Source organism: Martes martes (assembly GCF_963455335.1).
Source record: "Martes martes genome assembly, chromosome: 17".
Taxonomy (NCBI): domain Eukaryota; kingdom Metazoa; phylum Chordata; class Mammalia; order Carnivora; family Mustelidae; genus Martes; species Martes martes.
In genome coordinates this window covers 47,807,280-47,869,763 of record NC_137905.1, presented here as the reverse complement: position 1 = coordinate 47,869,763, position 62,484 = coordinate 47,807,280, and the positions used below count along the sequence as shown (strand labels likewise).

The following is a 62,484-nucleotide window of genomic DNA, read 5'->3' as shown; positions in this document are numbered from 1 at the left end:
AGAACTCACTGCCAAGAGAGATCCCATTGGTCTGCAACTTCCCCCACGTGCGAAAGTATGATCATTATGACAGAGTACTCAGCCTCCCCAGTGGTGTGTGATGCTTCTCAAGAGGCTCACTTCTTTCCTGCTCTACCCAGAATACTGAGGTGATCCACACGGCTGAATGGCTGGGAGAGGCTGGGAGCACAGCAACCAGGGCTGGGAACTCATCCAAGATATGCAGATTCTATTAAATGCTTCACAGACTGTCAGGAAGCCTGCCCAAAAGCTGCTGCTGGGAATGCCTCTCCTGCAGTCTCTGCAAACTGCCCATTGGCACACCCAACCCTCCACATGCCTCATTTCCTCTACCTTGTGACTAGCTCCCTGGACCCACCCCAGCAGATGCTAAGCATGAGCCTTTACAGACCTCTATTAAACACACATAGAAAACCATCCAAGTTCTGTAGGATTTGGAAAAGGAACACAAACATAAGCATTTCAGGGAAAAACTGTAAGGGGAAATAAGGGAAGCTCTCAACACCAAGTCTGGCTTTGTGGGGTAGAGAAAAAGCACACATTCTTATAAATGTCCTCCATCGAGAGGGAAGACAAAGTGTGGACTGGATGCATCCACAGAAAAGTTCTGAGAAAGCCTCAGAATTCCTAGCCAGCTGACTAGTGACAGTATTTCTCTACTGAAGCCACTCAGTAGAGACTGGAGGAGGTGACTCCTTCAAATGAAAAGACAGCAACACAAGACTTCAAGGAATATGAGAAATCAAGGAAACATGACACCACCAAAGAACACAATAATTTTTCAGTAAGTAACCTCAAAGAAATGGAGAGTGAAGAATTGCCTGACAAAGAATTCAAAATAACTTCTAAGCAAGCTTAGTGAGAACACTGATAGACAACCCAACAAAATTAGGAAAAGAATACGTCAACAAAACAGGAAGTTCAGTGGAGAGATAGAAGTTAGAAAAAAAGAAATAAACTGAAATTCCGGAGCCCCCAAATACAATGAATGAAGTGAAAAGTGTAATAGAGAGTATGAACATCAAACTTGATCAAGCAGAATAAAAAATCTGTTAGTTCAAAGATGAGTCATTGGAAATTTTCAGTCAGAGAAGAAAAAGAAAAAGAGTAAAGAAAGCCCATGTGAATTATGGGCTATACTACAGGGAAACAATATACATATTATGGGAGTCCCCAAAGAAAGAAAGGGGAAGAAAGCTGACTTGTATCCTTTATAATATCCTGTAACACTAAGTAAACTGATTTCCTTAATTATTCTTCCTGGTGTGCCTCACCAACATCACCATAATAGGCTTCATTAAAACTTGATTACATCTCCTCTGGGCCCCCAGATATCATTGACTCTGATCAGGATACACGTTAGTGCTCATTCAGTTCAGGCACACACCTTACAAAAAAACCATCATTTGGGACATGCATTTTTTCTATCATCTACAGATAGAGAAATAATGGTCTATTGAAGGATGCCCTATTAAAATCACAAAATGGATGCTCAATTCAGCAACACATATGCTAAAATCACAAAATGGATAATGGCTTCCAAATGGCTCTCTCTTTTGCACATTGTTTTAGTCGCCCTGAACTTTCAATCTTTAGGTCCCAAGACTCTGCCAAAATGCCATCAGGGGACCATCCTTTTTCTTTCCAGGCTCTATAATACCCAGATAGAACTCCCTTTTTCACCTAACAGCACCCCCTTCAAATCCTGCCTCTTCAATTCCGGTACAATGTGTGCTGGATTGGCATCCAGTTCTAGGGCAGAATGGGATCCACTGAGAATTGAGGGCCCATGACCGCTGAAAAGATTATTCTATAGACCACAAGAAAGGTCTCTGCCAAACTTGCTACCCTTCCCCAACAATATAAAGGTTGGCTAATGGGAGGTGTCCCTTTACAGGAAGTATGTCTTGAACCTAGTCCCATACCTATAATAGTGTAGATCTTTAAACAAGGGGAAGATCTTAAATTAGTTCCCAACACCAACATTTTTTTTTTTTTTCGAGAGAGAGAGAGAGAGAGAGAGAGAGAGAATGCATGTGAGCACACATGTGAGTGTGAGCAAGAGGGTGGAGGCAGATGGACAGGGACAGAGAGAATCCCAAGCAAGTCCCACACTCAACATGGAGCCGGACATGGGGCTTGATCTCGTGACCCTGAGATCATGACCTGAGCCAAAATTAAAACTCGGACACTTAACCTACTGAGTCACCCAGGTGCCCTATGCAGCACCAACATTCCTAAATAGGACACCAGCTCTGGCTTCAGCCCATTATGTAAATACTTAATGGGGGAGCCACTACAGGATCTGGGATGACAATGCCCATGACTCCCATCATAATAAGCAGGCACCCCCAGCATGCTGAGGACCACACATCAAAGGCAAAAATATGTCATTGTGGGACATTATAGCTCTACTTGGCCTGACCTTATCATATTTGGCTCATCATCTGGGCCTGGGATTCTCCCACTCCAGCTCAATGCCAAACTTCTTGTTTGGGCATTCAGTTACTTCACAGCTTTATTTGACAACAAATGGAGGTAAAAGTGACGGAAGACACAATGTGTATCTGTACAGGTAAAGCTCCTAAGTCTACTTATATTTTACATCTGATGCATATGAGGTCACCTGATAGAGCCAACGTGCCCCAGAGCATCCCTTGGTCTTCAGTCAGTCTTGCAATAATTTCTCAAATGTAGAACTTTGCCTTGAGGTCTTGGGTGTTAGCCCAGGATTCGTATCAGGAGTTTCCATCATCTACTACACAGGGTCCTTAAAGGTACTACTAACAACTCAATCACAGATGACAGCACAAACAACAACCATCAACTCAGGGATGAGGATCTCAGCCCAAAGAGAACAAAGCATCCCGAATGATAAATTCAACACAACCAACAGTTCCAACCTTGATGCTGACTCAAGATATTCTATCACAGTTTCATGCCACAACCCATCAAATAAAAATTCTAAAACTCCCCTCTGCTCCAAGTCCAACATACAGTTTTCCCAGCCAACCTATACCTCCTTTAGAGGCCACTGTAACTTCCCAAATGCCCCCTTTTAAAAATCACTCACCTTCTGCCTTATCCCCAAAGTTTCAATCTAGGTAGCCTTGCTTATTACACTTTGTTCCTGACTTAGCCAATGCCAATATTATCGTAGATAACTTAACTGAAGCTCCCAATTTCTCTGCTTATGTATATTTCTGCAACCTCCCTATTCTCCTCCCTTATACAACATAGGCACACTGTAAGAAACTAAAGCTTATTGCCAGGCCCTTACTTACCTAAACATACCAGGTCCTAATGAAGCACATGGGGACCTACTATTGCCTATTACCTACTCCAATGCATCAAGGAACACAAAGTAAATTATCTAAATTTGTGCTTGAACCATTCTTTTCCTTCTTCCTGCATTGCCCTTTTGTTGTGAGATAGCACCCTGCAAATTAGCCAATTTATATACACTGGTGCCTCATCACTTAATTTCACCTTTGGGTGAAATTAGCCCGACGTAAGTTTAAAATTCCACCTCCTTCCATGCTTAAGAGCTGGGACCTGGACATGGTAACTGCCCCCACACCACTCTCCACTATGCCCACCACAACCACATCAGCTCCAATCCTTCTGTTCAACAATCCATGCTACACTCTCCACTATTCCCACATCACTACACCACTTCCTGCTTTCCTCCACCTGCTGGATAATATCTATAAAACAGTAAACATGCTACCCCCAAAATAAAACTCCAACAATCCTGGACCAGGCACCCCAGCTTGGGTAAACCACTTATACAACTAATTCCCATGACCTTGGAGGTCTTTGCTTATCCATATTAACCACTACTCTCTTTGGTCACCTTCCAGTTCCTTTACTTCCCCCAGCACTTCCTCAACCTCATCAGGCTCTTCCTCATTATTTTTCGGTTCACAAATCTCATGCCCTTCCTAGCCTCTACCAACAACTGTTGTTACATATAGCTATTAAAAGTATATATAGTGTATACATATGTATACACTAATGCACCCACAACAGGGTACACAGAGGCTATCTTTTAAATCTATTATAAATTAGGCCTCATTTTTTATATACCACATTTTATATAAACACCACAATTTTTGGTATAATAGGTACAAGTCTAGGTCCTTCCAGTTCTGTACCACAGACTTAGCACCTAGAGGCCAACCAATGTCACAACTTCTGGCAGACCACATATATCAAAAGGCCCAGATTTAGAAGGCTTTAATAAGACAGAAAGTTCTGTAGCTGGTGTAGGAGCTGGTAACATTGCATTGGCATCTCAAGGTAGATCCTTGAAGGGAACCTCTGGCTGTATGTAGGTCAGTAATATAGGAAAAGTCTCCATCAATAGATAAAACAACAAATCAAAATAGTCAATGATTTTGCCAAGTTACTATAATACTCCAAGAGATTTCTTGAATTTCTACTCAGATCTTCCCTCAGATCCTTCCTCTACCTGGACTTTTATCTGGCCCCACATTTTCTTTCATAAAACTATGAACCAGATTATTTCAGTCAACTTTGTAAATGTGCCCTCTCAAATACCAGTTTATTTGCAGGGATTATCTGGGATGTTGCCATGCTAGCCCAATGTCAGAAGCAAATCGTGAAGACCATAGGAAAGAAACTTGGACATATGATTTAGTGTCTGCAAATTGTAAGCTTCATCTCCTGCCCATGTTCACTGCCTCCTTCACAATTCTGATAAGGTTCACCTACCACTCCCAAAGTGCAACCTTCCACCATTTTTTAAACTTGTTCAGGGAGGACTTCCACTGTATAAAATACCTGAACACTGACCATTCTTTCTGTTCTGGACCTTCTCTTAGACAGCTATCCCCTCTACCTTAGATCATCCCAAAGCACTACCATCATGAGTTCTGTTACCCAAATCTAACGATGGTGGGGGTACTTCCTTACAACACAATGAAATTGCTGTTACATGTACATCAATTGCATAGAAAAATAAAGCTTTTTGCAGATGACATGATTATCTACACAGAAAGCTCCAAGGAATCTATACAGAATGGCAACTTTAACTAATACGCAAGTTTGGCAAGATCATAAAATACATAAAACAATCAACTGCATTTTTATATACTAGCAATAAACAATTGGAAACTGAAATTTGAAAAATAGTACCATTTAATTTAGCACCAAAAAACACAGAGTACTTAGGTATAAATCTAATCTAATAAAATATGTGCAGAATCTATGTGCTGAAAACTACAAATTATTGACAAAAGGAAATGGAAGGGTCCTAAACAAATAGGCAGATATTCTGTGTCTGTGGTTTAGAATATTCAATATTGCTAAGATGCTAAGTCTCCTTAAAGTCATCTATATATACTCAATGCAATCCCAACAAAATTTCCAGCAATTAGTTTATTTTTAAAAATCACAAAACTTATTCTAAAAATTATAGAAAAGTAAACAAATTAAAATGGCCAAAACATTTTGAAAAAGAAGAATGGAGTTGGAAAACTCATACCATCTCATTTCAAGACTTATATAAGGCTACATATTGGCAAAATGATAGACACATAGATTGATGGAACTAAGCAGAGGCCAGAAAAAGACCCACACATGTATGATTAATAGATTTTCCACAAGGGCTAACAGAAATTTGATGTTAAAAGGATACTTAGTAAGTGGATGTTCACAGGCCAAAAAACACGGTCCTTGACCTCACACTTTATAAAGATGAACTCACATGGATCAGAGACCTAAATGCAAAACCTGAAACCATAAAATTTTTAGATAAAAAAGGAGAAAAATCTTAGTGACCTTGGATTAGGCAGAGTTCTTAGATCTAAAACCAAAAGCACAATCCATGGAAGATGAAAACGGAACTTCATCAAAAACAAAATTTCTACTCTGTGAAAAACACTGATAATGGAATAAAAACACAAAACACACAGAGATAAAATATTTGCACAACATGCAACTGACAAAGGACATATGTCCAGAACACATAAACTCTCAAAAATCAAGAACAAGAAAACAGTTCCCAGAGAAAATAGATATACACACAGGACACATTCAGATATAACACAGTCATTAGGGAAATGCAAATTAAAACCAAAGTGAGATGCCACAATAAACCTATTGAAATGGTAAAAACAAAACAAAACCCTAATATGCATTGATGGTAGGAATGCCAACTGGTACACCCATTTTAGAGTTGTTAGCTTTCCATACAGTTAGACATACTACACAATTCCACTACTTAAATATTTACTAAGACAAAGAAAACATGTGTTGACACACATACCTCTTTGCAAATATTTATCACTGTTTTCTTCATAATCGCTAACAACTGGAAACTCAAATATCCTTGAATTCATAAATGGATAAACCAAACATGATTCATCCATACACTAGACTACCATTCAGCAATAGAAGGAATGGCTACAGATCCACACATCAAGATTCATGAATCTCAGAAGCATAAAGTGAAAGAAGCCAGACTCGAAAAGACTATATACTGTATGATTCCATTTTAGGACACTGCAAAAAAGGGAAACTATGCAGACAGGAAACAGGCTGATGGCTGCCAAAGGCAGGGAGAGGAGACAGGGAGATGGGTTGACTACAAGAGTACAAAGGAATTTCAGGGTAGGGGGTTGGTCTTGGAAGTGTTAAACATCTTGATTGAGTTGGTAGTAATACAATAGTAAGCATTTGCCATGGCACAGAATGATACACTTAAGAGTCGATTTTACTATACAAACTAATCCCTAATAATAATTTTACAAAAAATGTTAGCTTGTAGAATTTTCATAGATGTCTTTTATCTCACTGAGGAATTTTTATAATGGACACTGATTTTGTCAATCTTACTTTCCTCAATCTACTAAGATGATCATATATTTGATCAAGAGAATCCAGACATATACGAGGACACACATTGAACCAAAGAACAGACTTAACTAATGTGAGGTATAGCAATCAAACTTGTTGCCACTGGAGGTGGGAATGACTAGAAATGCACACAAGGAAACATTCTGGTTTAATAGAAATATTGTATACATTGATTTTGGTGATTACATAAGTGTATACATTTGTCAAAATTCATGAAGTTGTAAAATTGAGATTTATGCATGTTACTGCATGCAAATTATACCTCAATAAAATGTTAGCATATAAAAGTGCTGGTCACAACCCACTGAAGTGATTTGGGACCTACTGGCAGGTTGATAAACACTAGTTCACAGGACCTGTAGGGTTGGGAAAATGAGCCCATGGGTACAACTTAAATGTCCTCCGAGCCTTGCAGAATTCCTCTTCTAAGCACATTTCATAGAAATTTTTAGAGAACTGAATAAAAATTTCACATATGACCATTCTCCCTTTCACCATTTAACATTACTGAATACCTACCATGTGTTAGGCACTAAAAAGACAGAATAGATTTGGCAGTCAACAAATCCCTACACTCTTGGGAGCTTATATTCTCATGGAATATAAAATTCTGACACTTCCCTCTGAGCCGTTCAGTCAACTTCAGATCAGATGCGTCCTTCCTAAGCCTCTCCTTTGTGTAGTATCTGCTAAATGTCAACGTTCTGAATGAAGTCCTTTATGTCGGTGCCCTCACGAGGCTTCTCTGCTGTGTGGTCACCCGATCACTGTGACATGTCAAGCCCTGGATAAATACTCTTTTATAAAATGCTTTGTCTTCTAGGACAGGTCTGATAATTAGACTATTTCCGCACCCATTTGAGGTATTAAAACATATAATTTTTATGGAGTTTCTTTCCTGTGCAAATTGTCTGGGGAGGGCAAGTCTTTATCACCCTCATCGTCAGCATGTACCCGCTGATGAATTATGAGACTTGAGCTCCAACTGAAGCCCTTCCCACACTCCTCACATTTATATGGTTTTTCTCCAGTGTGAACTCTCTGATGGGCTTGAAGGTATGAGCTCCAACTGAAGACCTTACCACACTCCTCACATTTGTACGGTTTCTCTCCGGTGTGGACCCTCTGGTGGGCTTGAAGATAGGATCTCTGTCTGAAGCGCTTACCACACACATCACACCGGTATGGCTTTTCTCCTGTGTGGACTCCACGATGAGCCAGAAAATTTGAGGCCCGACAGAATCCTTTCCCACACTCCTCACACTGATATGGTTTCTCCCCAGTATGGCATCTCTGGTGGGCTTGAAGCTGTGAACCCACACTGAAGCCCTTCCCACACTCTGCACACTGATAGGGTTTCTCTCCCGTATGGACTCTCTGATGCACTTGAAGACTTGAGAACTGACTGAAGGCCTTACCACACTTCTCGCATTTGTAGGGTTTCTCTCCGGTGTGGATTCTACAATGAACGTTAAGATCTGAACTCCGGCTGAAGCCCTTGCCACATGTCCCACATTTGTATGGTTTTTCTCCAGTGTGGCCTCTTTGATGCGCCAGAAGATTTGAGGCCTGACTGAAGCCTTTCCCACATTCCTCACATTTATAGGGTTTCTCTCCTGTATGGACTCTAAAATGAATGTTAAAATCTGAGCTACGACTGAAGCCCTTTCCACATGCATCACACTGATATGGTTTCTCACCAGTGTGGCCTCTCTGATGGTCCAGAAGATTTGAGGCCCGGCAGAAGCCCTTCCCACACTCCTCACATTTGTAAGGTTTCTCTCCAGTGTGGCTTACCTGATGGGCCTGAAGGTGTGAACCTACACTGAAGCCTTTCCCACACTCTTCGCATTTGTAGGGTTTCTCGCCTGTGTGGATACGACAATGAATATTAAGGTGTGAGCTGTAACTGAAGCCCTTGCCACATGCCTCACATTTGTATGGCTTCTCTCCAGTGTGGATTCGCTGATGAGCCTGTAGTCGCGAACGCCAGCTGAAGCCCTTCCCACACTCTTCACATCTATAAGGTTTCTTTCCCAGGTGGACTCTCTGGTGGACTTGAAGATATGAGCTCTGACTGAAGCTCAGCCCACAGTCCTCACATTTATAAGGTTTTTCTAATGTGTGGACTATCAGAGGAGCTTGACAATGTGAGCTTTTCCCGACGTTCCTCCCACATTCCTCATATTTGTGTGGATTCTCTCCAGTGGGGACTCTCTGGTGATGGCGAAGAGATGACCTCTGTCTTAAACCCTTAAACGATGTGTCATACTTCAATAATTTCTCTCCGCTATGGACCCTTTGATGGGCTCGAAGGCTTGAAAGCCGACGGAAGGTGTTTTCACATTTTTCACATTTATAGGGCTTCTCTCCTACATGGGCTGTCTGGTTAGTTTGCAGATGACAGCGCTGAATGAAACGTTTCTCACGCTCCTCTGCCTGGTAGGCTTTTCCTCCCGTGTGGTCTCTGCGGTGAACTTGAAGATGTGAATTCTGATTAAAGCCTTTAACAAACCCCTCATCTTTATAGAGTGCATCACCTCGTTTTTCCAACTGAGAACCAGTTCCTTGAATACTGACCATGGAATCTTGGCACTGGGTTAATTCCTTTGTAACCTGTTGCCAGATCTGCGAGCAGAACAGCTCTTCATGTGGCAGGAACTTTGATCCAATTTCTTGAAGAGTCCCCAGGTCATTTAGATTCTTGTCTCCTAAAAGAATAATGAGAATTTAGAGAAGAGGCATATAAACACTTGGTTCAGAGATGTCAAGGCTATAAACTTAGGTCCATTGAGAGTCATACTAAGTTTTACATGGGAGAAACAGGTTAGAAATTTAGTGGCCGCAGATTAAGAAAAATACTTCCTAGGGAGTCTCTACAAAGATGAAGCTTCACTTTACTCAAAGCCTTGTCTTTGCTTCAGCATATGTCTGATAAATAGCTTCCACATAATTCTTCCCACTGCACGCACATCTGACCAAACGTTCAGAATGTTTAGTAAGACAGACAGATTACTAGAAGATGTCCCCAGGCAATGCTGAAAACCTTTGCTTGAAATTATTTCACTGCAAGTCTATTCTATGTTAGAAGCCTTGAAGCACTGGGTTGATTGTAAAGACACGTGTTTGGGAGAACCTATCTTATCACATAAGTGCCTAAAGTTCAGAGTATAAGCAGAGAATGGTCTTTTACCTCCTGCTGGGAAATATTCTTCAGGACAGTAATGGGGGAAGAGGTTTACAGTACCATATATCATTCCAAAACCTCACAGCAATAAAGTTCCTATCACCTCCAGGGGGGAAAATACTGAAAAATCAGAAGCTTAATCTTTTATACCAGAGCAAGAACTTGTGAGGAGGAAATTAACAGGGTATGGTACAGATTCTCAAAGTCAATACTGGTCAGGAAGAGTTATGTTCTCCTTGGAACTCTATTCCACCAATGAGATACACACCTAGCTACCTGCTTCTTTTCAGATCTCTCGTCAAATAACACCTTATCCATGAGGCCTCTTTTCCCATCCAATTTCCAGCAGTAAATTCTCCCTATCCCTCAACACTCCTGGCCATCTGCCTGGCATTCGCTTTACACTGTTTTGTCTTTAAACAGCACATGTTACATCTGACATACTATATATGTATGTCCTTTATCTTTTTGTTTTATGTCTTCTCCCACCTGAACGCAGCAGCCACAAGAACAAGCATTTTCACCGCTCCCAGAACCCTGTCGGTATCCAACAAAGACATGTTGAAAGAATACTAAGTCCCAGTTTGACTTCTTTGTGGAGTTTGAACTATGCTTTCTTTTTTTTTTAAAGATTTTATTTATTTATTTGACAGACAGAGATCACAAGTAGGCAGAGAGGCAGGCAGAGAGAGAGGAGGAAACAGGCTCCCCGCTGAGCAGAGAGCCCGACTCGGGGCTCGATCCCAGGACCCTGGGATCATCACCCGAGCTGAAGGCAGAGGCTTTAACCCACTGAGCCACCCAGGTGCCCTGAGTTTGAACTATGTTACAAGAGTAAAAGAGCTTTTCCAAGTAAGTTATCTAGAACAGGAAAAGGACTGGAAATAGCAATTTTGCTGGGAAGCTGAAAGGCTTCAGCAGATGCTGGGCTAACCTAAGTGGAGGTTGCTGATAAGAAAATTATGCTGATCACAAAATCACAGCAAGAATCCCTTGAAAGGAAAAAAAGAAAAAAAAAGCATAAGGCATAAAAGTGGACATGGGGCCTATGGATTAATTACTTCTGAAATTTTTGTACTCTCCTCCTTTGTGTGTAAAATTTTTCCCTTTTCACATAGGAGTCAATCTTTAGAGCCTCAGGAATAATTCTCTGAAAGCATGTTTTTGTATGGACAACACCAGTTTTCCAAGTTACAGGCTGGGACTCAGTGAGTCTTTAGTGGCTTATGACAAGCATTAAGGACACAGGACAGTATTAGAGGTGCTTCGGAAGTAAAGGCTTCTCTGGATGAAATGCTTGCTAGAACTATAAAAACACACAGGGATGACGGTAGGTGACACCATTTCCTGTAACTCTCTTTGGGAGATGGGTAGCTGCAGTGAGGAACATCTTCGAAGGGAAAGACTAACTTGAAAGCTAGTTATTACCTAAGAATTTTTCTTTCTTTCTTTCTTTTTTTTTTAATATTTTATTTATTTGACAGAGATGGCAAGTAGGCAGAGAGGCAGGCGGTGGGGTGGGGAGCAGGCTTCCTGCTGAGCAGAGAGCCCAATGCGGGGCTTGATCCCAGGACCCTGAGATCATGACCTGAGCCGAAGGCAGAGGCTTAACCCACTGAGCCACCCAGGTGCCCCAGAATTTTTCTTTCTTGATAAAGTGTATTTATTTTCTTTAATAGGAGACCTGCCTAAAAAGTGGCTATCAGAATCTTCACTCTAAAAAGTCATTCTTCACCAAGACAGTATGATTCACTACTAAAGACGGCAGAAAAGCCACACAGGGAAAAGGATATTCAACTTGGTTACAAGTGCAAAGTTAAGCTTTCATTAGATGTGGGGGATTGTTTTTTTTTTTTGAGAGACAGAGAGAGAGAGAATGCACAAGAGACCCAGTGGGGGGTGGGGTGCGAGGGAGAGGGAGAATCTTAAGCAGGCTCCATGCTCTGTGAGGAGCCTGATATGGGGCTCGATCCCACTACCCTGAGATCAGATCTCAGCTGAAATCAAGAGTTGGATGCTTAGCCGACCGAGCCACCCAGGTGCCTCTAGGTGTGGTCTAACAGATACATAGCTATGTGTATCCAAAAGCACCTAATAAATTAGGATTAGATTAGATAATCATGGGGAGGGGGGGCTGATCTAGACAATGCCTTCATCACACATTTCTATTTATCACCCATTTAGTATGTCCACAACTAATGAAAAAAAAGTCCATGTAAACCATTATCATCTCATTTATTCACCCAACAAGTATTTATAGCACAGTCTGTCCTCTGCCAAGTGTGTTGTATACACTGAAGACAAAGCAAAGAAGAAAACAGAACTCCTTCCCTCCTGAAAATTATATTCTAGTGGGAATATAGTGAGATAAACAAAAATATATGCTAATATGGTAAGTGGTGATCAATGCTAGACACCAAATCAAACACAGTAAGGGAAAGGAGAATGGGGGAAGAAGAAGGGGTCACGAACAGGATGGTCACAGGAGGTCTTTCTTATGATGTTCTGATTTGAGAAGAGATGGGGGGGAAGGAAGGGGGGGCCGAGAGGATGACAGAGAGAAAGGGCACTCCTTCCAGAAGGAAGAACAAGTAGAGAGAGGCTGATGAAGCAGGGCTGTGAGGGGCAGAGCAGAGCGCCAGCACTGGACAGGACAGACCAACACGGGGGCAGGTGACAGGTCACGCGTGCGGAGGGATGGGGGCAAAGCAAGGAGCAGGAAGCTGGGACATCATAAGCCACTTTAAGTACTCAGCTTCTACTCTGAATCAGGTAAGACGCTACCAGAGATTCAAGCAGAGGACAGGATCTGACGAACATACAGAAGAATCACTTCAAGTGCAAAGGATGGGAGGAAGAGCACAAGAAACTGCCGCAGAGTTCACAGGCCCGGCCCTGCTGTGGAGGCGACAGGAAGCACGGCCGACTCAGCCGCACGGCTCTCACCTGAGATGCCGTGGCCCTGGGTTGCTGTCTTTATCATCCGAAGCTTTTCTCCCCTCTCGCGCTGGAGTATTATGTGTGGGGTGAAGGGCTGATGCCCTGTCAAAAGGCAAGGACAAACATTTAAAGTTTAAAAATAACTAAACTACTAAAAATGTGGTTCTAACTGTATCATCTTTAGGACATCAAAATCAGTGATTTCCAAACTGTTAATTACGACCCATCAGAAGATGATGTTTGAGGCAAAAATCCAGGATATGCGGGTGTTTCATGTAAATTACTGGAAAAAAAGGTCTGTTTTCTTCAGACCCTTTCTACCATTTCTCACATGATTTTCAGCAACATGCAGTTATTGCCAAGGGCTATGATTATTTTCTACCTTATTTCATTAAAAATGATGGTCCAAGGGGAGCCTGGATGGCTCAGTCAGTTAAGCATCCGACTCTTGCTTTTGGCTCAGGTCACGATCTAAGGGTCCCGTGATTGAGCCCTGCATCAGGCTCCATGCTGGCCGTGGAGCATGCACGGGATTTTCTCACTCCCTCTCCCTCTGCCCTTTTGCCCATTTGCACATGCACACATACACTCTCACTCTCTCTCAAAAAAAAAAAAGCTAGTACAATACCCTACATATGTGTCATGACCCACTAATGAGAGATGACCACAGCAGTCATCGAATCAATTTATGGCTCATTTATAAAACACACTTTGATGAGACCAGAAAAATGTCAAACAGTTCAAGAGCTCCAAAGGATACACGCATCCAAGGATACAATAAACACTGCAGGGGGCTGAAGTCCATAGGGCGCCTGTCCTCACCCACAGAGAGCAGGTTCCTGAAGTTCTCCAGCATCACGTCTCCGTACAGCTTCCTCTGGGCGGGGTCCAGCAGCCCCAGCTCCTCCTCCGTGAAGACCACCGCCACGTCCTTGAACGTCACTGCCTCCTACAACACCAAGCACATGCAAACTCAATTTTGCACCCAATAGCTGCTGGGAGAAGGAGCACTGAGAAAACCGGAAGGGATGTGTAGGAAGTAGTTTCAGATTCTAAGAGACAAAAGTCAATTTTACTACAATATAGGTAAACATTTCAGGTAATACATACTGTAACATGTTAGATTTTTTTCTCTCCAAAATAAATACTAAAAAGAACTTTCAAATAAATATTAGTCTCCTGTCTTAATTATTTTCTTAGGATACGTTCCAAGAAGGAAAAAACTGCAAAATCCAAGAATATGCCACTTCAAAATTACTATGTACGATGGCAGGTTTCCTTTTCAACTTTTTCTGTATTTTATTCTTCCCCTCAGAAAATTTAAGTAGCCCTAATTCTCCATACCATACATAACACTGAATATAACCAACGTTTTTAAGTCCTATGTAATCTGATTAGTAAAAAGCAACCTATTTTTCATTTTGTACTTATTTGCCACTTAATAAACGATTACATTGTCATATATTTACTGCCTATCTTTCTTCTTTAGTACCTTGCCAGTCAATGTCCTTTGCTCATATTCCAATCAGGGTTTTATTTTATGACTGTAAAATTTCTACTAGAGACTTAAAGCTTTAAAAAAAAATATATATATATATATATAAGTAACGTCACTCATATTTTGCTATTTTTCCTGGATAGCTTTGTGTATGGCATGGTTTCCCAACCTTGACACTACTCACATTTGGGGCCAGATAACTGCTTTTGTGGGGGGCTGTGCCCTGCATTTTTGGGTGTTGGGCAGCAGCCCTGGCTTCTGTGCACTAGAGGCCGAAGCCTCCTTCAAGTTGGCGACACCAGAAATGTTGCCAGACACTGCCTGGGGGCAAAAAACACCCATGAGTAAGACCAGCTGGTGTGCAGTACAGTCTTAACTATTTTATATGGAAACTGTGTGTTCGTCACAGGAGCCCTGCATATCCAGGAGCCCTGAATGAGCAACAGAGATCCTAAAGGAGCCACTGAAGAGTGACCATGAAGAGGCAGTCTCATTAGCTGTGGTGTCTTCCATATACGACAGCAACTAAGCACACACAGAAAGGCCTAAGTCCTCAAGAAGAATTAATTTCCCTTGCCTCCCTCTTTACCCAGAGTCTTTTTGGATACGTTGGACCTTTGGTTTCCTGTGTGAGCCTAAGGAGTTTCCTAAAATTCTACAATCCTATTTCTTTGGAATTAACATGCAGGGGCGACCACTTACCACTCTTGAGGCTGGTCAGAAACTATAGGCAGTAAAAAAAGCATCAGTATGTCTTCCTGTACTAGCAGACTTTTTAAAATTAAGAACATTATTACTTTGATAAAAAATAAATCAATAGGTAAATAAAAAATATAAATCAGGGGTGCCTGGGTGGCTTTGTTGGTTAAGTGTCTGCCTTTGGCTTAAGGCATGATCCCAGGGTCCTGGGATCGAGCCCCGCATCAGGCTCCCCACTGGTCATAGAGTCTGCTTAAGATTCTTGCTCTATCTCTCCCTCTGCCCCTCCTGCTCATTTTCTCTCTAAAATAAATAAATATATATTTTTTTAAAAGGACTCTTGTTTTCTTATGGGAAAATATAGAAGAATATTTTCTCCATGTGATTCATCAGTTATGCCTGGCTACACGAGGCCATATCAGAGTGTTCTATGTGCAAAATTCCCAAGGTACTGCCTAGCAAGTGTCCTTTCTCAATTTAGATTCCTAAAACATTAAGAACAAATAGCAAACGCCTCAAAATTCATTTTTGAGGAAAATGGTTATGTTAGGAACACCATTAGTACAGTATACTTTCAAGTATGTCAAAATCAGAATTTATTATAATGTCACTTTCCTGGGTTTGCTTTTTTAAGCTTTTATTTAAATTCCACTTAGTTACCATGCACTGTAGTATTAGTTTCAGGTGTACTATATAGTGATTCAACACTTCTTCCAACACCCGGTGCTCATCATAACAGTGTTCTTTAACACAGTAAAAATTCTAAATGACCAGGGTGCCTGGGTGGCTCAGTCATTAAGCATCTGCCTTCAGCTCAGGTCATGATTCCAGGGTCCTGGGATCAAGCCCCACATTAGGCTCCCTGCTCAGTGGGGAGTCTGCTTCTCCCTCTGCCTGTCCCTCTCCCTGCTTGTTCTCTTTCTCTCAAATAAATAAATAAAATCTTAAAAAAAAAAATTGTAAACTACCTAAATGTCCAAGAATGGGGCAAAAGTTATGAGACACACACACAGTCCATCAATTCAAAGGAATATGATATAGCCATTAAAAATGTAGGGAATAGGGGTGCCTGGGTGGCTCAGTGGGTTAAAGCCTCTGCCTTCGGCTCAGGTCATGATCCCAGGGTCCTGGGATCAAGCCCCGCATCGGGCTCTCTGCTCAGAGGGGAGCCTGCTTCCTCCCCACCTCCGCCTGCCTCTCTGCCTACTTGTGATCTCTCTCTGTCAAATAAATAAATAAAATCTTAAAAAAAAAAAAGTTTCTATAAAAAAAATGTAGGGAATAACAAAAAAGTAGGAACTATAATATTAATCCATTAGAAAAAGCATAATTTTAAAATTTTAACTATATAAACTATTACAACTATACAGTTACGAATGCACATAAGGAAAAGAACGTGGGAAAATGAAAACAGTTTTTATAAGGAAAATATAGTAAAATGGGAGATTTTTTTTTCACTGCTAGTGACCTTTCTCCTCTATTTTACTTGTGAAATTATAAAAGGTGATAAAATAAAATAACAAAAATTAATCTACACTAAAATAAAAAGCGGCGATCCTCTGGCACAGAAGAGATTTTGAAATGCCTGCTATTCTGTTTAACCATTTTCAAGAATGCATCTAATCACTGAGAAATGAGACAATGGTTTAAAATCTAGAAAGAAAGCCCAACTCACCTTGAACTTGGTCATTTTGCCTTCGTCCTTCTAAGGAAGGGCTGAGTCCGGAGAAGGCACAAAAGGGGAAGGAGAAAAAAAAAAGCCATCAGAGTTTGGCCAAGACTGTCCTTAACCCATTTGACTAACATATTATCACTACCCATATTTCATGCTTCAAATCAAAGAGCCATGGTGCCCTTTCCTCAGGGGGCTTGATGGGCAGAGGGTGGGCTGGATTCCTGAGACCACTGACCCCTTCGGCTGAGAGCCCCTGCACAATGAACAACCTGCCCAACCACACGCAAGTTCTCCTTGTCACTTTTAGGGTATGAATCTAATTCTAGGGAGCATGGACATGGAGAATTAAGTACCCAGGTTGAGAAAGTAATCACCGGGGTCAAATGTTTTAGGTCCACTTACTAGCTGTGAAATCTTCGACAAGTTATTAATGTCTCTGTGCCTCAATTCTTTCATCTGTAAAAATTGAGGGATTAACAGTGCCGATTTCATAGGATTATTTTAAGAATTAAATCAGCAGGTGCAGGGCACACAGAACACTCTTAGGGTATCTTATTTCTTAGTAGCTGTAGAAAAGCAGATAATATTCACTAACATAAAAGCTGTCCTCATAAATGGTTTCTATCAATGGAGCCTTTGAAGGCTGTCGCTCTGTCATACAAAAATCACCTTTAACTTCCGAAATATATTATTCTTTCTTGGTCAGCATACCTTTTTTTTTTTTTTAAGATTTTATTTATTTATTTGACAGAGATCACAAGTAGGCAGAGAGGCAGGCAGAGAGAGTGGGGGAAGCAGGCTCCCTGCTGAACAAAGAGCCCGATGCAGGGCTCGATTCCAGGACCCTGAGATCACAACCTGAGCCCAAGGCAGAGGCTTAACCCACTGAGCCACCCAGGCGCCCTTGGTCAGCATACTTAACGGGATGCCTTTGCAATAATATTTAAGATTACATGGATGACTTGTTTTCCTGCATAAAATGAACAGAACCTAAAATTTACCCTTTTAACCATTATTAAGTTCATCATTATTATTATTATTCATTAAGTGCATTCCTATTGCTGTGCAGTCATCACCACCATCCATCTCCAGAACTTTTTCGCCATCCTCAACTAGAACTCTGTACCCATAAAACAACAGCTCCCCATCAGTCCACCCCTCAACCCCTAGTAACCACTACTCTACTCTCTCTCTGTGAATTTGACTATGTGGACACCTGTGGGCTTTTCTTTCCGTTGTTGTTAACAGAGGACTGTTTTTTGAAAGATATGAGACCTTGTCAAATTTACTGTTAAAAGCAGGACCTTGAAAAAGACTCTCATGAAGGTGAAGAAAAAGTAATAAAAACCTGTGACTCCAGGGTGCCTGGGTGGCTCAGTAGGTTAAAGCCTCTGCCTTCAGCTCAGGTCATGATCCCAGGGTCCTGGGATTGAGCCCTGCGTCAGGCTCTCTGCTCAGCGGGGAGCCTGTTTCCTCCTCTCTCTATGTCTCTCTGCCTGCCTCTCTGCCTACTTGTGATCTCTGTCTGCCAAATAAATAAAAACAAAATCTTTAAAAAAAAAAACAAAAACAAAAACCTGTGACTCTGCAAGATTTATCTACCCGTAAGTGAGGTAATCATTGTCATTATGGCATTCAAACTAAGAAGGTATAATAAACCTAGTAAGTGATTAAAAACAACAAAGACAGCAGTGGGTGGCTTTAACTGAGCACCGAGTACCTGTCAGGGACCTTACGAAGCACCTGGCACACAGTTTGGTGAAGGTACTGCCCGCGTACCTATGACGAAGCTACTGTTGCACAAGTCGTGTGACTTCGGTCCAATCGCCTACACCTCTGCGCCCATCCTCAGCTACAACAAGGAGATCAAAACAGAATTTCAGCCCAAGGGTTACTGTGGCAGAATAAATGAGCTAATCTGTGCGATGCCCCTGGCACGGTACCTGGCATTTTGGGAAGTTCTCACTCAATGATGACGAGAACTGTGGCTTCCATTTAACAGATGAAGAAACTGAAGCTTGATGAGGTCAAGACACACGGGTGGAAGTGGAATCCAGCTCTCACACCAGAACCGGTATTCTAGATGCTTCTCTGCTGCTTCTGAGGACAAAAATACGCTGATGGGACTCCAAGGTCTCACAGGAAGAGAAGCAAGAGCTGAGACTAGGGTTGACAGACACGGAAACGGGAAGATGACTCTGAAGCCAAAGGAACTGCTTGAGGGAGAAGAGAACAGCGCTGTCAAGGGTGTAGGCTCTGGAATCAGACCACCAGTGTGTGACTACTGCATCCCCAACTTGCCAACACTCTGTCTCAAAGCGTAAGCTAAAACTGGAGATAATAATAATAATGGCAACAGTGATATTACCAACCTCAGGGGAAGGGTAGTAGGTCTAAGTGACTATATGCCAGACACTTGGAACAGCGTCTGGTGGCTTAAACATTCAACACAAGTGACTCGGATGGCTGCTTCACATGGAACAGCCAAGGAACCCCTTCCTCGGGGCGGAGGCAGGCAGAGAGTGGGTTAGATTCCCAAGATCAAGCCCTTTCCAGCTGAGCACCTCTGGGCAGTGAACCACGCCCCAACCACACGGGTGGCCTGGATACAAGTTCTCCTTTTCACTCTCAGAGTAGGACTGATTCTGGGGAGGGTGGAAACTGAACATACAATAATCAGGTTAAGAGATTATTATTGGTTAGTTTTATTACTTATTAGTTAATTACTATTCGTTACTCCTCCATCTTTAGATACAGGAACCCTAGTATGGAAAAGGGCAATGGAAAACTTGCCAATCTTGGCAGAAATAGGCTTCTGGGATCTGTGATTCACTTTGTTCTGACTCTATTTGCCCAAAAACTTCTGCTCAGTAAGAAGTGTTCTGAAGGGAAAAAAAAAAAAAAAGAAGTGTTCTGCAGGGAGCGCTTTCCATCACCTCTGGGGAAAGGGGGATAATTGGTAAATCAATCTTGTAATTAATACTGACTCAGCCTTATAGCTCAAGCACTTGAAACAGTGCTTGTAACAGAAACTGCTCAGGAGACACTCAGCAGTCAGTGTCAGGGTCTTAATGAATGAAGATTTCTTTGAGTTATTAAAAAAAATTTTTTTTTTTTAGAGAGGGAGGAAAAGAGGCGGGTGGAGGGGCAGAGGGAGGGGAAGGGAATCTTAAGCAGACTCCACACCCACCATGGAGCCTGACATGGGGCTCTGCCTCACAACCCTGAGATCACAACCTGAGCCAAAATCAAGAGTTGGACACTTAACCAACTGAGCTAGCAGGCACCCCTGAGTTGTAAAACTTTGAGGCTGATCCCAGGTTGGAGGATTTGGAGAGCAGGTGTTTTATTTCCAAGATTTTCCTCCAAGTCTTTCACAATATTTGCAAGACCGCAGTCATCTTTGGAAGGAAAAGAGCCTCTGGATTTTTTCCCTAAGATTTTATTTCTTTATTTTAGAGAAAGATGGTGAGCACAGGTAGGAGGTGGCACAGAGGGAGAAAGAGAGAGGGAATCCCAAGCAGACTCCATGTCAAGCCCAAAGTGGGGCTCAATCCCAGGACCCCGAGATCATAACCTGAGGCCAAATCAAGAGTTGGACACTTAAGCAACTGAGGCACCCACGTGACCCGTTTTCTTTTTTTTTAAGATTTTATTTATTTATTAAGATTTTTAAGATTTTATTTATTTATTTGAGAGAGAGAGAGACAGAGACAGAGACAGACACACACACACACACACACACGCACGCAAGCTTGCACGGACATATGCATGAGTTGCGGGAGGGGCAGGGGAAAGGGGAGAGCATCTGGATTTTTAAAACTACCATCTCAGGGCGCCTGGGTGGGTCAGTTGGTTAAGTGACTGCCTTTGGCTCCGGACATGATCTCAGGAGTCCTGGGATTGAGCCCCACATCAGATTCCCCGCTCAGTGAGGAGTCTGTCCTTCTCCCTCTGCCCCTCATCCTGTTCAAGCTCTCTCTCTCTCTCAAATAAATAAAATTTTAAAAAGAAGAGAGAGAGAGAGAGATACAATTACCCTGTCCCAACTTGCTCACAGTTTGGTGATTATACATTGCTACCTGGCAGAGTAGGGTATGGGGTCCTCTGGGTCCCCCAAGGCCCACAGAGCAGGTTCTACATAAACATGGCTTTTGCTGAGCTGCAGGGGATAACTGAGTTCTATTAGCCCAAGAGAAGTAGAATCACCGGAAAACCTCAAGAGAACAAATGCTATGATGGGAATGAATACAAATCAGACGCAGCAACAGATAAGCAGGTGGGTGGGATTCAACCTCTGGTGATGTGAGTCCCAGTTTTATCTGCAAGGCAGCAGCAAAGCCTTGAGGAAGGAAGGGTAAAAGATCCCTTTGTCTTGTAATCAGATTATTCTCTCAGCAGAGAGATTGGAGGGGGACGTGGCTGGGATCAGAGAGGACTGTTTGGAGGATGACGTCAAGAATCATTTACTTCTTGGAGAGAGAGAAAGATAGTGGCAAAAGTAGGAGGACCCTAAGCTCGCCTCCTCCCACGAATACAACCGATAACTATGAAATCATCCTAGATAGCCCAGAAATTGACCTGAACACTGACATAACAAACTCGCAAGTAAAGGTAGAGAAGAAGCCAAGAAGTGTGGAGCCAAGAAGTGTGGAGCCTTGATCTGGGAGAGAAACAGACAGTGGCCTCAGTGGGGAAGAGGGAGCCATGGTTGTGGAGAAGAGTGAGAAACAGGTAACACACAGGGAGCATGAGATGGGAAAATGAATCCCCATAGCCATGGACTCAGAAAGCAAGAGGGGCCATATTTCAGGAGTTCTTGCAACCAGCAGGGCTGAAAGCCTGTAGTCTGAAAGGTCAGTGAGCCTGGCTCAGGCAGAGCCTGGAGACATCGTTCTTGGAAAGAAGGCAGGACAAAACACCTGTGGACATACAGCGTGGAAGCAGCGATCGGAAGTGTGCCTGGGGCACATAGTGGGGAGGCTGTCTGCTTATCCTGGGAGTGTGTTCCAGAGAGGCTGCATTCCTGGAGAGACCCTTCTGGAACAAAGAACTGGCAGGAGCCACTGGCCCTCCCTCACCCCTCAGCATAAACACAGAGCCACTTGCAGGAACCATCACAGCACTGACGCCCCCTATGTAACTTGCTTACACCAAGCAAAGCACACGTCGGAGACACTCCCCGAAGCACCAGGCACTGGGGAACAGAGGACACTACATGGCAGGACACTACAGGACCTCTTCTTCACAAGGCCATTACCCTCCAGTAAGGGAGATGTCATTGACTTTCTGAACACAGAGAAGCGGACACAGACTTAGACAAAATGAGAAGACAGAGGACTCTGTCCCAAATGAAAGAACAGGATAAGGCCATGGCCAGAGATCTCAGTGAAACAGATCTAACTAACATGTCTGATAGAGAATTTAAAGTAATGGCCACAGAGATACTCACTAGACCCGAGAAAAGAGTGGAGGACACTGGTGGGCCACTAACACAGAGCTAAAAGAGTAACCGAGATAAAGGGCTCCATAAATGAAATGAGAAACACACTCAACGGACTGAACAGCAGGCTGGAAGAGGCAGGGGAACCAATTAATGACTTGGAAGACAGAGTAATGGAGAGTAATCAAGCTGCACAAAAGACAGAAAAAAGAATTCTGCAAAACAAGAATAGACTTAGGGAACTCAGTGACTCCATCAAACATAATAACATTCAGATTATAGAGATCCCAGAAGAAGAAGAGAGAGAAAAGGGGGCAGAAAAGTTATGTGAAGAAAAAATGCTGAAAACTTCCCTAATCTGGGAAGGAAACAGATATCCAGATCTAGAAAGCACAGAGAACCCCCAACAAAATAAAAAAAAGCACATCCACACCGAGACATATTGTAATTAAAATGGCAAAAAATGTAGAGAAACAGAAATTTTGAAAGCATCAAGACAAAAGAAGATAGTTTCTGTGAGCACTGGGTAGGAAAGGAACTCAACAAAGACTTGCAGAATGACTGCTGCAATGAACAGCTGACAGATATGTCGTGTAGATCAGGGCCTTATTATTTATCTCCTACTCTATGCTAGCCAAGGATCTGAGACACGAAAGACACAGCAGTGAACAAAGCAGGCAAGGACTGTGATCTCATGCAGCTGATATTATAATGGGGTCAAGGATATTAGCAAACTGATAAAACAGTGAGAGGTATTTTTGAGAAAAATAAGGAAGGGTCAGGGCACCCAGGTGGCTCAGTCAGTTAAGCATCCGACTCCTGATTTCAGCTCATGATCTCAGGGTCATGAGATCAAGCCCCATGTTGGGCTTGGTACTGGGCGTAGAGCTTGCCTGGTATTTTCTCTCTCCCTTTCCCTCCACTCCTGCACACGTGCTCTCTCTCTCAAAAAAAAAAAAAAAAAAAAAAAAAGGCATGGTAAAAAGAGGTGAAGAGATAAGAAGAAATGGAAGAAAGGGCTGTTGCAGAGTAATTTTTTGTCAAGGAGGCTTCTCCCACATTTAACCATGAAACCTGAACCAAGCAAGGGAGAGCGCATCATGCAGATATCTGGTACTGGAAGGATGTGGAATTCAGCCAGAGAAAAAACAGAAAATATTTTTTGTTAAGAAGCATGAGTCTGTTCTCTCTGCCAGTGCTTCTCAAATTTTAATGTTCCATGAATCAAATGGAGACCCTGGGAAGGTATAGAAACCTCTGTCTCACCCCTAGAAATTCTAAATCAGAAGATCAAGGATGGAACCTAAGAATCTACCTTTTGAACAATATTCCAGATGATGCTGATGCTGTTGGTTTCTGGGTCACTATGAGAGTAGCAACAGTCAAAACAACCCTCCAGATATCCTCAGACAGACTAAAGACTTGAGGTTTTCCCCTTCAACTCTTCTTCTAACCACAACAGAGCAAAAAAGAGAAAGTAAATACACTGCAATCTTCTCTTTCTCTCTGGTTCTAAAAATGGGATTAGAATCAAGATTTGTTAGGATCAGAAAGAATACCAAGGGCACTCTAAGCACCTAATTTTACCCACAAGGAAACTCAAGTCATTCATAAAATACTCTCAATTTTTGCTGACATTTAATAGCAACTGACTTAGTACATACCATGGCACCATTTCCACGAATGGTGTAAATGTGCTATCTTATTTGATCTTCATCCCCATTTTACAGGTAAAGAAGATGGAGCACAGGGGGCACCTGGGTGGCTCAGTGGGTTAAAGCCTCTGCCTTCAGCTCGGGTCATGATCCTAGGGTCCTGGGATCGAGCCCCACACTGGGCTCTCTGCTCAGCGGGGAGCCTGCTTCCTCCTCTCTCTCTGCCTGCTTCTCTGCCTACTTGTGATCTCTGTCTGTCAAATAAATAATGAAAAATAAAATCTTTAGAAAAAAAAAAAAAAAGAAGATGGAGCACAGAGAAACAGCTCCGTTCATGATCAACCAGTGACCAATAGGAAAGTCAAGATTTTCACCCAGAGCCTTACCTACTAGGACTGTGGTTCTCAACTTGGACAGCACATTAGACTCACAAAGGAACTTAAAAAAAAAGGGGCGGGGTTCAGGCCTTACTACAACTAATCAAATCAAGTCTGTGGAGGTGGGCAGCTGAGGTATGCACTCCTACACCCCTCCTACTGCCCCAGGCCACAATCTCATTGTCCGGCTAGGACACTGCACCAGGCACTAATGAACCTAGGCAATATGGCGCCCAAGCCCTTGTCTTACAAGCAGTGGTTGTCAACTCTTGTGTACATCACACTGTAAGGCCCAAGATTCCGTGTGCTGCCTATACAATTTTGAGCCTCACAGGGCCCAAAGGCCTAGCCATGAGTTACTCTGCTCTCTCCCGATACCGCCCTGGCCCCTGACCCTGGGGGAAAGGCTCCCACCCAGCTACTTCCTCTATATATGAACCAGGGTCTAGATTCGATACTATTTGACATCTTTTATTCCAACCTCACCATGAGCCTGCTAAATCACAAAGCCAGTCTGTCAAAAACCCAACTTCCAGAGAGCACACAAGAGCCCTCATTCTCCTGACCACTGACCCCAACCTGCCTCTTTTCACTAGTACCCAATACAGGTGTCTCCACCTGGTTATTTGCTGCCACTCTAGTCATAAAGGCAAACCCCCCTTCCTCTCTCTGCTTCCCAACCCTGCATGTGACAGGCTTCATATGGTCCTATGTAGCAGGCTGTGCCTCTTGGTTCTGGGGGAACCGTAGTGTTAAAAACCATCTTTCTCAATGGAGTAAACTTCTCCATGTTGCCACACAATAGCCTGTATAACTTTAAGACCCGAAAAAATTCACCCTACCAACTGGACCAGATGCACCCCACTCAGTCCTCAACCTAACAGGCTTTATCTCCCTGCCAGCCTGTCAAATTATTCAGACAAGCTAATCACATCTTCCTTCGGGAGCCAAAGGTCACTTTACATTCCTGTCACTACAAAAGCCCCCTACCACAGCCCCTGCTGGTTTACTCTATTCTTGGGCGCAAGCCCCACATGGCCCTACATGGCATGTAATGTCCTCCTCCCAAGGGCCGTGGGTAAGCTGGTGCCAATGACACCTGCCCAGTGTCAGGTGTTATGCCTTCAGCCATCTCATACTACCTAGAACAAGGATTTGCCTTCCTACACAGGGTGAATAGGAGGTGATCAGAAGAGCCTCAAAATCACCCAGAAAGCTAATAAACACAAAAACCCAGGCTCATTGATACAGTAAAACTCCTAGGTCTTTATAGTCTCTCTATTTTTTACCAAGTTCCCTAAAGTGATTTTGATATGACCATAGTTTGAGAACTACCATGTTAGTCTATCCTGCCTCTCCAGGAGTTACCTGAGCTGCTGAAGGACACCCAGAAATTCAAGGGCAGGGTTAGACCTGGCACTCAGGCCTCCTAAGTCCAAACTCTCTGCTTCTCTCCATTGTACGATGCCCTTGGAGGCCTAAGGAGCAAGAGTGACTCATGAATGCCCTTGAAGGCAAATCCCCGGAGTGAAAACAGAGCTTCCAGTAAGACCAGTGTCATCTGACAAATACAATGCAAGTTCCATAGCGTAATTTAAATATTTCTAGTAGCCACATTAAAAAACGATAGAAGAAGCAACAGAGCTCAATCTTTACAATATATTTTATTTAACCCAATATATCCAAAATATATTCAACCTATGATCAACATAAAAATTCAATTCAACCTGCAATCAACATAAAAATTACTGAGACATTACACTCCTTTTTTTCATACTAGTCTTTGAAATCCATTGTGCGTTTTATACTTATAGGACATCCCAGTTAGCACGAGCCATATTTCAGGTGCTCAATTATCACATGTACCTGATGGCTACCATATTGAATAGTGATGACTTGAACCTTTTTAAAGCAACCAAGACCAAATAACCATCCCCCAGGGACTTTCTGGGTTCAAGACAGCAAATTAGTGTTAGTTGTAAGTTTAACCAATGGCTATTACAGAAACTATTCATTTTTGTTCAACTGAATGACAGAACTGAAGTAGTGAAAACAGTAGGCAGGTGAAAAAAAGAATACCTTAAAGTCCCCTTTTGCCCTTTCGATAACTTGCTGCATTTTTCATGTCACATAGCCAACTAAAATAGAAAAAAGACAACTTTAGTCTGTAATATATCGAGGATTTACAACATGCCAGGAACTATTTCAAGCACTTTACATAGCATATCTCTTTTATTATTTATTTACTTACTTATTTATTTTTTTAAGATTTTATTTATTTATTTGACAGTCAGAAATCACAAGTAGGCAGAGAAGCAGGCAGAGAGAGAGAAGAGGAAGCAGGCTCCCTGCTGAGCAGAGAGCCCGACATGGGGCTCGATCTCAAGACCCTGGGATCATGACCTGAGCCGAAGGCAGAGGCTTTAACCCACTGAGCCACCCAGGCGCCCCAGCATATATCTTTTAATATTCACAAAAACTTTAGGAGGTGGGTATTGAGAGTCCTATTTGGACAGATAAGAAAAGAGGCACAGAGAAGTTAAATACTTTGCCCAGGGTTATCCAGTCAGAGCGCCAGAGCTGGGTTTTAAACCAAGCCGCTCACGTTTGATCCTGTTCTGCCCCGTACTGACTGTGCCGCCAGGTCATTTATTCAATGGTCTCTGCTTGTCTCTTCTTCTTCTTCTTCTTTTTTTTTTTTTTAAGATTTTATTTATTTATTTAACAGAGAGACATTACAAGTAGGCAGAGAGGCAGGCAGAGAGAAAGAGACGGAAACAGGCTCCTGCCAAGCAGAGAGCCCAATGCGGGACTCGATCCCAGGACCCTGAGATGATGACCTGAGCCGAAGGCAGCAGCTTAACCCACTGAGCCACTAAGGCACCCTTGTCTCTTCATTTTTAAAAGGCAAATAATAACAGCATTGTTATGGAAAAGGAGTACATTAGTACATGCAAAGCACTGGAACTTCTCCAAGTTGTTAGAGGTGCCCAACAAGTTAGCTATTCTACTCATCCCCATTATGATCTCCGTGCATTAAGTAAAAGATGAAACATTAGGGGCGCCTGGTCGAGCGTCTACCTTTGGCTCAGGTCATGATCCCAGGGTCCTGGGATCAAGCCCCACATTGGGCTCCCTGCTCAGCGGGGAGCCTGCTTCTCCCTCTCCCTCCTCTGCTGCTCCCCCTGCTTGTTTTCTCGCTCTTTCTGTCAAATAAGTAAATTAAAATTTTTTTTTCTTTTTTTAAAGATTTTATTTATTTGACAGAGAGAGGTCACAAGGAGGCAGAGAGGCAGGCAGAGAGAGAGGGGGAAGCAGGCTCCCTGCCTAGCAGAGAGCCCGATGCGGGACTTGATCCCAGGACCCTGAGATCGTGACCTGAGCCAAAGGCAGAGGCTTAACCCACTGAGCCACCCAGGCACCCAGTAAATTAAAAATTTTAAAGGACTTTATTTATTTATTTGACAGAGAGAGACGCAACGAGAAAGGGTACACAAGCAGGGGGAGTGGGAGAAGAAGAAGCAGGCTTCCCACTGAGCAAGGAGCCCAGTGCAGGGGCTTGATCCCAGGACCCTGCGATCATGACCTGAGCAGAAGACAGACGCTTAACCACTGAGCCACTCAGGTGCCCCAATAAATAAAATCTTAAAAAAAAAAAAAAAAGAAAGAAAGAAAGAAACATTAGCATCGACTTGTTTCTAAGGAAATTTGTTTTAGACCATGACATATTGGGCATAATGGTACATCAGCTTTTGAATACTCTTGAAAAAGTTGGCGGTATTCCGCAGCCCACCACAAGTGAGATCAAAGATAAGGAATGTGAATATAGATTATCTTCCTATTTTCTTTCCTATCCCAGGCTGGGGCTCCCCTTTCAATGGTTACATGAGTCACACTTACTGACCGAATTAATTCTTCTCTGATAACTTCTAGGTTGCTGCTGGGCACTCTGGAAAGAGTATGACAAGGTCCAGGAAAACAGTGGTCCCTGAAGCCAACAAGAGAGAAAAGAAATCAAAGTTATATGCCAGTGGCAAGGGCAACCTGAAAGGAGCAAAGACAACCCATCATCTTCCCTAACTGCAACTCTTTCTAACCTTCTCCTATGAGTAACATTCTCCTCATTGCCAAGAGTGAAAAGCTTAGAGTTGCTGTCAATATCTCTGTGAGAGAATGAATATGACCCCCTAAAACTCTTATGTTGAAGTTCTAAACCTCAGTTCCTCAGAATGTGATGATATTCTGGGTTCAAAAGTCAGCAAATTAGCAGAATATATTATATTTGGAGATAGCTTAAAGAGGCGATTAGCTTAAAATGAGTTCTTTAGGGTAGTCCCTAAACCAATCTGACTTATGTCCTAGTAAGTGGAAATCCAGACACACAAAGGGACAGGAGAAACAGGCACATAGAGGAAAGGCCATGTGAGGATGCAGCGAGAAGACAGCCAAGGGGAGAGGTCTCAGAAGAAACCAAACCTGCCAACACCCTGATCTTTGACCTCTAGCTCCAGATGTGACAAAATAAATTTCTGTTGTTTAAGTCACCCAGTCTATGGTATTTTGTTACACCAGTCCTGATGTATTAATAAAATATCCCTTCCATTGGTCTTCATATATAAACAATCTGTGATAGCTTTTCAATCCCACCGACTCAACATTTGGGTTTGCTTTAAAATACTCAAGGAGAGAGGCAACTGGGTGGCTCAGTCAGTTAAGTGTCTGACTCTCGGTTTCCGCTCACATCATGATTTCAGGGTTCTGGGATCGAGTCCCGTGTCAGGCTCTGCACTTAGCCAGTGTCTGCCAGAGATTCTCTCTCCCTCTGTTCCTCCCCCTGGGTTCTCTCTCTCTCTCTAAAGTAAATGAACAGAATCTTTTAAAATACTAAAGGAGAGCTACAAAATGTGTAAGCCTGATGATTCACAGACCTGTACCCCTGGGGCAAATAATCCATTATATGTTAATAAAAAAAAATTAAAAAAAAAAAAAAAAGCGGGGGGCGCCTGGGTGGCTCAGTGAGTTAAAGCCTCTACCTTCGGCTCAGGTCATGATCCCAGGGTCCTGGGATCGAGCCCCGCATTGGGCTCTCTGCTCAGCCGGGAGCCTGCTTACCCCTCTCTCTCTCTGCCTGCCTCTCTGCATACTTGGATCTCTGTCTGTCAAATAAATAAAATCTTTAAAAAAAAAAAAAACTAGCAAGGATTGACTCAGGGTGATTGTTACATAGGACTTCATTATATTATACTTCGGGTATGCTTGGAAACTTCCATAGTAGAGTCAAGGAACTAACTATGAATACTGGGGTAACGATATCATAAAATAAATAAACACACATTTAAAGACTGCTGAACAGAAATGCACTAAAATGTTAAAAAAAAACTATCTATATTCTAGTATTAAGAGTTATTCTTATCGCTTTTCTGTATATATTTTTATATTTTCTAACTTCTCTATGATGAGTGTGCATATTTTCCATAATGAGAACATGAATTATAAATATTGTCTGAAATAAAAGTAAATGGGGATGCTTCTAAAATTTTATAAAGAAGCCCAGACTCATGAATCCTGCTTTCTTTTTTTTTTTTTAAAGATTTTATTTATTTATTTGACAGATAGAGATCACAAGTATGCAGAGAGGCAGACAGAGACAGAGAAGAGGAAGCAGGCTCCCTGCTGAGCAGAGAGCCAGACGTGGGGCTGGATCCCAGGAACCCAAGATCATGACCTGAGCTGAAGGCAGAGGCTTAACCCACTGAGCCACCCAGGTGCCCCATGAATCCTGCTTTCAAAATACTTTACAATAAAATTCCAACCTACCTCTATAACTTGATCCCAAATGACTCCTCTGCAGCCAGTTTCCTACGGTTAAATATTTATATAGCTTATTTTTCTGTTTTGTTTCCTAATTCCAATTTGGGGACTTCAAACTTTGGGACCAAGGATATCCACAGATAAGGCACACACACCCTGGATTCAAATCCACTTCAGCCACTAGCGGTGTGACACAGGGTAAGTAAATTAGGCTCTTTTGCCTCCATTCCTTCGTCTGTACAATAGAGGCAATAACAGTATTCACTTGAGAGGGCTTTGTGAAGACTGTTAATTTTTATAAAACCTTCCGGATGACGCTTAGCACTCCAGGTGTAACCATGAAGACTATCACTCATGCCCTGTGCATGTTCTCCATATTTTCCCTATTATTTTACAGTTGCTCGTGAATGAAATACCTTCTATCACCGCAGAAGAGGAAGACGAAAGCTAAGTACTGGCGCAGCGGGGCTCTGCTGCCAAGGAGTCCTCTTTCAGAAGTCAGGAGGCGGAAAAGAAAGGAGCCTGAGATGCTACAGTCTGGTCTGTGGCCCTGCAAAAACCGCAGAAGGTATTTGTGGGTGACGCTCTTTCTAAAACACGAGTCAGAATTAGTCCGGGCACAGCCTCCTGTCCCGCATGGATAAGAAAAGTCAGCACCACTTGGAAGTTTCCAGAGAGGTAACTTTTCTGACTACCATTGTAGTGTTTATATTCACAACTAACACCTTGCCACACGTCCGAACTGCTCCAAACATTTCACTTATACTCTATACCATGAATTTACAAGACAAATGTGTAAGGCAGGTAATATCCCCGTTTCCAGGAAAGGAAACTGAGGCACGGAAAGATCAAGTTCTAGGAAGTGACAGAGCCGTGTGGAAGGGGAGGGGAAAGCGAGCTGGGCAGCGGGGAGCCGGGAGACCCTCGAAGCCTGCGGAGCCGGGTCCGCCTCCAAGCCTGAGACCCGCGAAGCGCTCCAAACGTAGAGGCTCCGGCAAGGGGAAGGCAGGCGGCCGCCCCCGCCCCTCAATCTAGATCTCTGCCACTGGCCGAGGCTTTTCCTCCTTGTGACCTAGGGCCCGGAGCAGCTGATCTCACGGCCAGGTCAAAAACTTAAAAAAGGTCGCGGGGTCCCGGGGATCACTCACCTCCCAGAAAGAAACGAAGGCCGCGATGTTAACCTCCCGCAGCGGAAATACCTCCGACTCTGCGGAGCTCCTGGACTACATTCCCCAGCATTCCCGAGAGGAACCGGAGCCGCTGTCCCGCCCCCGCGTGAGGCGGAAAAGCCCGTTCCCACACCTACGGCCGGGATCCAATCCGGAGTCCACGAAAGGAGAGGACCTCGCATTCTTGCCCTCTGGTAGCCGAATGCTTCCGAACACGCAGAGCACTGTATTACGCTCTCCCATTTCTCCAGCGGAGCAGTTTTGCGCTTTCCTGGAGCGGAAGTGCCCCAATCCCAAAAAGCGTCTGGACTACAAATCCCAGAATCCTCTGTAGGACTGAGCTTCCCGCCTACCTTAAATTTCTCTTTTGAATTATCAGGTGGAGTCTAAATAAACCCTCCGGTGTTGTGGAACTCGGCTTGCCTTTCTTTCTCACTGCTCCCTTTCACACCTGATGTAGCTGGAAATAGGAAAAACAAAAGGAAAATTATTGGAAAGGCTGCTATGTGCTGGGTAAAAGTAGAGATCATAAAAGGGGCGAGCTGAGCTGCGCTGAACAAGCCTTCTTTATTACCTGAGCCTGGATTCACCTGTGACCAAGAATCCATTAAAACGGAGATGCAACCAGAGATTCCTGGGTGACTCAGTTGGTTGAGCATCTGATTCTTTTTTTTTTTTTTTCAGCATAACAGAATTCATTGTTTTTGCACCACACCCAGTGCTCCATGCAATACGTGCCCTCCTTAATACCCACCACCTGGCTCCCCCAACCTCCCACCCCCTGCCCCTTCAAAACCCTCAGATTGTTTTTCAGAGTCCATAGTCTCCCATGGTTCACCTCCCCTTCCAATTTCCCTCAACTCCCTTCTCCTTTCCATCTCCCTATGTCCTCCATGTTATTTGTTATGTTCCACAAATAAGTGAAACCATATGATAATTGACTCTCTCTGCTTGACTTATTTCACTCAGCGTAATCTCTTCCAGTCCCGTCCATGTTGCTACAAAAGGTAGGTATTCATCCTTTCTGATGGAGGCATAATACTCCCTAGTGTATATGGACCACATCTTCCTTATCTATTCGGCCGTTGAAGGGCATCTTGGTTCTTTCCACAGTTTGGCGACCGTGGCCATTGCTGCTATAAACATTGGGGTACAGATGGCCCTTCTTTTCACTACATCTGTATCTTTGGGGTAAATATCCAGTAGTGCAATTGCAGGGTCATAGGGAAGCTCTATTTTTAATTTCTTGAGGAATCTCCACACTGTTTTCCAAAGTGGCTGCACCAACTTGCATTCCCACCAACAGTGTAAGAGGGTTCCCCTTTCTCCACATCCTCTCCAACACACGTTGTTTCCTGTCTTGCTGATTTTGGCCATTCTAACTGGTGTAGGGTGGTATCTCAATGTGGTTTTTTTTTTTTTTTTTTTTTTAAAGATTTTATTTATTTATTTATTTGTCAGAGAGAGAGTACACACAAGCAGGCAGAGAGGCAGGCAGAGGCAGCGAGAGAAGCAGGCTCCCCGCCGAGCAAGGAGCCCGATGCGGGACTCGATCCCAGGACCCCGGGATCATGACCTGAGCCGAAGGCAGCGGCTTAACCAACTGAGCCACCCAGGCGTCCCTCTCAATGTGGTTTTAATTTGAATCTCCCTAATGGCTAGTGATGATCAACATTTTTTCATGTGTCTGATAGCCATTTGTATGTCTTCATTGGAGAAGTGTCTGTTCGTATCTTCTGCCCATTTTTTGATATGATTATTTGTTTTGTGTGTGTTGAGTTTGAGGAGTTCTTTATAGATCCTGGATATCAACCTTTTGTCTGTACTGTCATTTGCAAATATCTTCTCCCATTCCATGGGTTGCCTCTTTGTTTTGTTCACTGTTTCCTTTGCTGTGCAGAAGCTTTTGATCTTGATGAAGTCCCAAAAGTTCATTTTTACTTTTGTTTCCTTTGCCTTTGGAGACATATCTTGAAAGAAGTTGCTGTGGCTGATATCAAAGAGGTTACTGCCTATGTTCTCCTCTAGGATTCTGTTGGATTCCTGTCTCACGTTGAGGTCTTTTATCCATTTCGAGTTTATCTTTGTGTATGGTGTAAGAGAATGGTCCAGTTTCATTCTTCTACATATAGCTGTCCAATTTTCCCAGCACCATTTATTGAAGAGACTGTCTTTTTTTCCACTGGATATTTTTTCCTGCTTTGTCGAAAATTATTTGACCGTAGAGTTGAGGGTCCATATCTGGGCTCTCTACTCTGTTCCGCTGGTCTATGTGTCTGTTTTTATGCCAGTACCATGCTGTCTTGGTGATCACAGCCTTGTAGTAAAGCTTGAAATCAGGTAACGTGATGCTGCCAGTTTTATTTTTGTTTTTCAACATTTCCTTAGCAATTCGGGGTCTCTTTTGATTCCATACAAATTTTAGAATTATTTCCTCCAGCTCTTTGAAAAAGAATTTTTGGAATTTTGATCGGAATGACATTAAAAGTATAGATTGCTCTAGGCAGTATAGACATTTTGACAATGTTTATTCTTCCAATCCAAGAGCATGGGATGGTCTTCCATCTTTTTGTGTCTTCTTCAATTTCTTTCATAAGTTTTCTGTAGTTCCTTGAGTACAGATCCTTTACCTCTTTGGTTAGGTTTATTCCCAGGTATCTTATGGTTCTTGGTGCTATAGTAAACGGAATCAATTCTCTAATTTCCCTTTCTGTATTTTCACTGTTAGTGTATAAGAAAGCCACTGATTTCTGTACATTGACTTCGTATCCTGCCATGTTACTGAATTGCTGTATGAGTTCTAGTAGTTTGGGGGTGGAGTCTTTTGGGTTTTCCATATAAAGAATCATGTCATCTGCGAAGAGAGAGAGTTTAACTTCTTCATTGCCAACTTGGATACCTTTTATTTCTCTTTGTTGTCTGATTGCTGTTGCTAGGACTTCTAATACTATGTTGAACAAGAGTGCTGAAAGTGGTCACCCCTGTCGTGTTCCTGATCTCAACGGGAAGGCTGTGAGCTTTTTCCCATTGAGGATGATATTTGCTGTGGGTCTTTCATAGATAGATTTTACGAAGTTCGGGAATGTTCCCCCTATCCCTATACTTTGAAGCGTTTTAATCAGGAACGGATTGAGCATCTGATTCTTGCTTAGGACTCAGGTTATGGTCTCAGGGTCTTGGGATCAGGCTGTGAGCTCAGCGTGGAGCCTGCTTGAGATTCTCTTCCTCTCCCTCTCCCCCTACATCCACTCACACACTCTAAGAATATTTTAAAAATATTTTTTAAAAAAGAGATGCAACTATCCAGCAGGATATAAAACAGAAAGAGAAAAGTTCTCTGCCTTTCCTTCACTTCAGGAATTTTTGTTGTTGTTGCACTGGCAGAAAATTGGTTTTGGATTGGATTTGCCTGATAATTAGCGATATTGTGCATCTTTTTATGTACCTGTTGGCCATTTGGATGCCTTCTTTGGAAAAATGTCTGTTTGTTCCTCTGCCCATTTTAAAAAATTGAATTAGTTGGGGTTTTGTCGCTGTCGTTGTTACTGAGGTGTAGGCATTCTTTATATATTATGAGTCCTGACTCTTTATCTGATACATGGTTTCCAAATATTTTCTCCCATTCCATAAGTTGTCTATTCATTAAAAAATATATTTCTTTTGCTGTGCAGTGGTTTTTTAAAAATTATTTTCCACATTTTAATTTAAATTCCAGGTAACTCACTCTATTAGTTTCAAGTATAGAATTTAGTGATTCATCACTTACATACAACACCTGGTGCTCATCACAATTGCCCTCCTTAATACCCACCACCTATTTAACCCATCCCTCCTGCCCACCCCCCTTCTAGTAACCACCAGTTTGCTCTATATAGTTAAGAGTTTGTTTCTTGGGGCACCTGGGTGGCTCAGTGGGTTAAAGCCTCTGCCTTCGGCTCAGGTCATGATCCCAGGGTCCTGGGATCAAGCCCCGCATCGGGCTCTCTGCTCAGAGGGGAGCCTGCTTCCTCCCCACTCTCTCTCTCTCTGCCTGCCTGTCTACTTGTGATCTCTGTCTGTCAAATAAATAAAATCTTAAAAAAAAAAAAGAGTTTGTTTCTTGGTTTGGCTCTCCCCCCACCATATTCATTTGTTTTCTTTCTTAAATTCCACATATGAGTGAAATCATATGGTATTTGTCTTTCACTGATGTACAGGCTTTTTAGTTTGATGTAATCCCACTTGTTTTTTACTTTTGTTGCCTATGCTTTTGGCGTCATACCCCCCAAATACTGCCCATGTCAAAGAATTTCTTCCCTATGTTTTTCCCTAGGAGTTTTATGGTATCAGGTTTCATACTTGTTCTTAATCCATTTTGAATTTATTTTTGTGAGTAGTGCATAACAGAGGACCAATTTCATTTTTCTGCATGTGGTTATCCAGTTTTCCCAACATCATTTTTTGAAAAGACTATCTTCTCCCAATTGAGTGCTCTTCACTTCTTTGTTGAATATTATTCTACTATATATGCAGGGGTTATTTCTGGGCTCTCAGTTTTGTTCCATTGTTTCTAGTTTTATGTCAGGGTCATGCTGTCTTAATTACTACAGCTTTATAGAATAGTTTGAAATTAGGAAGTGTGATGCCTCCAGCTTTGTTCTTCTTTCTTCTAATTGCTCTGGCTATTAGGCATCTTTTGTGCTTCAACACAAAATTTTAGGATTATTTATTTCTATTTCTGTGAAACATGCCACTGGAATTTTGACTGGGCTTGCAATGAATCTATAGATGGCTTTGGGTAGTTGGAACATTTTAATAATATTACTTCTACTTCTTATATACAAGATATCTTTCCTTTTACTTGTCTACAATTTCTCTCACCAAAGTCATAATTTTCAGTATACAGGTCTTTTACCTCCTTGTTTAAATTTATTCCTATGATTTTTATTTCTGATGCTACTGCGAATGGAGCTGCTTTCTTTCTCAGATATCCCATTTTTATTGTATAGAAACCCAACTGATTTCTATATGATGGTTCTTTACGATACAAACTTATTGAATTCACTGATTAGTTCTAACCATTTTTTTGGTGAGGTCTTCAGGATTTCCTGTATGTAAGATCATATCATTTGCAAACAAAGACAAATTAACTTTTTCCTCTCTGATTCGGCGTCTTTTATTTCATCTTGACTGACTGTCCCAGCATTATGCTGAATAGGAATAGTGAGAGTAGGTACATTGTTTTATTTCTAATCTTAGAGGATAAACTTTCAACCTTTCATTGAGTATGGTAGCTGTGGGTTTGGTGTATACGGCCTCTATTAGGTTGAGTTATATTCCATCTATATGTGATTTGTTGAGAGCTTTTATCATGAAAGGATGTCGTATTTTTTCTAATGTTTTTTGATCCTTTTTTCAGATGACCATGTGACTTTTACATTTCATTCAATTAAAGTGGTGTATCACATTTATTGATTGGCATGTGTTGAACCATCCATGCATCCCAGGGATAAATCCCACTTAGTCATGGTGTATGATCTTTATGAAGTGCTATTGAATTTGGTTTGTTGATATTTTATTGATAATTTTTGCATCCATACTCATCAATAACATTTGTGTGTAGTTTTCTGTGATTGTATTGTCCCTACTTGGCTTTGGTATCAGGGTAGTGCTGGTCTTCCCTATAAAATGAGTTTGGAAGTGATCCTCTCTCTTCAGTTTTTGAAAGCTTGATAAGGATTAGTGTTACTTCTTCATTAAATGTTTGGTAGACTTCACTAGTAAAACCATCTGGTCCTGAGCTGTGTTGGATTTGGGGGGGGAAGGTTCCTTTTTTCCCCCCTTACTTGTTATTGGTTTGCTCAGATTTTCTATTTCTTTCTGATTCAGTCTTGGTAGCTTGTATGTTTCTAGAAATTTATCCTTTTCTTCTTGGGTTACCAATTTGTTTGCATATAATAGGTCATACTAGTTACTTATGATTCTATGAATTTCTGTGGTATCAGTTGTAACATCTACTCTTTCCTTTTTGACTTTGTATCAGTATTTTTTTCTAAATCTTAAGATTTGTCAATTTTATCTTTCAAAAAAAAGTCTCTTAGTTTCACTGAAATTTTCTATTGCTTTTCTGGTCTCTATTTCACTTATTTATGCCCTTTGTTTTCTCCTCCTTTTTTCAACTTTGCACTGTTTGTTCTTTTTCTAGTTCCTTCAGGTGTGAAGTTAGGTTGTATGAGATCTTTTTACTTTCTTAATCTACAGATTTGTTGGTATAAGCTTCCCTCTTTAAACTGCTTTTGTAGCATCCCATAGGTTTTAGTAGGTGTGTTTCTATTTTCACTTGTTTCAAGATATATTTTGATTTCCCTTTAGATTTCTTCTTTGACCCATTGGTTGTTCAAGAGTATGTAGTTTAATTTACACATATTTGTAGATCTTCCACCTTTCCACCTCTTACTGATTTCTAGTTTCATATTATTGTGGTCAAAAGAGATACTTGATATGATTTCACTTTTATTAAACTTACTAAGACTTATTTTGTGGTCTATCATATGAACTACTTTGGAGAATGTTCCGTGTGTGCCTGAGAAGAATGTGTATTCTGCTACAATTGGATGGGATGTTCTACTTATATCTGCTAAGTCCATATGGTCTAAAATATGTTTCAAATCCAACATTTTCTTGTTGATATTCTGTCATGATTATCTATCCATTGTTGAAAGTGGAGTATTGACATCCCCTACAATTATTGCATTGTTACCTATTTCTCTCTCCAGATCTGTATTTGCCTAATATAGTTAGGTGCTCCAACATTTGGTGTGTATATATTTATGACTGTGACATCTTTTTTTTTTTTTAAGATTTTATTGCATGGAACACTGGGTGTGGTGCATAAACAATGAATTCTGTTACACTGAAAAGAAATTAAATTTAAAAAAGATTTTATTTATTTGACAGACAGAGATCACAAGTAGGCAGAGAAGCAGGCAGTGGGGAAGGGGGAAGAAGGCCCCCCACTGAGCAGAGAGCCCGATGCGGGGCTCCATCCCAGGACCCTGGGATCATGACCTGAGCTGAAGGCAGAGGCTTTAACCCACTGAGCCACCCAGGGGCCCCTATGATTGTGATATCTTCTTGAAGAATTGACCCCTTTTTCATTATGTAATGACCTTATTTATTTCTTGTTCCTGTTTTGGCTTAAAGTCTATTTTGTCTGATATAAGTATAGCTACCCCTGCTCTTTTGGTTTCCACTTGCATGGAATATCTTTCCCCAGCCATTCATTTTAATCCTATGTATGTCCTTAAAGCTGAAGTGAGTCTCCTACACAGCATGTTTTTAAAAAAATCCATCTGGACTCTCTCAGCCTTCTGAGTGGATAATGAAATCCATTTGCATTTAGAGTAATTACTGATAGGATAAGGACTTACTAATGCCATTTTATTTCTCTGGCGATTTTGTAGTGGGCTATTCCTTTCTTCCTCTCTTGCTATATTCTTTCAAGAATTGGTGGTTTTCTGCAGTGGTATGTTCAGATTCCTTTCTCTTTATCTTTTACAAATCAACTATAGACTTTTCTTTGTTGTTACTATTAGGCTTACATAAAACATCTTCGAACAGTCTATCTTCTGCTCATAACAACTTAACTTTGATCACACCCAAATACTCATCCCTTCCTGCCCCTGCTTTTATGTTTTAATGTCACAATTTACCTCTTATATTTTGTATTCATTAACAAATTATACAGTTATTTTTATGCTCTTGTTCTTTAACCTTTATACCACAGTTAAGGGGTTAATACACCACCGTGCAAAGATGTTACAATGTTCTGAATTTGACTATACATTTACCTTTGCCAATGTGTTTGAATATTTTCATATGTTACTAGGTAGCATCACTTTGAGCTTGAAGAACTCTTTTTAGCATTTTGTAAGGCAGGTCTAGTGGTAATGAATTCCTTCAGTCTTTGTCTTGGAAAGTCTTTATTTCTCTTTCATCTCTGAAGGATATTCTTGTCAGATAAAGTATTCTTGGTTGGCAGGTTTTTTGTTTTCTTTCAGCCTATTACAGAAGTAAAAGGCCTCTTTTTCACATCATAGCAAGGATGCACCATCAACGTGATTAATGACTATTAATGTTGACCTTGATTATCCATTCAAGGTAGGATTTTTCAGGTTTCTCTATTATAAAGTTTCTCTTCTTTTGCCCTTCCCATAATGTCCTCTTTGGAAGAAAAGTCACCGTGTACCCCAAACTAAGAAGATATGGAGTTATGCTCACCTCCTTGCAGGTAGAGTAGCTACATAACTTTTTTGTGAATATTTCATTTTTAAAAAATTGTTTATTTAAATTCAACTTAGGTAACATATAGTGTATTAGTTTCAAGGGTAGAATTTAGTGATTCATCAGTTGCATATAACACCCACTGCTCATTACATCAAGTGCCCTCCTTGATGTCCATCACCCACTTACCCCATCCCCGCATCCATCTCCCCTCCAGCAACCCTCAGTTTGTTTCCTATAGTTAAGAGTCTCTTATAGTTTTCCTCTCTGTTTTTAATCTTATTTTTTTCCTTTCCTTCCCTTATGTTCACCTGTTTTGTTTCTTAAATTCCTTATGATCAAAATCATATGGTATTTTTCTTTCTCTGACTCATTTTGCCCAGCATGATACCCTCTAATTCCATCCACATAATGGCAAATGGCAAGATTTCGTTCTTTTTGATGGCTGAGTAATATTCCATTGTGTATGTAAATCATATCTTCTTTATCCATTCATCCATCATCAGATGTCGATGGACATCTGAACCCTTTCCATATTTAGAGTGGGTCTGCTGGTGATGAATTCTCTTAGTTTTCCTTCATCTGAAAATGTCTATTTTGTCTTCACTTTTGAGTTTTTTTCTGGGATTGACAATTCATTTCTTTCAGTGCATTTAAGATGTTGTCCCACTGTCTTCTCAAATACATGGTTTCTAATCTGAAATATGCAGTGATGTGAAACATTGTTCTCCTACCTGCAAAGTATTTTTTCTACATGCTTTTAAGCATTTAAAAAATTCACCTTTGGCCTTTTATGCTTTAACTATGAAAGTCTGGTAATTTTGATTTTAACATGTTTGGGTTTTACTGAGCTTTCTGACTCTGAAAAATGTCTTTTAACAAATTGGAGTTTTCAACTATTATTTCTCCAAAATTTCTCTTATTCCTCTTTCTTCTCTCCTTCTGGAATTCCAATGATATGACACAAATATTAGGCCTTTTGATATTGGCCCAAAAGTCACTGAGGCTCGGTGGAGTTTTTTCTAATTTTTCTTTCCCTGCTTCAGACTGGATACTTTGTACTGATCACTTTTAAAGTTTGCTGAGCTAAGTTTGTCATATCTACTCTGCTTTTATGCCCTTTGGTTGAATTCTTAAAATTTTATTTTAAAGTTCTAAAATTTCAATTGGGTTGTTTTTATAGTTTCTATTTCTCTCCGAAGAACTTTTATATTTCCATTCATTTCAAGAGTATTTACTTATACTTCACAGAGAATGGTTATAATACTTGCTTTATTATTTTAACAAAATAACCTTTGCATTATTAAACATCTGAAATATTTAGGGGTTGACATCTCTTGGTTGTCTGTTCCCTTGAAGTTGGTCAGATATTTTCTGGGTTCTGTGTATCAAGTAATTCTGGATTGTATCCTAGACACTTTTAATATAACATTATAAGACTGTGGTTCCTATTAAAATCTCTGCAGTATATTGATTTTTTGTTTTAGCAGGCAATCAACTGGGTTAGGTTCACAAATTATGCCTCACTTTCTGAATGTGTTGGTTCTAAAACCTTGGATATATTGTTTGGGTCTGTCATTCATTGAGCCATCCAGAAATTAATGAGTTCTCTTAAAAAAAAAAAAGTTATTTATTTGAGAGAGAGAGCATGAGCAGGGAGAGGGGCCAAGCAAATGGGAGAGGGATAAGTAGACGCCCTGCTGAATGTGGAGCCTGAAGCTGGGCTCCATCCCAGGACCCTGAGATTATGACCTGAGCCAAAATCAGACACTTAACTAAGCCACCCAGGCACCCCAGAAATTAGTTGAGTTCTGAGCAATGTCTTTTCTACACTTCTCTGCGTATGCTGTGAATGTGCAGCATAGGTGTGAGTCTGAAAATTGTATCAGTTCATCCATAGAACCAGAGTATTTCCTTCTTTTTTTAAAATTTATTTTATTTTATTTTATTTTAGTATCTCCTTCTTTAGCAATGTCCTCTTCTGAATCGCCTCTCACACTATGGATCCTAAGGTCCTTCTTTCAAGTTTCTTTGACCCAAAAGATGAGATTTTCTAAGAGTTTCAACCTCCCACCCTATCACATATTTCTGTACTACTGGGCCACTCTTGGGTTACAGTGGCAAAATAAAGTTAGATATATAATGACCATTCCTCCCTACACTCTACAAAACAAAAGCTCTTTTCTCAGTTCCTGCATCTAGAGAAATGTGTTTTAACTAAGGATTTCATATGCACTGACATCAGCGCAATTCCATCACTGGTACCGGCCTTGGGCAGGCACCAGGAATGAGGGTGGAGAGGGACAGGAGAAAAGGGGAATTCCCCCCAATATTCTCAGGGTCACAGGAGCCGTCTTTTTTAGTGCTCTAGTCAGAAGGTAAGTTTCTCTCAGGATTTTTGCCTCTCTGTTCCCAGGTTGTTTACCAGTTTCATCAACTGTCAGTTCAAAACCAGGAGATAAAAGGGGTAAAATAAATAAGTAAATAAAAGGAAATTCACCATGCCGTACAAATTGATCTTCAAGTTTTTATTTCTCTCCTTAATCTGCCTGCTATTATTTGCTTTTCAAAGTCCTCAGGTAGTTGCTCTTTGTATTTTAAACAGAGGTTTTGGTTGTAATCCAAGGGGGAGATTGGCTGTAGTGTGCTTAGTCCATCTCAGCTGTGCCTGTAATGTTTCATTTACTTTAATTCTTTATATTGAACTTATTACATGTTACATTTATATACACTTTTTTACAAAATATTTTATTCATTTATTTGACAGAGAGAGACACAGCAAGAGAGGGAACACAAGCAGGGGGAGTGGGAGAGGGAGAAGCAGGCTTCCCACTGAGCAGGGAGCCTGATGTGGGGCTGGATCCCAGGACCCTGGGATCATGACCTGAGCCAAAGGCAGACACTTAATGACTGAGCCACCCAGGTGCCCCTATATATACTTTAAATCACACAACAAAACATTACAGTTTTGTTTGAACAGTCATGTGTTTTAAAGACACTGAAAAAGAAAAAGGTAGCTCACATATTTACTATTTTGTGCACACTTTTCTTCCTAACAATCTGTTTCTTTTATGTTCAGTTAGCCAGCATATAGGACATCATTAGTTTCTGACATAGTGCTCAATGATTCATTAGTTGCATATAACACCCAGTGCTCATCACGACAATCTATGTTTTCATTTGATATCTTCCCTCCAGCATACAGAAATTCCTTTAGCAGTCCCTATAGTTAAGGTCTTCTGATGATAAATTCTCTTAACTTTTTTTTCTAAATCTAGAAGTATCTTCATTTTGCTTTCATTGTTGAAGGATATTTTTACTGGATGAATAATTTGGGGGTATTCTTTCTTATTTCTTTTGGCCCTTTAATTGTGTTACCATTGTCTTCAGTCTTTCAATTTTTTAATGACAAGTCAGCAATCATTTGTATCATTTCCCCCTTATTTACATAAATGTGTCCTATTTATATAGCTTCTTTCACAATTCTCTTTATATTTGCTTTAAGGCAGTTTTATTATGTTGTGTCTCCCTGTAGTTTGCTCTGTTATTTATCCTTCTTAGAGTTCACTGAACTTCTTGAATCTATAAATTTGTATTTTTCACTAAATTTTTATTCTAAGGATGTACTGTATCCTGGAGGAAAGCATATCTTCCAACCTGGCATTTTAGCTGTGTCCTCAAAAGGCCTTCTGGTGCTTTATCAAGTTGGCAGCTTTTTGTTGTTACAATATATAATACAATGGAACCATGGTCCTGGGCTAACTCCTGCCATCTCCTTTGCAGCAAAGTAGATTCCTGGTTGGATGGAATGTTATTGGGATCCATGACAATGGTCAAAAGCTCTGTAAGCCTTGTATGCTAGTACTAGCTGAAGCCCTGTGGGCAGGAAAGGTAAATCCATAATCAAAATGTGTGTTAATTCCTGTCCAGGGTGGAAGTAGTTCTGCCTTGCCATCAAATGGTTGGTTGGTCTCCTTGAGGGACTGTGCCATAACTGGGACTCTGAATTTGTCTCTTTTGCTAACAAGCTGAATATTTTGTGGCACCAATAGCTACACCATCTTTGGTAAATGACAGCCCATGCTGTTTGGCCCATAGGTAACTTCTATCCCTGCCACCATTGTGCCACAATTAGGAAAATAATGACAAAGACTGGATGATATTAACTGAGCACATCATTTTGTCTACCTGATGTACTGTTTCATTCACTGTACATGTTCTCTGTGGGTATTAATGTAAAATACAAAGTTGCTTAGATACACTTCATGCCTACTACCATGTCTCTCCACATTCCTCTGCCCCAGACCTCCTTTCCCCTGATCTTCCAGTCTTGTTCTTCTCAGATATCTTATATATCAATCCATATATCTTGTGTATCAATCCATACACCACTGCACATGAAGCCATATCAATTCTAACTTTAGGTCACTTTTCCTTTCACACAAAGTAGAGTACCAGATACGCTGATAAAATTCTTACTCCACTGGGAGAATTTTCAGGGCCACTCCTGAATGGGGCTATAGTGTACTGTCCATCCATTTCTGGCTTGTATACTGAATGGATGCATATGTGACTCAAACTCAGGACATTTCCTCCTCTATCAGCTGGTCATAAATGATCCCCCATGAGACCATATGTACATATATGAGCTACGGGAGAGGTACTGATGCAACCCTGGTGAATGAAATGGAGCCTGGGTTACATATTCATGTGAACTTCTTATGCACTCTGGTCCTGATAATGCTTGATTCCAGATGTACCACTTTCATCTCCAATGGGTGGTTACGACTTATTGGGTCTGAGAGAAGCAAATCACAATGGACAGTTACAGGCGTTACAGGAACTACAGCCTACAGGAAATGCATACTGAAGTATTTAGTATTTTATTAAAAATGGAAGAAAATATAACTTTAAAAATCAATGTAAAAATGAGAACACCAAAATAAAATTATTATCACTGACAATGACTACTTTGCCATTCAAAGTTACCATACTTTAATTGTGATAAGGCGTTACACAGGAACTAAAACTCTAATTTTGCATTTCATTGGATTACTGGTAACAATGTATTAATTACCTATAATTTGAAGTATGGCAAGTAGTTCTCTGTTAACAAATTGAATGGTCTTAAACAGGTCGTCTTCTCTGAATCAGTTTTCTCTTCAAAAAATAGAAGTAACAATGATGCTTGACACAGAATTCAGGGCATGACTCCCTGGTCTTACTCCTAGTTATATGCTCTAATCTAAACTGCCTCTCTATGTGTAAATTATGTCTTTAGTCCAGGGCTTTTCAAACTTACCTATAAAAATTCCTTCACAGCCAGGAGAATGGAAGCTTACCTCTGGGACAGAAGAGAGACACAAAAACTGCAACCCTTTGCATACAGAGCATGAGACTATGAATCCTACATTTGTGAAAGATAGGCTGATTTGTATTCTTTACCTTGAAAATATCTATCTGAACATAAAATATCCAAATGATCGGACAGGTAAGTTACAAATCCTCTTTTACTCAAATTTTGAAGTTATTGCTCCAAAAAGGTGTAACATTCCTCTCTTTATTTCATTGTTGAGAAGAGTAAGAAGGTTTACGGTCACTCACAAATACACAGAGTCTTAATAACTCAGGGTTTTATACTCATATAATCAAAATCACACATATGCAGCTCAGTCATGCAGCTTCTCACACAAGTCTGTTCACACAGGGATTCACATTCACAGTATCTACAGAAAGCACACATAAGAAAAGCATATCTTGGGGCACCTGGGTGGCTCAGTGGGTTAAACCTTTGCCTTCAACTCAGGTCATGATCTCAGGGTCCTGGGATCGAGCCCCACATCCGGCTCTCTGCTCAGCAGGGAGCCTGCTTCCCCATCTCTCTCTCTCTGCCTGCTTCTCCGCCTACTTGCGATCTCTTTGTCAAATAAATTAATAAAATCTTTAAAAAAGAAAAGCATATCTTTCAAAAATATCACATAAATTTTAAGTCATACAGATAAAAACATATAATCTCATAAGCCTCAAAAAATGCATCCTATTATATAATCCTATACACAGTTGTAGAAGCACCCAAACTTTTTATTGCCTATTCCCAAAGAGTCTGGGAAAGAAAAAAATTTAGAGGAGACTGAAACACATGTTCAAACTTCATTTTCAAGGTAGTCAGACAACTGTGGAAGGAAATGTTGCACTCCATACTGGGGCCATGGAGAGGCCCTCATGAGAGAAGCTCAGAGTTCACAGGCAGTTGCACCTAAAGTCGGAGGGTCTGGTGTTGTATTCCCAAGTCCCAGTGGGGAGCCGGAAGAGGTATTAGGATGGACAGAAATCTGGTTTGGTTTGGCTAAGATGCCAGGCTGCATTATGACTTTCATGAGCCCTCTCTTCCATACAAAAAAAGAGAATAAAAATTATACTTTATGGTTGTTTAGGTATAGTAATAATAAATTAATGTTATGTTTCTTTGACAAACATTTGCTTTGACCTAAAAGTTTAGTTTTAATTTTGACTTTAAAGACTTAAATAAATAAATAAGTACAAGACTTTTTGTGTGCCTCCAAAAAGTGGGCATTTTGCCACTGTGTCTCATGAACGAGCCAGCCCTCCTAGGATGAGTCTTGGACAAAAGTCACCCAGACTCATCCTTAATGGAAAGAACTTACTTGGCATGAAGAATTTCGGGGTGGGGATGTAGGTGTTAGGAGAAACAGGGCTTAATAAATTTTCTGTAACCTCAAAATCAGAAATACAAGCCACTATCACACCCACAGAACAAACTCTGAAACAAATTACAACCAGAAACACACACACACACACACACACACACACACACACACACACACACACAGATAACAGACACACGAGGGGTTCCTCAGTGTCACAGATAATGAAAACCCAAACACACCTGCCCCTGCCGAGTCATTGTTTCTTTAAAACAAATGCATAGGGGCGCCTGGGTGGCTTAGTGGGTTAAGCGCCTGCCTTTAGCTCGGGTCTTGCGGGATTCAGCCCCGCTTGGGGCTCCCTGCTCAGCCGGAGTCGGCTTCTCTCTCGCCCTCTGCCTCTCCTCTCGCTCATGCTCGCGCTCTCACTCTCAAATAAATAAAATCTTTTTTAAAAATAAAGCAAATGCACACCTAACACGGGCTGTGCTCCCGGCTCTACTCCAGGCGCTGGTGCTGCCCCGGGTGCGAAAGACAGAAAGTTCTGGTCCCCTCACAGAGCTCTCTCCCACCGAACCACCGTACTCAGGAGCCCGCTACCTCCGCTTCCCGTCGGCAGGGTCGAAGCTCTGGAGTCCTCTGCCCTTGCTCCGTTTTCTACAACCTGGACTGGACTCACATTCACTCGCCGCCCTCACCGGTGCAGCAACACCTGGGACTACGGTCCTCCACAGGTCCGCTCCTCCTCCGCCGCGCGCCGCCACACGCGCCAGCGCCTGCGCACTCCGAGCACAGGCGACCGCTGCTGGGGCTCCCAGCCGGAAGGACTGCATTTCCCAGAAGCCACCGGGATCTCATTCCCCCTCCACCCCTGGGTCCTTTTCCGGTGTCCGAGCAGCTGTGGTCCCTACGTGGTGAGTAGGACCTATCCATAGTTTAAAAATCAGCGGAGGCATCCACAGTTTCTGACCAGAGCCGGACGGGGATCTTTGGAGGGGGTGAGAGGCTCTCCAGGCGAAGACAATCTGGAAACTGACAGGGCGTGTGGAGCCCGGAGTCTCAGGCTTGTGTCTGCGTGAGCAGCAGAGATTTGTGTGCCAATGAGAAACGTGTGTGAGTCTGTATGTGTGTGTGACACTGTGACAGCGTGTCTCCAACGCGGCTTCGGCGCTTGTGTGTCCGATACTTGATTGTGCTTATTTAACTTCGTGGCTATGGGTGAGAGGCTGTGTGGCCGTATGGGTTGTCATTGGAACTCCTGGCTCTAGGCTCCGCGGATCCTCCGCCCCGTCCGCTCACAGCCCCTTGGGGCCTGTCGCGGATAAAAGAGGGAAGTCAGATTCTGAGCCTTACAATGGAAGAATGGAGAATCATAGCAAGATGACACAGACTTGATCTTGAAATATGTTGAAGCTGCAGTCAGCCCCCAGGCAGGCTTCTGGGAAGACCTGATGAGGTCCCAGGAGTAGGATTCCCTCCTGGAAGGTCCCCCCTTGGAAGCTCCTAAAGGTCAGCTACTTGTTTCATAACCACAGAATTTCCAGGACTCTGGCCCCAAGAACTTACTGTGAATTAGGGACCGATTTCTCCCTGGACATCAGTGACCCTGGCCTCTTAAATACTGGGAAGGACAACACTATTCCAGTATCCTCTCTACCCCTATTCTGGTTGAGAGGGTGTGGTCATGGAGGATGTTTTCTAAATTACTGTGCTATCCAAGAAAATCCTGATGTTTCATGATTGCCTTCTCTTTTCCCAGTGCTGCCTGTCTCTTTAAAAAAAAAAAAATGGATACAGAGAGAAAAAAGAATTTTTGTTACACATCTTAAAGTTAAAGTTCAGGTGAGTTTGTGTTTCCTCGTTATTCATTAAATACACTTGGATTTTGAAGATATGGGACCCTTTCTTTTCCTTCTGCTGAAATGTCCTGCCTAATAGTGGCATATTTGTGAATTGTGTGTGAGGCCATGCAGATGGATCACCCTTCTCAGGGCCCCAAGCTCTTTTCTCCATAATTTATTTAACCTGTTGCCTACTGTTAGCTATTATGTTTCTAATTTTTGACTACCAACTAAATTATTCTATAACGAACACCATTATGTTTAGATCTTTATGTCCTTTTACAGTCATTCCCGAAGGATAAATTTCTAGTTTCAAAATTTAAAACAGATACCAGATATTTACAATATATCAATATGCTTGACCTTACTGGCATACAGTGACAAAAAGACATAGTTGCTCTCCTCAAATGACTTGTTATCCCCTAAGGAAATGAAATCAGAATAGGAATAAGTAAGATAGAAAATGTGAGATGTCACTAGAGAAATCCGGTTGACCTGCTTTGGGAGTTCATAGGAAGAGACATCACTCTGTGTCTAGCAGCCCTGCCAGAATATGATGACATTATGAAAGCTTCCTTGTGTGACCATACCACACTTTGTTTATTCATTCTCATGATGATGGGTTATTTCCTGTGTTTGACTATTATGAATAAACCTTCTATGAACACTCTTGTACAAGTTTTTTTTGTGGGCATGTATGTTCATGTTTTCCCTGGATATATACTTAGGGGTGGAAGTGGTTGACTTAATTTGCACTCCACCCCAAGATATAGTTACTTCTCAACCTGGCCATCCCTTGCTATTGTTAATCATTTTAATTTTAGTCATTCTGATGTGTATGTAATAGTATTTCATTGTGATTTTAATTTACATTTTTCTGATAAGTAATGATATAAGCATCTTTTCATATGATACTGCCCATTTGCTATACCCTTATGAAGTGTCTATTCAAATCTTTTATCCATTTTTTAGTCTGTTTTTTGTCATTTTCATACTGATTTGTAGGAATTTTATGTATATTTTGAATACAAGTTCTTTGTGAGTGTTTATAAATATATTTGTATGCCTCTGTGTGTGTGTGTGTGTGTGTGTGTGTGTGTGTGTGTGTGTAAAGGGAGAAAGGGAGAAAGAGTATCTTTCATTAGCCTATTGCTTATTACTTTCTTAATGATATAACGAAGAGAAGTTCTTAATTTTAATGGAGCTATTTACCAATCTTTTTCTGTTGTAGTATTGCATATTCTGTTTAAAACATCTTTTCCTGGGGAAGAAGGGATAGCTCTTCCTTATGGTGGAATTCTAGTTATTAAAGGTGGAAGGACAAAGGAACACAGAAAGTGACCATTTAGGCAAACACCACAGTAATAGTTCTTTCAGATGCAATTGGCTGATAGATGCTAAAATTAGTGGGTGAAAATCTGATGAGAAAAAGGATTTGCATAGTGTTAAAATATTTCCCACTACCCAAGATGCTTATTAACTACAAAAGGAAAGGTAGTAAGTTTACAGTAGAGAAACCCCACAGAAAGAAGTTGAATCAACCCATCAAGGTTAACATCACCAGTAGTAAGACATTGCTGTCATGAGCCCTGGCTTTTGGTGCAAAGGCAAGGACAGTGGTACTGCCAAAAATGTGCAACCAAATTCCAATTACAAAAATATTAGAAAATCCAAGTGGGAGGCTAGTTGACAAAATAAATGATGGTACTCCTCCAAAATAAAAAGGCATGAAGACAGGTGTGGAGGACAGACTTTATAGTGACCGTCTGATTGCTGCCTGCTGGTGTCTGTGCCATTGTATAACCCCTACCCCTGGAGTGTAAGGAGAACCTGTTACTTGCTTTTAAGCAATAGAAAATGGCAAAGATGAGGGGGATGTCACTTCTGTGATAAGGCTATTTTATAGGGTAAAAGAAATGGTATGTCACTGTTGTGGTTCTGTTATGTCATGTAACACCCCATTATAGCAGACTAGAGCTAGAGACTCTCTTTGTGGGCTTGATGAAGTAAGTGGCAGTGCTGGAGAAGTCCATGTTGCCAGAAACTGCAGGTGGCCTCCAGGACCTGAGGGTGTCCACCAGTGGACAGCCACCAAAAAGGGGCCCTTGGTACCATTGCTGCAAAGAAATGAATTCTGCCAACAATCTGAATGAACTCTGAAATGGATTGTTCCCCAGCTGAACCTCTGAATGAAAACACAGCCCAGCCTACACCCTGTTTACAGTTTATGAGATCAGCCTAAGGAGAGCAGCCAGCTAAACTGTGTGCAGACTCTGGGGCCACAGAAATTGTGAGATGATAAATATGTGTTGTTTTAAGCTAAATTCGTGGTAGTTCGTTAGGGCAGCCGTTGAAAATATTACCATAAGAAGACTGTGGAGTTTGGAAGAGACTAAGGAGAAATAACAGCTAAATGAAATGTGGGGTCATGGATAGAATCCCGGAAAAGAAAAGGACATGAGTGTGAAAAACTGGTGATATTTGAATAAGATATGCCATCCGTAGTATTGTACCAATGTTAATTTCCTGGTTTTGATCTTTGTCCTATGTAAGAGCTAACATTACGGTGAGGGGTAAAAAGAACTCTCTGCACTCTTCTTGCAACTTTTCTCTAAGTCTAAAATAAGTGAAAATAAAAATTAAACCCAAAAAAGGAAAATTGTGCACATCCATGATCATGAAGATATTTTTCTGTTTCTTCTTCCAAGTTTATTGTTTCAGTTTTCAAATTTAGGTATGTGATCCATCTTGGATTTGTATCTGTGTACGTAGAGTCAAAATCAGTTTTTGCACACAAAAACCCAATTGCTCAGATACCTTTTGTTGAAAAAGACTGACTATACTTTCTGCTATAAATGGCAGTCAGAATTTTTGTGTGTGTGAAAACTGTGACTATATATGTGCAAGACTCTTTCTGTGCTCTCTATTCTATTGGTCTATTTGTCAGTCGTGTGTCAGTATCACTGTTTTAACTACAGTAGCTTTATATCATGTCTTGATATCTAATGTGATTTTGACAACTTTGTTCTTCAGAATTGCCCTGACTCTTCTACGTTCTTTGCATTTCCATATAATTATAGAACAAGTTAATTCTAATTTTCTAAAAAAAAAAAAAAAAAACCAAAACCCAAAATGCCCCGCTGATAGTGTTGGAGATGCATCAAATCAATAGATCAATTTAGAGAGAATTGATAGTTAAAACAGTCTTCCAATTCATGAACATAGACTGTTTCCATTTATTTAATTCTTCTTTAGTCAGTTAATGTTTTGATGTTTTTAGTCTAAAAGTCTTGTGCCTCTTTTGTTAGATTTATTCCAAAGTGGTATACTTTTTTAGATTTTTAAAAAACTGTTAGGATTTTAAAATTTCATTTTCCAGTAACTTTGCTTTGATACAAATATTTGTTTTATACTTTGACCTTTTATTCAACAATCTTGCTAATAAATTCATTTATTCTAATAGTTTGTAGAACTGAAATTTTTTTCAATGTACAAAATCATGTAATCTGCAAATAAAGTTGGTTTTACTTCCTTTTTTACAACCTTCATACCTTTCATTTCATTTTTTTCTTTATGGTAGTGGATAGGTCTTACAGTATAAAATTTAGTAGAAGTGGTAAGAATGGATAATCTTGCCTTGTTCCGGAACTCAGAAGGAAATGATCCACATTTCACCTCTCATATAATTATAGATGTAGTTTTATTCTGTAGATCCCCTTTATCAAATTAAAGAAGTTTCTTTCTTTTCCTAGTTTGCTGAGAATTTTTGTCATGAACTGTGGTTGAATATTACCAGAGTTTCTGCATCTTATGAAATCTATGAATGGCTTTCTCTTTTTTTAATTTAAGGTTGAACAGTTATGTTGATCGATTTTTTGAAAATTAAATGACCTTTATATTTCTAGACTAAATTTCTCTTACCTTCTATAACACCTATAATATTTGGTTTAATATCCTTGCTAATATTTGGTTTAATATGCTTACATCTATGTTCATGAGAGATGTACTGTACTTTTCTTTTCTTGTAATTAATGTCCCTGTCAGGTTTTGATACCATGGTATGCCTCATGACATGGTCCATCTTTTTCTGTTTTCTAGAAGATACTGAGTTTAACTTGTATTTTTAATTCTTTTAATGTTTGGAAGAATTTGCCACTGAAGCCTTTGGGCGTGATACTTTATGGGGAGTTTCCTAATAAAGATTTCATTTCTTTTGTAAATATAACAATATTCAGATTTTCCATTGAGAAATGTTTAGTAAAATTTTATAAAATTTACTATCAGTTTAGTAAAATTATGTTTTCAAGGAATTTAAAACTATCATCTATATTTTTCAAGCTTATTGTCATAAAGTTGTGAGATTCTGTTACCAATTTAACGTCTATAATATATGTAGTGATATCTCCTTTCATATTCCTGATATTGGCATTTATTTTCTTGACTAGTATAGCTAGAGATATATCAATTTTATCTCTTCAATGAAATAGTTTTTGGCTTTATTGATTTTTCTTTTTGTGTATCTGGGGTTTTTATGTCACTGTTCTTTTAGTATGCTCTACTTTCCATAGGCTAAATTTGCTTTTCTTTTTCTAGCTTCCAAAGGTAGATCACTGATTTCTAACCTTACTACTTTGATAATACATACATTTATGTTTGGATTAAGTAGGTCAAAGAATATTTAAAAGAAAGAAGAAAATAAGAAGACAATTACTACACTCATGCTATCCACTGGGAGAAAATAAATTCCAAATTTATTTAGCATTCACATAATTTTTAACTAATTTACTTATTTTTATTTTTTTTCATTATGTTCAGTTAGCCAAAAGATAGTACATCATAAGTTTTTGTTGTATTGTTCAGTGACTGGGTGATGGGTATTGACATAATTTGACAAAGGATTTCTTTTTTGTTTGTTTGTTTTTGTTTTTTTTTATTTTAATAAACATATAATGTATTTTTATCCCCAGGGGTACAGGTCTGTGAATCGTCTGGTTTACACATTTCACAGCACTCATCATAGCCCATACCCTCCCCAATGTCCATTTCCCCACCACCCTCTCCCGTCCCCCCTCCCCCCCGCTTGACAAAGGATTTCTATCATAATTTCATTACTAGTTTATTTGCTATGTCAATATAACACCTAACAACTATGATGGAGATTGAACAATGAATGGCATTTATCTGCAGCACTTACAAAAAGCAAAAAAAAAAAAAAATATATATATATATATATATATATTTAAAGCTAAAAATGTCTTTGTAAGCATCAGTTTGATTGCATCACAGAAGATTTATTATGTCATACTTTCATGATCATTCAACTCATAATATTTTCTGGTTTCCATATTATGATTTGGTTTTTGACCTATACTTATGTAGAAGTGAACTTTTTATATTTGGAAACATTTCAGAAATACCTGTTTTTAAGTTCTTAGTTAATTCTGAGGGCTTCAGAATATATGCATTTTTTATATTAATCATCTGAAATTGATAGATGCTTGTTTTACAGCCCAGAACCTTCTGATAAATATATTGTGAGCATTTGAAAACAATGTATAATCTGTAGTTTGGGAGTATAATGTTCAATTAGGTCAATTTGATTAATCCTATTAAACTTCTATGGCCCTGGTGATTTTTTTTTTTCTCTTCCTGTTATTGGTTACCAATGGAAGGTATTAAACTCTCAAAATCCAGTTATAACTTTGTCTGTCCTTTAATTCTGTTGACTTTTGCTTTGTATATTTTAAAACTATGTTATAGATACATAAGAAATGTAGGATTACCGTTATATTTTTCTTGAATTGTATGACATGTCTCCATTACTTTTAAAACATCTTGCATTAAAGCCTATTGTATCTGTTATTAATATACTCATACTAGCACTTTTCTTGTTACTGTCTAATATATTTGTCTTTAAATTATGTTTAAAGTATGTTTCTTATAAGCAGCATAATTGATTCTGTTTTTTTTAATTTAATCTGACAATCTTAGATTTTAACTGCAATGTTTAATACATCTACATTTTACTACAGTTACTGATACAGTTGTTTTAAATCTGTCATCTTGCAATATATTCTGTTTGTCCTTTCTTTGTTTTCTTTGTTCCTCTTTTCCTGTCTCCTTTTGTATTAATCAGGTGTTTTTATTATTTCATTTTATCTCTTCTATTAGGTTTTTCTGGTTGTACATTTTTTGTGTAATTCTTTTAGTAGTTAACTGAGCTATTATAGAATGCATCTTTAAGACAGTCTCCCTTAAATTAGGTCTTTTACTACCTATCAAATAATGTAAAACTTCCTAATAGTGTAACTCCATTTATGCTAGTATTGTCATTTCTTCTTCCTATATTACAAGCCACACAAGCATTGTTGTTTTTGTTGCTTTAAACAGTCCATTTGTTGAGTCATATTAGTATTATATTTTCTATATCATAGCTTTTTGCACATCCATGCTTCCACCTGGAATTATTTGCCTTTACCCTGACTGCTGTCCTTTAATATTTCTTGTATTGTAGATCTGTTAGTCAGAAATTCTCTAAGCTTTTGTTAGAAAATATCTTTCATTCACTTTCATTTATGAAAGATATTTTCTCCAGGTATAAAATTCACAGTTGTCATTTTTTTCTCTCAGTACTTTGAAGATATAATTCCATTCTTCAGGCCACTATAGTTTCTATTGAGAAATGAACTCTTTTTCTTTTTTTTTTTAAATATTTTATTATTTATTTGAGAGATGGTGAGAGAGAGCATGAGAGGGGAGAGGGTCAGAGGGAGAAGCAGACTCCCCGTGGAGCAGGGAGCCCAATGCGGGACTAGACCCCGGGACTCTGGGATCACAACCCGAGCCAAAGGCAGGTGCTGAACCAACTGAGCCACCCAGGAGGCCAAACTCTTTTTCTTATTGTTGTTTTCTTATAACTGATATCCTTTTTTAAAACTACATACTATTATGATGTATTTGTAAACTTTGTTTTTCAACAGTTTGGCCGTGCTGTGCCTAGGTATGGATTTCCTTCTTTCATCTGGTTAGGTTTGATGAGTTTTTTATTTTATGTATCAAAACATTTCATGAGATTTGTGATATTTTTGTCCATTATTTCTTCAAATAAATTTTCTGTCCTATTTTTTAGGTGTTCAATTTCATGGTTTGACTGTCTCCTGTATTTCTTTTGTTCTTTCCTTTTTTTCTCTCTTTGTAAGATTATTGTTAATTTGACTTTACACTGACCACCCAGTGCATTCTTTTTTTTTTTTTAAGATTTTATTTATTTATTTGACAGACAGAGATCACAAGTAGGCAGAGAGGCAGGCAGAGAGAGAGGGGGAGGCAGGCTTCCTGCTGAGCAGAGAGCCTGATGCGGGGCTCAATCCCAGGACCATGGGATCATGGCCTGAGCCAAAGGCAGAGGCTTTAACCCACTGAACAACCCAGGTACCCCTACCCAATGCATTCTTAACTTTTGGTATTATATTTTTATAATTATTAAGTGTTCATATGAATCAATATCTATTGATATTTAGAATCTATTGATATCATTTTGCATTCTGACTGAGCCAGCCAGGTGCCCCCACCTTTTCTAAGTAATCTCTGTACCTAACATGAGGCTTTAACTAACAACCCTGAGATCAGTAGTTGCATGCTCTATCAACTGAACCTATTTTGGGGTGCCTGGGTGGCTCAGTGGGTTAAAGCCTCTGCCTTCAGCTCAGGTCATGGTCCCAGCACCCTGGTATTGAACCCCACATCGGGCTCTCTGCTCAGTGGGGAGCCTGCTTCCCCCTCTCTCTCTGCCTGCCTGTCTGCCTACTTGTGATCTCTCTGTCAAATAAATAAATAAAATCTTTAAAAAAAAACTGAACCCATTTTGCCCATGTTTTCCTCTCTTTTTGTTTTTTAGCATCATAATCATAATGTTTTCAAGTCCTTGTCTACTAGTTCCACTATGTAGGTCATCCCTGGGTCTGTTTCTACTGAGATGTTTTCTCTTGATTATCAGTAAACTCTTTCCTGTTTCTTTGCATGTTTAGTAATTGTTACTGTATGGTGGCATTGTGGATAATATACAGATTCTGGATAATGTTATCTTTCTTTAATGAGTTTACTTCAGGGTTTTTCAAACTTCGTGTTGTTGATATATTTGGTCAGATGATTCTTTGTTGTAGGGGGCTTTCCTGTGCATTATGGGATGTTTAGCAGCATCCCTGTTTCTCTATCTAATAGAAACAATGTCATCCCTATGCACATTTTGACAACCAAATATGTCTTCAGACATTGCTGAATGTTCCCCTATTGAGAACCAATGGTCTGTACAATCATTTTCAGAGTCTGCTTCATTTTCCATTGTATGAGTACACTATGGTTTATTTAATCAGCCACTCATCTCAGTGCCTTTAGACTTAGTACTTTTAGATTTCTCTCCGGTTTTTTAAAAAAAAATTAACTAGTATCTATCATATTTCTTTCTATATCTCTAGGTTCATTTTATGGCTATTTCCTTTGGATGGAGATTCAGATATGAATATGAATATGAATCTCATATTCAGATATGAATAACCTTTCATGGTTAAATTCTTATGCAGAATTCTGCTTATATGTCACAACTGCCCTAGGTTTTCACAAGTCTACAGGACACCATAAAAATGCTCCTTTCCCTATAACCTTACTCTGTGTGGTGCATGATCAACCTTTAAAGTCTGAAAATAGAATACCTATAAGTGATAGTACCTTGTTGCTTAAAAACATCTCTTCAGTAAATCTTTTGTTAGGTGATATCTTAATTATCTGTTCTAAGGTTTCACACAAGGAAACAAAAGATCTAGGTTTAAAAGGCAATAATTGCAAAAATAAGTTGGCCTTATAACTATAGGAATGTGATTCAAAACATATCACTTCTACTTATTGTTTGTGATATGGGGAAATTTCTTTAATTCTTTGAACTTTCATTTTTTCATCTGTTGAATTGAGATAATAACTACATTGTGGAATTAAATGTCAATATGTATAGACTACCCATCACATAGAAGGTTGCAAAAATCTATGTGTTAAGCATGAGTTCACTCCTCTCTAGTGGGTACTGGTGGGTTGGTTGCTGGGGGCACAGACAATGACTCTTGCCAGCAAAGTAGATCCTGATAGGGAAATCCAGGTTGGTTATCCCAGAGGATCTCGAGAGTCATAGTTCTGGCTTAGGGGAAAGGCTTCAGATGGGAAGGCATTTTTACGTGGTCAAGATTTCCAGGTTCATCTCTATTGCTTTCTTTTACCTGGTGCAAAAGATTTCATGTCCAGGTCCATCACAAAGACATGAAGTTTGTTGAAGTTTGTGTTGTGTGGCATGCTCTTTACTGTGGAAGATAGGCCTGGATGAGAAGCTACTTGGTATCACTGAACAACCTAGGCTGGGTTCAGTTGGCCTGATAAGTATGAGAAATTAGGCAGTGTGGGTGTCTGGATCTAGCTTTGGTGCAAGAATGTCTCTGTTCTTTATCCATTCTTGTGTGCTTTGTATCTGTAGTACAGGGAAGGGCTTGGCTGTGTCTGAACTTCTCATATCCCCTGACACGTGTTCACATGTTTGGGAGGGTGGAGAGTGGGCAAGGACAGTGGAAAGCAGGAAAAAAGAGAGGAAAGAACAGGGGCGCCTGGGTGGCTCAGTGGGTTAAGCCTCTGCCTTTGGCTCAGGTCATGATCTCAGGGTCCTGGGATCGAGCCCCGCGTCGGGCTCTCTGCTCAGCAGGGAGCCTGTTTCCCCCCCTCTCTCTGCCTGCCTCTCTGCGTACTTGTGATCTCTCTCTCTCAAATAAATAAATAAAATCTTAAAAAAAAAAAAGAGGAAAAAAGAAAAGCTATATTACCTTAAATAATTTTTGGAGTTCTAAGATAGAAGAGATGTCAAGGCCTCTTTTTCCTCTCCCAGCTCTGGCTTCTCTGCGATTGGATTCTCTAATAGAGGAAACCTGAGGAAGATCAGCCGTTTGAAAACCATGGCGCAGGTAAGTGCATGCCTGTCTCCCTCCTGAAATACTATGATGTTTAACTCGTGTAAAACTTTCATTCTTTATCCCCATACCTCCTACCTAGGAAGGCTGTATCTCTGACTCTATTTCATGGTTTCTCCCCTTATAGAGGATGGTGTCCTCCTCTGCTCCCTTTTTTTCTGATTTTCAATTATTCATCTTCTATGTGTTCAGTCTTTTCTCAAGAGCACTGTTGGAGCAGTGCAAGAGTGAAGTACCTTGAAGGGAATATTTGAGCTTCCTTTGTCAGGTTTGTGGTTTTATGATACAGAAATAATGGTCCTGGGGCACCTGGGTGGCTCAGTTGGTTAAGCATCCAACTTTTGATTTCAGCTCAGGTCATGATCTCAGGATCATGACATCAAGCCCCATGTTGAGCTCCATGCCCAGCATGGATTCTCTCTCTCTCCCTCTACTGCTTCCCCCATGAAAAATAAAATAAAATAAGGCCCTATTTGACCACAGGAGAGAAAACTTTCTCCTCAGTTTTCCAGGAAGATAAGGGAGAATTGGGTTATGAATGGTTTCAGACTCAGGTGTGAGATGAGAACTCAGCTTTGAAAAGCTTTTAGGTTTGGGTAGAAATGGTATTGGTGCCGCCGACACAGACAGACAGTTAGACATCAGGGCCCCGGCTACGGAAATCACTGAGAATTTTGTATTGAAAGAGAAATTGCTGGTCTTGAGTAAATGTTGTTCTGATCATCCTACATTAGTGTGTTCTAACTAGGAACAGGAGTTCAGTAAGGGATTGTAGAAAGGAAGATCATCTAGAACTACAAGTGGTAGATGATACTGAACAGTGGGGAAGAGGTTAGGATTTGTGTCCAACCTAAATATCATAATAGTATAATACTTAAAAATTTAATATTATTTTAATATTATTAATTACATTAATACTTTAAGGAAGATTAAATCTAATGTCTGTAAGAAGGAATAAATGAGAACATTAACTTGCGAGAATAAAGGAAGTGCTTATGAGGCATTATCTGACATATATTATCTTGATAAAATTTCTTAATTTTACACAAACTCCATTTCCTAAGATAGAAACTTTATCAACTTTTTGAAGTGTAATTGACATATAATTAAGTATGTATCTTGTCTTTTTAAAGCAGATTTGTTGAAATATAATTGACAATAAATTGCTCATATTTAAAGTGTAGAATTTAATAAATTTTGACTTACATATATCTGTGAAACTATTACCACAACCAAGATAATGAACATATCCATCATTCCAAAATTTTTCTCATGCCCCTTTGTAATTGCCCCTTCCTACCTGCCCCCAAACTTGTCCTTCATGCCTAGGCAACTGCTGTTCTGCCTTCTGCCACTATAGGTTGATTTGCATGTTCTAGAATTTTATATAAACGGAATCATACATCATGTGTTTTTTTAATCTTATTTCATTCAACATATTTATTTTGAGATTCATCCATATTGCTGCATATATTAGTAGTGCATTCCATTTAAGTTCTGTTTAGTATTCTATTTGTTATTCTAATTTTAATACTAAATTTGGTATTCTAATATTAGTATTCTCAATATATACAAAAATTTGTCTATCCACTCCTCTGTTCATGGATGTTTGAGTTCTTTCCACTTTTTGATATTACAAGTAAAACTGCTTCATGCACAAATCTTTGTGTGGACATATGCCTTCATTTCTCTTCGGTAAATACTAGGAGTGGAGTGGCTGGGGAATATGGATGTTTAACTTTTTAAGAAATCAATAAACTATTTTTCAAAGTGATTTACTGCTTTACATTTCCACCATCAATGTGTGACAGTTCCATTTTTTTTCACATCTCCAGCAGTGCTTAAAATGGTCAGTCTATTAAATTTTAGCCATTCTAATAATTGTGTAGTAATACTGTCTCCTAGCAGTAAGCCATGGAAATCATAGGGCTCACTTCATTTGTTATTTTTCTCTCAGGGGATCACTGCCCAATATTTTCTGTCTCGAAAACCATTGTTTACTACAATTTGTCCATGTTCTTTGTTATTTCACATGGGAGGTTAAATCCTATCCATGTTACTCCATCTTAACTGTAAGAGATTTTATAATTCATTTTGGGGAAAAATGAACAATTCTTTTTATATATTCCTTGAAGAGGAAAGACGTAAGAACTTGTATTTACTAATAGTATGTGATTCACGTACATAGCAGGTAATGTTCTTATATACACTGTTTCATTTAATTGGAAAACTCTCTTTATTTATTTTCATACATTTAGGTATTTCAGTTTTCCTTTATTTTTAAAGAAATTTTGTGCACTCCGACAGGATTCTTCAAGACTGTGTTGGCACTCTGTTTTAGAAGCTAATGTATTTATTCTCATCTAATCGTGTCATGATCTTGTAACTTCAGCTTGTTTTTCTATATTGTCCCTACTGCAATTTAGTCATTCCATCTTGAACATTTTTTTCTTTACTGTTACGAATAATAATACATGCATTGTCTTTTCAGGTGCCATTGACATTCAGTGATGTTGCCATAGACTTCTCTCAGGAGGAGTGGGAATGCCTAAATTCCGATCAGAGGGATTTGTACAGAGATGTGATGTTGGAGAATTATACTAACTTGCTCTCACTGGGTAAGGACGTCTGCCTGAAGTGATGTAGACTCTGCTATCTGGAATAGCTGCTTTCTCCACTGTGTATTTTATGCTCTTTGTGAGAAACCAGATAAATTTCTCCATATTTATATTCTCCATATTCCCAAAGGCCTAGTTGGACCTTTGTTAGATGGAAATGGGCATCTCCATTCAGCACCTGAATCTTTTCTTTCATTTACCTTCCTTCATCCCTCTACCCCATCCTGCAATTCCTTCTTTTTCTAAAATAAAGGTTTAAATTCTAGGACTTTTTCTGCATAACCAACAGCAAAGAAAACAGATTTCATATTATGTGTATGTTCAGAATATGTACAAATATCCATTTTAATTGCTGGTCCACCTACATGAAAACAGGTAACACAGGGTCCTGGTTTTCTCTTTGCTACAAAGGAACCTTGGTAATTTTTACAGTGTAGAATGAATCAAGAACATTATCTTTTTAGTATTATTTTTATACTTAGAGCCGTGGAAATGTTGGCTTGCAGTGATTTTTGGGTTTCTACCAAGAAGTGAACATCTTCCTTCAGTTTTTGGAAAATACTTGACTATTCTTTCCTCTTTTCTGGACTCCCATTTATACCTATGTTAGATATTTCGAGTGTATCTTGCAGTTCTATCATGTATATATCTCCTTTTATCTCTCTTCTGTTGACCTACATTTCAGCTCACTTATCCTGTATTCTGCTACGATGAGTCTTCTCTTAAAGATGGGTTTTTCCTATCATATGTTGTCTTTTTCAGTTCTAGAAATTCAGTTTGTCTTATAACATCTAATTATCTTTTACAATTCTTCATTCTTTATTTACTTTCTTTTCATTACTGTTTATTCGTCTGTGGGTATGCTTATATTTCTTCTTTTCTCTGGTTGTTCATCATATGGTAATTCCTCTTCAAGTTACTAGTAATTGTAATTCTATGCTGGATATTGTGTAGAATAGAACTGAATGGAGACACTTGGGTGGCCCAGTCAGTTGGGCCTCCGACTCTTGGTTTCAGCTCAGGTCATGATCTCAGGATTATGGGATCGAGCCCCACTTAGTCTCCTTGTCCATCTCCTCCTATTCTTTTTCCTGCTTTCTCTCCTTCTCTCTCTCTCTCTGTCTCTCAAATAAACAAATAAAATCTTTAAAAAAAAAAAAAAAGAACTGAATGGTTTCCAGATGATGGTATCTTCCACCAGAGTATTTACATTTTCCTCTACTAATCAGTAGAGAGGCAGGCTGATCACTATAATATAATTAGGGATTGAGCTGGGTCAGTGCTGGTTTTCAATTTTGGTCATTCTCAGCTACTATCTATCTATCTAAAATTCCATAGATATATGGAATTTTGCCTTTACTGCTAGCTGCACTCAGAATCAGTAAGTTTCTGCAGGGGAAAAGTGGTAGATCTTCAGGGCCAATTCACTACTTTGTCATGGCTCTTATTGTTTATCTCTTTTGATTTCAAGCTTCCTCTCCCAATGGGTCTTTTGATTCCAGAAGAAATGTTGAAAATTAATAAGCTGATCATCTATTTGATATACCAGGAAAAGAAGAGCACAACAGATTTAAAGAAAGTAGAAGAAAGGAAATAATAAAGGAAAGAAGAGAAATTAATGAAATAAAAAGCCAAACATATGAAAGAGAAAGTCACAACTATAAATGTCATTATCTCGAAGAAAGAATAAAAGTGATGCAATTCTATCAGCATGAATCAAGAAAAAAAATTTATGTAAGGAAA

At 40.1% G+C, this 62,484-nt stretch overlaps 1 protein-coding gene across 1 annotated transcript; it reads right to left on the bottom strand.

Moving 5' to 3' along the window:
* Nucleotides 1-7,038: 7,038 nt before the first annotated feature.
* On the bottom strand, nucleotides 7,039-31,399 carry LOC308358589 (uncharacterized protein). Its single transcript, XM_080828845.1, has 10 exons — nucleotides 31,337-31,399; nucleotides 30,605-30,738; nucleotides 28,282-28,365; nucleotides 26,457-26,515; nucleotides 18,846-19,002; nucleotides 18,682-18,754; nucleotides 16,903-16,943; nucleotides 13,853-13,979; nucleotides 13,037-13,132; nucleotides 7,039-9,614 (listed from the first exon to the last, which is right to left on the bottom strand). The coding sequence occupies exons 7-10, from the start codon at nucleotides 16,915-16,917 to the stop codon at nucleotides 7,786-7,788; spliced, it is 2,067 nt and encodes a 688-aa protein (XP_080684971.1). The 5' UTR covers nucleotides 16,918-16,943; nucleotides 18,682-18,754; nucleotides 18,846-19,002; nucleotides 26,457-26,515; nucleotides 28,282-28,365; nucleotides 30,605-30,738; nucleotides 31,337-31,399; the 3' UTR covers nucleotides 7,039-7,785.
* Between the last annotated feature and the right edge of the window lie 31,085 nt (nucleotides 31,400-62,484).

Bases quoted from the DNA above. Each gene is read 5' to 3' on its own strand.
- LOC308358589 (XM_080828845.1), bottom strand. The intron at 13,133-13,852 runs GTGAGGACAGGC...GCCTTTTGACAG, and splicing joins CAGGAACCTGCTCTCTGTGG to GGCATCAGCCCTTCACCCCA. The intron at 9,615-13,036 runs GTGAGAGCCGTG...TTATTCTTTTAG, and splicing joins CCAGGGCCACGGCATCTCAG to GAGACAAGAATCTAAATGAC.